Below are 64,031 nucleotides of genomic sequence, written 5' to 3' on the forward strand. Positions count from 1 at the left end.
GGTTAGAGAGCTGACAAAGACCTTTCTAGTTTTCAATAATAATTGTGTATCTTTTAAATAAAAAGAAAGGCATTGCCCTTGCAGCTTTCTACTTATAAGCTCTGAAGAAAAGGGAGAAGGAAGAAAAATCTCTTCCCTGTGTGGAATAGAAAACATTTAGCATCTTATTTTACTTTGTGTTTGTTCTTAATACATGCAGGTTCGGTTCATCACCTGAACATTGTTAATCCAGGAGTACAGGTGGGTTGATGAAGTTCGGGTAATTAACTACCTAATCAATATCCAATGGTTAAAATTAAGGTTTTGCTATTTTTAAAATTGACAGTGACAAAGAAGATGCTTCATGTGATTGGCTCACGGCATCTGCTTTCCTGAATTGTTAAGATATGGTACCTCTTTTCTCATTTCCAAGAAGCAATGAGAAATCTCCAGATAACCTTTTATTTCTGTTAGCATTTTTTTGCAAGAACCTCAGAAAGAAACTCTTAACTATCTCAATTTAAAGAGAATTGCTCATTAATTCTTTCAATACACAGGCCATCTCTTGTGTTTAGTCAGCTTGTGTTAGAAATGTGTAATTGATAACCATAATCAGGGTGTTTGTCCATATTTTGCCCTATTAGGATTTTCCAAATGTCCCTACTCACTATGAATTTTGATCAACTAAACGATCTTGGAAAAATAAAGCAAAAGGCATGGGGAATAAATCGTGTGGATCATTCCCTTTAGGTGTGAGATAGGAAACGGGGCTGGGTATGAGAAATAGATATCTGAAGGTAGTGATGGAGGGCTTGGGTAGAGTCAGGGTTGTTAAGGACTTAAGATATGACATTCTTGGTGCCCTCATTTTGTGTTTCCGCTTTAGGAGATGTTTTGCTTTCTGCTTTTTCTACGATCTGAGGAGGTTGTTGAGTTTAGTGCGTGATTTAGAGAACCAAAGTTCAGATGAAGCTCCCAGTGACTCTCCTTTTTGTCAGCCTGACATTTTATTACATGGCCAGTAACCTTGGCCTGGGCTGTTTTAATTCAAAGTCTTATCTCCCAGAAACTGTCGCTGGGACAAAGTGAAAACATTTGTTTGGGATAAACAGTTTCGTCTTCTGCTTCGGTTCCGTGTATATGTGACTTCCACGACATTTTAAAGGCATTATTCTTTTCAGGCACCAGAAAGTTCCGTTTCACAGTGGCCTCAGTAACTGGCAGATCCTATTTTTTGCATCATTGCTAAGCTCAGAGAAGGTTAGCACCCTAGCTTGGCAGCTATTGTTACATCTTGAATAGATCCAGTCAGAGAACTGGGAAACTGAGGTTTATGCTTACAGTAAACCATCCCACAACCTTTGACTATGACATTTCTAAAAATGCAATGGGCCAATGAATCTAAAGTATAAGATGGATAACTTGAATTCTACCTTATTTCATGAAGTTTAGAATCATGCTGGAGAGCATCATTTATCTCTTGACCACATGATAATTAAAAAGTAGCAGTTATTAGATGGTGTTAGAGTGTGAATAAAACCTGAACTTGCGTCTAGAGAAAAAGAATGTGCATCTACTGCCTTGTCTCTCTTTTCCAAGGCTAGGTCTTATGATTTTATGTATAAGGATATGTGCATTCCATGTGGAGGGACGGACAAGGGATGTTCACTCCATGTTTCTCCAAGAGGACTGGAGAAGGAAGAGGGAGACATCCTACCTCCTGCTGCACGGGAAGTCAGAGGTCTCCTTCCCAGAGGCTGCTAAAAGCAAAATACGTGTGAAGGACAGAGAACTCACAATTCCAAGCTCTTGATTTATGGCCTTGTAACCCATTACCTTTCTCCTGGAAAATAAAACTGCCTGGGTAAACTGGGTCAGGATTTGAATCAATAAGTTGAGTTGCTCCCTCATTCCTCAATCATCCTTGAAAATTGCCTTTAAACAAGTGTTCAAGGCATCTCTTGTGCTTTATCGGCCTCTGAACAAGGAACAATAAATTTGTTTATATATTTTACCTCTTAATCGTAGATGCTATGTAAATAGTGATGTGTTTTAAACAAATAATATCACTAAATATGTATCCTGCTTTTCATAATTGACAAATGTGAAATGGTATTGATAGTTCTTAGGAAGTTTGGGGGAGCAGAATGGAGCATGGGACATGTGCTAGTACAACCTTTCTACAAACCTGTGGAATCATGCTCACTGCTACTATTTGATTCCTATGCTTCAAATGTCCAGTATCTGGCTATGAATGAGGCTAGTCATGGCAGAATTGGGGCTTAGGATAACGGGGAAAATGGCCTGACCAAGAAGGAGAAAAATCTAATCAGTTTAAATTGAACATCTCCATATGCTCAAATTCATTTTCTCCTTGAAGAAAATAACAATTTGCTGTTGTATCTAGTACAAAAAAGTATTTATTTTCTACATCAGAAAGTACTCCTAGACAGTTGTAGAGATATTGGCTGAGTTGGGTAGCCCCCTAACTAGTGTGAACATGAAGATTTGAAAATGATTCTCCTTCCACTAGACAGACTAGCTAACCACCTGAGGCGAATGTCTAATGTGTGTGTTGTGTGTGTGTGTGTGTGTGTGTGTGTGTGTGCGCGCGCGCGCATGTGTGTGTTTCCTTGCAATACCACAAATGCACTTTAGCTGTATAATGTGCAAATGTTTGTGTGCTATTTTAAATGAGTGTATCAGATAACGTTTCGGGAACCTGCCTTGACAAAGTGAAGAAAGAGAAATTTTTAGACCTCACAGGGTATCTTAGGGAAGAGAGTGCAGAGATTCCTGGGTGAGAGGGAAAAAATGACACACTTGGCCCTTTCCCACTATTTTATAAAGCACTGTTTTCACCTCACATGTTTAACACATGACAAACATTTATGCACGTCAGCGTGAGTTGTAATGCCGAGGAATATTATCTTGGCACACTGACACAGTTGGTCATGAGGAACTGGGGGAAGAAACAATTTTAGTTTAGCCAGCAATGAAAAGTGAGAATGGAAAGACCAGCAGAGAAGACATTTATGTACTATCTGTCTCATGATTCTGCTGAAAAAAAAATACCTATATCCTACAAAACAATAGGTACATGGAGAGTAGGCAATGGGAAAAGGCTCTGTGTCTCAATTTTTATTTGGTACTTGGAAGTACTTTCCATATGCTATTCAGAGAAACCTGAGTATAAACATCCCAAGAAGAAAAAAAAAAAAACCAGGCAATTGGAGTGAGGACTCAAGCCCAGTGAGTATCAATCAAACTTTTCACAGCATGACATACAGAAAATGATAACATCTGGAGTAGCTGGAGCAAAAGCATCTGCACCGTGAACATCAATCTGAGTGATGCTCGCTCAGCCCCTCAACTTTTTTGCCATACTTATTATGTCACAAGAGATTCAAGGGACTTCAGACCCTACGTTAAATGATAGTGCTCCCCAAGAATTAAATCGTATATTTACTTCCCTGCAACCAGAACCTTGAAAATAGAATAAACCTCTATCTCTTGTTTATAAACTTTAACCTTCAAAGTCTTCGGATTAACTTTACCTATTGCATTAAATTTCAGGTTTTATTCCGTCTTTCCATCAGAGGGTGGGGACGAATGAGTGGCCTTTTCTTGAGGGCAGTGCTAGGTGCCCATGTGTAAGGCTGGGAAGATGAGCGATCACCTGAAGACTGCTTCGCTGCTCTCAGCATGGAGATGTCGCAGTCAGCGAGTCTAGGGTGGACGGTCATCGCTGACCCTTGCCGATCTTCTTCTCCTGTGGTTTGCTTCTTTCCCACCAGCTCCATAATCTCTCATCTCTTGTTCCCATCTACCTGGCTAGACATTCTATTTATTCACACCCCTATATTGAATCTACAATGTATGTGATACTATAGATTCTCTATATCTTAAAATTACAAATATGAATGATTTCTTAAAGCTAATAATAATTTGAAATGTCTAAGAACACAAGAGTGAGCTTCTGGGTTGCCCTGTGGTTCCCTGTAAGATTCTAGAGGGAGGCTATGTGAATGAACAAATAAGAAAGAAGATGGAGAAGGAAGATCAGCAGAGTGGCCTTGAAATTCACACTGCAAGTAAAACATTATGTGATGTGAAGCAAGGGTAGAATGGATTGAATCTGGCACTTCTCTGCCCCTCTTTCTCCTGTCCGAGTTAGGAGTCATATGCCCATATTGCTTACTTTAAAAGTTGTGTAGCCAACAATAAAATTGCAGAAGAAAAAAAAAAGAAGAAATGTGTCTAAAGTCGCATGCCTTGTGGCAGGAAGTTTAAATGTATCCAGTGTGGGCTTAAGAGAGGAGTGAACAATTTACGTGTGGACGGAACTTGTCAAAGCCCATAGCAGAGACAGAGGTGACTAGAGGAAGACGCAGTCCCTTGTGTCTAGAAGACACTCTTTCATTGGAGTCATCCACCACCTCTGGCTCTTACGATCTTTCTTCCTCCTCTTCTGCATAGATCTCTGAGCCTTAGGGAGACATCCTATTTTAGAACTCTGTGTTCCAAAATCTCTCAATCTGCACACTGTCCAGATGTGGGTCTCTGTTTTAACTCCTCTCTACTTCAAGGAGAAATTTCTCTGATGAGGAAGGCATTGATCTATGGGAATAACAGTGTGTCCATATGTACATTTTTATACTCTTTTTATATGGAAGGTAGATTCTGATACTTTTGGATATTGCTTTGCATTGTATTTCCAATTATTTCTACAATGTAAGAAATGTTGATTTGTTTGTTTGTTTGTTTATTATGCATTTACCTTAACTACATGTATTGGACTTTTTCTTTTGGGCCACCAACCAGCTCCCAAATCAAGATACAGAGACTTAATACTCACTGTGAATGTTTGGCCTTATCTTAGCTCTTATTTTAATCTGTGTCTCTTTATCTATGCTTTGTCTTTTTCATACTTTCTGTACGTCCTACTCACTGTCTGCTAGCTGGCGGCTACCAGGGTGGCCCCAGACATCTCCCTCTCTTTTTCTCTCATTCTTTGTTCTTCTCCTCTTCTTTTTCTCCCTCTTGAGCCTAGAATCTTCCTCCTATTTGTTCTTTCTGCCAACCCCACCTATCCTTCCTCTGCCTAGCTATTGGCCATTCAGCTCTTTATTAGACCAATCAGGTGCCTTAGACAGGCAAGGTGAAACTTCAATACATCTATCCATAATTAAACAAATGCAGCATAAACAAATGTAACATACCTTTACACAGTTAAAGTAAAATTCCACAGCATATACAAATACAACACATATTCATCCAGCAACTACATGCCTATTATATTAAGCCCTTATAATTAAAACAAATGATTTTCCCTGACTTTTATGAGTACAAAGTTTTCAAGTGGGAATGACATATATCAAAAATCTTTGAATCTAGTAGTAATACATCAGGTCCTCTTCTAATTTTCTCACATTGTCTAAAGCGATAATGAGTACCATTGATGACAGTGCACATTTTGTGATATGTATGCCATAATGAGGATATACAGATTGTGACTATGATACATTAATTAAATGGTAAATAGTAGACTCACATTAGGCTAAGTTCATCTGAAGCTGAACCTCATCATTCATCCTTTTTTCCCTTTCAATAACTGATGAAAACATGTATTTCTCTGTATCCCTGCTTATGTGATTTATTTCAATAATTTACATATTAAGTCTTATAAAAATAGCTTTGCGTTGTCAATTAATTTGTATTTCCATAAGCAGTTGTAAGATTGAATATATTTATGTGCTCATTGAGCAAAATACTTCTATGAATTACCTATTGTTTTCTTTTGGGTTGTTCATATTTATCAACAATGACTTGACTATATTAGTTACTTATCTATTTCTGTGCTGAGATATTATGACCAGGACAATTTATAGAAGAGACAGGTTATTGGGGCTTATAGTTTCAGATGGTGATCTTATCTCTATCATGGTGGGAAGCATGGCCGCAGACAGGTAGATATGATGCCGGTGCAGTAGCTGCAAGTTTATAAACTAATTCATAAGCACAAGGCAGAGAGAGAGCTAGCTGAGAATGGCCTGGATTTTCCTTTCGAAACCTAAAAGCCCACCCATAGTGCCATTCCTCCTACAACACCTCCTAATCCTTCCCAAATATTTCCACCAACTGGGGACAAAGCCTGTGGGGCACACAGTAGTTCAAACTACCACAAGGACGATTAAATAATTACACAGAAAATTTTTGTTTGTTATGCAAAAATTATAATTATCTTCTCCAGGAGTATCAACTTGGTGACTGGGAGGTGGCTCAGCAGTTAAGAACACATACTACACTTACAAAAAAAAAAAAAAAAAAAAAAAAAAAAAAAAAAAAAACAAAAAAAAAACAAACCCTGGAGTTCAGTTCCAGGCACAAAAATCTGGTACCTCACAACTACCTGAAAGTCTAGCTTCAGAGTATCCAACACCTTTTTCTGGCCTCTAGGCACACACACACACACACACACACACACACACACACACGCATGCATGCACGCACATGCATATAAACACATTTAAAAAATTAAATGTTTATTAAAAGAGAATAATAGGCTAGAGATGGCTCAGCAGTTAAAAGCACTCCCTACTCTTGAAGAGATTCTGATTTTGTTTCCAAAATTCCATGTGAGGCAGCCAACTAGCAGTCACCTAGAACTCAATGTCCAGGATCTCCAATGCATTCTCCTGGAAACATATGCACACCTATGTTCTCAAGCACACATATGCACATATACATACATGAGCACAGACATAATATGTATTTAAAAGTAATATTAGAATGAAGAAAACTTGCTTTGGATATTCTGGGAAGACAAAAAGATCCACTATAGATAATGGAAGCTGAAGGAGAATTAGATTACAGTTTCAAGGAATGCTAAACAATCATCTTCAATAAAAACCAAACAGTCAAAACTTGTACAGAAAGGAGGAATGCCTAAACATTTCTGATTCCAGTCTTGTATAGATCCCACTGTTGCCTGTGACTATTGTTTAATTGAAAACAAAAAGTGGGGGGAGAAAAACAGGATCTGATGCCCAAGTACTCAATACAGATACCCGGAAATAGTAAGTGAATTTGCTAAAATGTCCTGAGGCCTCAAGAACTTCAAAACTGCCTTCCAATCCACCCAATGATGTCTGCTAAGGCTACATTAGTGAGACGCTTACCTAATAAAAATGTATCCTGAAATTGTAAATTTTGAATTTAATTTGGAAAAGACAGGATAATGATCAACATGGAGACTATCTAAAGATCTTTGAAAAGTCACAGTATTGGTCCCATCTCTTGTTATGATAGAATCCCGTAGGTGAACAGTTTCAAGGAAGAACTATTTATTTCAGTTCATGGAACAAGCAAATAGTTGACTGACTCCTTTACCTTTAGATTCCAGTGAAGCAGAGAAAGAAGGAGGGCATATGGCGGGACAAGGCTACCCATCTCATGGTGGCCAGGGAACAGAGAGAGAAGAGGACACCTCATAGGCACAGCCTTCAAAGCACATCCAGCGACCTAAGATCTCCAATAGGTCCCACCTGCTAGCTACTATCACCTCGTGATAATGTTATTGAAATCTGAGTCAATCAATGGATTGATATCCTGAATCAGGACGTTCACAGTCTCAAAGCTTCATTTCTGAGCACTGCATTGAAACAAATGTTTCCACACATGACTTCGGGAAGAAAACAAACCAAACCAGGCACATGAGACAAATTGTCAATATGTGTAGCCTGATACTTTGTGTCAATATTTAATAGTAGATATCAAACATTATATCATTTGTTTCTTTCATACAATAGGAACTCATGGAGAGCCTATTATGTGTCTATCACCTAACTTCTTCATTCAAATGGTGACCCCAAATACCCAGAGTTTTCATCTAATCGGGAGACAGAAATTCATTAACGTATTACAGAAGTAAGTTTAACATGGCAAAAGTGATTATCATGGCAGAGAAGAGGGAGTGGTGTGCTGAAAGCATTTATTAGAGATAAGTGACCCACTTAGAAAGGTCATTTGAGAGTTGCTAATGAAGTAGTACTTGATCAGAGATTTGTGAGATGATTAGACTTGCTGATTAGCTATGAAAGTGAGAGGGGTGTAAAGAGTTTCAGGCAAAGTAGATAACATTTTCAAAGACTTGAGTACCGACCAGCTCTTGGTAAATATGAGGATTTGGAAGGAAATTGTGGTAATTGAAGGAGAGAGAAGGAGAGGGAGAAAGAGAGAGAGCAAGGATGTTGCTCTGATTAGTACTGAAAAAAATAGAGGGCAGCTTGGCCACCAAGGGCTGTTCCTCCAAGTAAACAAATGGTTGGGTCTTCAGAAATCAGAGAATCCTCAGGATAGGGCTACAATTAAGATGGGGAAGTCCATGCTGCTGTGGATGAGCAAGTCAGAAGCAAATGACAGCTGCTCAAGACAGTCATAGCCTTGCATAAGCTGAAAGGGGCTTTAAAAAACAGTAGCTGGCTGGTATCCTCCTGCCCCCACCTTCTTCAACAAATCCTCAGAGGAGAAGAGGTAGTGGAAAATAAGGTTAAGATGTAAAATAAATACATAAATTTATTTTTAAAAAGCAGCTGGATTAGTAAATTGACTAAATGCCATGAAAAATGCTGTTATATATTGAAAGCAAAATGAAAAGTATCTGAAGACCTTTCTGTGAAATTTGGTGAGCAAATCCAATATAGAGAATTTTCTATAGGTTAACCATACATAAAATCAAAATATTTCCATTACCCAAAAATGGCCAGTCACATCTAGGTAACACATGTTTCTTCTGTTTACTTCAGGTTATTCAATTTGATGATTTAACATATTTATTGTCTAGCAATGAGATTTGCCTGTATTACCACATGACTGTTCAATGAGAACATTTTAGGTCATCAGTTTATATAGAATCTCCTGTAAGAAAATGTTCAATGTCTTCAAAATGTAGCTATGTTTTCAATTAGGTCATTTGCATAAAGGAAACAATAGGTCAGGTTCAAAGTTACTTGTTAAATAAAAAGGCTCTTATTGAACAAAATAAAGTGATCTGTAGTTCCTTGAAATGTTTCCTAAACTGAAAGGCATGACCCCCTTGATGATCCAGTGCTGTAGGATCATGCTCCTATACACTGTAAAGATTTGTCACTAATATCAGTTTAATAAAACATTGATTGGCCAGTAGACAGGCAAGAAGTATAAGCAGGGCAACCAGAATAAGAGAATTCTGGGAAGCAGAAAGGCAGAGAGTCAGTCACCAGGCAGACACAGAGAAAGCAAGATTAAAATGCCTTACTGAGAAAAGGGCCTAAGTCACATGGCTAAACATAGATAAGAATTACGGATTAATTTAAGTTGTAAGAGATAGTTATTATTAATAATAATAAGCCTGATCTAATAGGCCAAACAGTTTATAATTAATATAAGCCTCTGTGTGTTTCTTGGGGACTGCAGGACCAGGAAGGGCAGGAACTTCCATCTACAATCCAGAGTGGGTATAAAAATGACAGAGTATGACATAGAAGAGCAGGAATACAGCTCTTGAATTCTAAAGTGTCAGTAACTACAGACATCTACCAAAGCATTCTTACTTGAAAAGATGAACAGGCAAGCCCCTGGGGGAAAAAAATCTGTTCAGAAAGAAAACTGATATAATGAGGAAGTTCAAGCAGAGTGGATGATGCAAAGATTATTTCTGCATCAGCCTGAGGTTATCTGTGGTATAAATGTTGATATGAGCAGGTTAGAGAGGACTTCCAGATGGTACTTTATGAGCCATATGTTCTGATGAAAGGCCCATTCCCAGTATCTACAGTCACATAACCTTCCCACTACTTTCCTTGAACTCTACTATTTTTAATTTTTTTATTGATTTTATTGAGCTATACATCTTCTCCCCTTTCCTTCTACCCTCTCTCATGGTCCCCATGCTCCCAATTTACTCAGGAGATCTTGTCTTTTTCTACTTCCCATTTAGATTAGATCCATGTATGTCTCTCTTAGGGTCCTTATTGTTGTCTAGTTTCTCAGAGATTCTGAATTGTAGGCTGGTTTTCTTTGCTTTATTTCTAAAAGCCACTTATGAGTGAGTACATATGATATTTGTCTTTCTGGGTCTGAGTGACTTCACTCAATATGATGCTTTCTAGATTCATCCCTTTGCCTGCAAATTTCAAAATGTCATTTTTTTCTGCTGTGTAGTATTCCATTGTGCAAATGTACCACATTTTCCTTATCCATTCTTCAGTCAAGGGGAATTTAGGTTGTTTCCAGGTTCTGGCTATGACAAACAATGCTGCTATGAAGATAGTTGAGCACATGTCCTTGTGGTACAATTGAGCATCCTTTGGATATAAACCCAAAAGTGGTATTGCTGGGTCTTGAGGAAGGTTGTTTCCTAATTTTCTGAGAAAATGCCATATTGGTATCCAAAGGAGCTGTACCAGTTTGCACTCCTACCAGCAATGGAGGAGTGTTCCCTTTATTCCACATCCTCTCCAGCATAAATTTTCATTAGTGTTTTTGATCTTGACCATTATTGCTGGTGTAAGGTGGAATCTCAGATTTGGTTTGATTTCCATTTCTCTGATTATTTAAGGATGTTGAACATTCCCTTAAGTGTCTTTCAATCATTTTAGATTTCTCTGTTGAGAGTTCTCTTTTTAGGTCTGTACCCCAATCTTTACTGGATTATTTGTTCTTTTGATGACACATTTCTTGAGTTCTTTGAATATTTTGGAGATCAGTTCTCTGTCTTATATGCACTTAATGAAGATCTTTTTCCATTCTGTAGGCTTCCATTTTGTCTTGTTGGCTGTGTCCTTTGATTTACAGAAGCTTCTCAGTTTCAGGAGGTCCAAAACACAACATTATAGCTTTTCATTAAAATAAGCATCCACACTACCTGTAAAGAAAAGGATAACAAGCCTATAGTCCATGGTTCTACAGAATCTAAGTAACAAGGTGAGCCCTGTGAAGGAAAATAGAAAAGATCTCCTGACAAAATTGGGAGCATGGGGGAAGAGGAGAAGGGAAAGAAGAACTTGAGGAAACCAGATACTAGAGATCAGGGGGAAGGACAGAGATGGAGAGCAAGGAAAGAGATATCTTGATTGAGGAAGTCATTATGGGGCTAGCAAGAAACCTGGCACTGGAGAAGTTCCCAAAAATCCACAAGGATGACCCCAGAAAGGACCCTAAGCAATAGAGGAGAGGGTGCCTGAACTGCCCTTGCCAGCTATGTTGATGAATATCTTAAATGTCACCATAGAGCTTTCAATCAGCAACAGATGGAAACATAGGCAGAGACCCTCAGGAGAGCACTGGGCTGAGCTCCCAAAGTCCAGCCAAAGAGTGAGAATATGAACAAAGAGGTCAAGACCATGATGGGGACATCCACTGCAACAGCTTACCTAAGCTAATAGCAGCTCACCAACTCCAGCTGGACAGGGAAGGAACCAGGATAGGACCAACGTAGGCCCTCTGAACCTGAGTGACAGTTATATGGCTGGGGCAGACTGCAGAGTCACTGGCAGTGGCGCCAGAATTTACCCCTACTGCTTGTACTGGCTTTTTGGATGGATACCTTGCTCAGCTTAGATATAATAGGAAGGGTCTTGGACCTTCCCTAAAGCAATGTGCCTTACCCTCTCTAAGAAGTGGATGGAGAGTGGAATAGGAAGAAGATAGAGGGAATGGAAGTAGGGGAGGGAATGGAAGCTGGAATTGGTATATAAAATGAAAAGATAGTTTATTTTCTTTTTAAAAAATAAGATAAAATAAAGCATCCACAGAGAATGTCTTGCCTAATTCTCTTATATTATTGGTGGTTAAATTGAGGCTTGCTGATGGACCAATATTAAAAGGTAGAGAGCAGACTTTGATTTTGCAATCTTTGATTTCCTATCTGAATGTTAAAAAGAAGAAACTGGAAATAACAATAAGATAAAAATTGAAAAAAAGCACTCGGGAGGCAGAGGCAGGCGGATCCCTGTGAGTTTGAGGCCAGCCTGGTCTACAAGAGCTAGTTCCAGGACAGGAACCAAAAGCTACAGAGAAACCCTGTCTCGAAAATCAAAAAAAAAAAAAATTGAAAAAAAAAGAAAAGAGGAAAAACCTTGTCAGGACATTATGAGACAAGGGACCTACAAAGACACCATTGAGTTCAATTACTGTTGATCAACTACTGCTGGGTGTGTTGTCTACCCTTATTTCTTCTGCCTTTTCAACTACAGGTCCTTTATGAATATATTATCTCTTCCAGTTTAATATTTTTATAGAATTCCTGAATATGCAAATCACTGCATCTCTATTTCTTGTACCTTCTCTTGTTTGTTTTGCCCAATTCCAATGTGTTAGTTTTTGTTCTACTTTATTATATTTACTTTGGTTCCTTATTGTCCCATAGAAGCTAGTTTGTCTTCTAATGAGGGACAGAGGAGGTGGATCTGGATGGGAGGGGAGGCAGAGAGGAACTGGGAGAAGTAGATGGTAGAGAAACCATAATCAGGATATATTGTGTGAGAAAATGAGCTGTTTTCAATTAATTAGGAAAAAATGAAGAAACTGGATTTATAGGAATTATCACTCATAATTATCTTTTGTTTTGCTCAGTTACTGTCTTTCATGCCAAATGTTCTTAATTCTTCAATGCCAGGCAGTAGGATTATCCCTTTGGGGGCAAGAAATGAGCTTTTTGGACATAAGAGAAACAGTCCCCTGTTATTGAGAAAGTGTACTTCAGCTAATATATCTTTTATAATACATAAAACGGAGCTTTTTACAAAAGAATGCATACTTTTTGCAAAAGATGTTAAAAAAAACTGAATAGAGCATACTGAAGCCTAAAGAGTCACAGAGGAATTTAGTGGTATAATCTATAATCATTTTTATATGTTCCCATAGCTCAAAATGCTATGATGTCAATATAAATAAATTACACTGAGTCTAAAATACATAAATACAAAATTCTCAGCATATACAGAAACAACCTATACTAACTAGAAACTCTTCTTTGTCTCCTGCACAAACTGAAACAAACTTTTACCCACACATGCAAAAAACAAACACAAGCCAAGTGTGGTTTCTGAATTACTTATATTTCTTCTTGAAATGTCATTCAAAACCCTTATGCTACAGGCAACTGATATGGTAAGTATTGTGACTGAAACAAAATTCTATAAAATCTCGTTCATTTTTTCTTCATCTATTTTATATTTCCTTTAAGATAATATTGCTAATGAGAGGTAGCAGTCTGTAAGTGGAACAGTAGGAAATGGTGTCTGTCCAAGTTTTATGAATGTTCACAATTGTATTTTCCTCTGGAGCCTGGAGAGGTAGCTCAAAAGTTAAGTGTGTACACTGCTCTTCTGCAGGATGCAAGACTGATTCCCAGAACCTGCTTCAGGTTACTCACAACTTCCTGCAACTCCAGCTCTGGGTTTGGCGGCGGGGGCAGGGGGGATCTAATGCCTCTGGCTTCCTGGGGCACCTGCACTCAAGTGCACAGACACACATACATGCAAATAATTAAACATAGTGAAAATAATTTTAGAAAGATGTTATCTTCCATCCTTCTATACACCTTGGTAGGAGCCCTCTCTCAGCCTCTGCTTCATTTTGGTTGTCAAGGGTTTTTGGGAAAAAAGGTTTCTGTTGGTGATAATCTGAATCATTTTGGCCCAAGGATCTTCATTGTGTTTTCCTATGCCATCTCAATCATGAAGACACGAAAGCAGCATACCCTGACTGCTGAGCCAACAGAAAGAAGACAGCATCTTGGAAGTTTGCCTATAATGGCACAGACTGTACGTGAGAAATAAGTGTGCATCATCCTTAATCACTGAGACTGGCAATTTTCCATTCCTGCAGCAGTGCTACCCTGTCCTCACCATCACCTGCAGCGATGCTACCCTATCCCCACCATCACCTCAAAGATGCTAGCCTGTCCTCACCATCACCTGCAGCAGTGCTACCCTATCCCCACCATCACCTGCAGCGATGCTACCCTATCCCCACCATCACCTGCAGCAATGCCTACCCTATCCCCACCATCACCTGCAGCAATGCCTACCCTATCCCCACCATCACCTGCAGCAATGCCTACCCTATCCCCACCATCACCTGCAGCAATGTTTACCCTATCCCCACCATTACCTGCAGCAATGCCTACCCTATTGTGTTTAGCAAAATTCACTAATTCATAGGGATGAACCTCTTCATAAAGCCCATTTCTCTGTCTGACTTATTTTTTTCTTTTTTTTCGCTTTTTTTATTTTTTTTATTTTTTATTTATTTTTTATTGAGAAAAAAAATTTCTGCCTCCTCCCAGCCTCCCATTCCTCCCCCCACTCCTCTCCCCCTCCCTCTCCAGTCTGAAGAGCAGTCAGGGTTCCCTGCCCTGTGGAAAGTCCAAAGTCCTCCCCCCTCCATCCTGGTCTAGGAAGGAGAAGATCCAAACTGGCTAGGCTCCCACAAAGCCAGGACATGAAGTAGGATCAAAACCCAGTGCCATTGTCCTTGGCTTCTCAGCAGCCCTCATTGTCCGCCATATTCAGAAAGTCCGGTTTTATCAGTCACAGTCCAGCTGGCCTTGGTGAGCTCCAATAGATCAGCCCCACTGTCTCCGTGGGTGGGTGCACCCCTTGTGGTCTTGACTTCTTTGCTCATGTTCTCCCTCCTTCTGTTCCTCATTGGGACCTTGGGAGCTCAGTCCAGTGCTCCAGTGTGGGTCTCTGTCTCTATCTCCATCCATCGCCAGATGAAGGTTCTATGGTGATATGCAAAATATTCATCAATATGGCTATAGGATAGGATCATTTCAGGTTCCCTATCCTCAGCTGCCCCAGGACTGAATGTCAACCTGTAGAAGAATGGAAATTGACCCATATTTATTTTTTTCTGATTAGCATACATTTCCTGTAGATAACAGGCAACACATGTTATAGCTGCTAGGCAAACAAGCCAGAAAGTTAATAATTCTGATTTTCCTTTACAAAATCTGTTACCAAACACACACTGATGTCATTTCAAAATCTCTTTTCTTCCTTTTATGCAGTAAAGTTCTAATCACCATCACCTATCCATCTCTAAAGTTTGAAACACCTCAGAATTACATGAGAAAATGTTTTCCATCAACAGTACAGTGTCTGTCTTACAGTGATAGACTATATCCTTGAAGTTTCTTTGTAATTCCATATAGCATCAAATGTGGGCAACAAAGAATAAGGAAGGTTACACTCGTCAGATCAGATCTTCCTGGTAAATGCTGAATATTGTGCTGGTATTTAGCAGCTGGCTGCAGCGGCAAGACCTCCTGTTCCTCATACTCCCCACCCTAATTGATGAGGCCCTCAACAGAGAGAGAAGAACAGCAGTTGGCAACTGTTCAGTGAATGGGAACCTGTTCTCCATAATAATGATCAGGAATGACATTCAAATTATTTTTACAAGCTTAAAGTCTATGCCGTATATAAGCTCTAGAATTTAAAAAGGAGGGAGGGGCACACAGGCATCAATATCACTACAAAAGAAGCTTCCTTGCCTATAAAAGCCCATGGCAGCATGGATCATGGACCTCCACCTGGTTTCTGGTGACGACACAGACCACAGACATCCACGCAACCTCCAGTGTCAACAGGGAAAGCTGACTCTGACATGGTCTCCGGTGGCAGAAGGAATCATGAGCCTCAGCATGGCCTGCAGCAGCAGCACTGGCCTTAAAGTTGATGTATTTTTTTCTTTCTCAGGTGAACCTCAGAGGAATTGGAAATGAGTATAATCAACTAATAATTGATTTTAAAAATATGTCAAAAGGGGCGTAGGTTGAGCTAGCTATTTTTTAAGGTTTTGTTTTTATATTTATGTCTATAGGAGAGAATGAAGGTCACACACATTGACATTGATAGAACGCTGGTGAAGACCAGAAGCAGGCATTACAGTCCTGCAGCTAGAGTTATAGATTAGTTGTGAGCCACCGAAAGTACTGCTGGGAATGAACAATCTTTCTAGAAGAGTAGTCCAGTTAGGCCATCTCTCCAACCCGATAAGATGATTATTTTTACTGTTAATAATTGTTATCATTTATAATCTCAAATGGAAGTTGTTTTTGATATGTTACCTGACTTGGCTGGTATCTCATATTTAATAATTGGCAAAGGATGGGCTTGAATCTAGATCTTTGACCTCTAAATAGATTCTGTTGGCTTTCTGTTAACAAGCCCCACCCTCCACTGCGGCATGGAATTAAACGGTTTTCCTTACCACAACTAACCGATAATCACAAATTAGCATCATTTTAGCATAAAGGAGTTAGTTGTAGTGATTATACTTGCACGGTTCACTACTTGCTGGTGCTGGGAATTTTATACCTCGTGCCACACACGCACACTCAGCTTCTGAGTTACCATATGTTCCCATACATTTTTATTGTTTTTTTATTTGTGTGGGGAGAGGGGGAGGGAGGGAGAGAGGGAGGGAAGGGGAAGGGGGGAGAGCAAGGGTGGGAGGGAGAAACGAAGGAAGGAAGAAAGGAAGGAGAAAAGAGAGAGAGAGAGAGGATATTCAGAGGACCACTTTGTGCTGGTTCTCTCCCTCCAACTTTATACAGGTTTCAAGGATGAATTCTGATCCCAGGCCTGCCCAGTGTGTGCCTTCACCTGCTGAGCCATCTTGCTGACTCATGTTCCCATTCTTGGTGCCTGAATATCAACTTCATTTGCAGCACAATCCACAATAGAATTTCATATTCTGTGTGTCCAGGTTTCATTTTTGCTTGATAAACTTTGTTCATCATGATGGGTAAAATCTGGTGTTAATCTTTCTCTCTTAGTGTTCTTTGTTGAGGAGTGTGTTCGCTGTGAGACAACTTCTCTCTCTGCTTTATGCATAACTTCTTTTTTCTCAGTAGTGAACACACTGTGCCAAGGGATATGTCAGGTTTATTTTATCTTCTTTGGACGTTTGAAGTTCTAGTATAAAGACCAGCTACCCAGGGGCATCACTTTCTCTGGTGGAGTTCTATGCTGGGAGCCTAGATGAATGGAAACTATTTAAAAGCACCTCTAACAGGTCTGTCATGAAAAGATTCTTATCATATTAAATGTTTTAAATTTTATTTTAAAACTTTAAAGTGATTAAAGTTCTATTTTATCAGAGAAATGGGCATCTGTTAGAAAAATAAAGGAATCAATTGCAATGACAATGGTTCAAGTTTGCTTCATTTTGCTTTTTGTTGTTCGTTTGACCTTCACTTCATATTTTTATTAATTGAGAATTTCATACAGTGTATTTAGATCATTTTTCACCCAAATTTTGTGTCTTTTAAAAATAATTCTTATGTCCACAGATGAGTGCAGTTCTCACTTCTCATCAGGGAAACTGCTGTTTGCAACTGGTGGATACCACGACACAAAACCACAACCAATAAAAATGCAGAGTCGTGGATCATAGTCCCAGTGCATACATCTACAAAACAGCTCCTACACGCAACAAAAGCTAGGAACACACTGTGAAGAAGGGGCAGAAATATTGTAAGAGCCAAATTATCGGAGAGTTTTGGTGATATTATCTCCTGGTAATATCAGAAACTACACTCATAAAGTGTAGTTTCACCAACATGATTACCTAAACATGAACTAAACAAGGACAAATACAATAGAGATGCTAATGTGGGCAGGGGAAGCGCCTCAATCCCAAACAAAGAACTACAGGCAACTAAGAAATGCTAAGTAAGAGCAGGAGAAATAGTGATCCAAAGGAAAGAGCAGACAAATTAGTTACCCAAATGGTCAGCCATGAAAACATACATACAATTAACATCATACGGACTGAGCAGGTTATATTTAGGAATATATACGTATATACGTATGCACATAATAACAATGAAAAAGAGGCCATGAATTTGAAGAATATTCCATGTGGAATGGTGAGTTCTACTACCAATATGACTAGTACCTCTTTAGTGATCACTCTTCAAAAACAAGAAACCTTTCATATATTGTATACTGTGGGTGCACCAAGATGGCAGTTTATGCTTGGCTGTGGGCTGCCTCTCACTCCTATGCTCATGGTTACCATTCAGTTCATGATATATGCTATTTCCGTATTTCAGCAGTCCTCTGTGAAAAGGAAAGATGAAAGTGGGTGTTCAATCTGTCTCTGTGAACCAAGAATTTTAAGGTACTTCCATTTGTCCTAGTTATTTAAATGATATGTAAATATCCTTATAGTAAAAATTTGATCAACACACAATTATATAATAAATATTAAAATTTGACTTTATTTTCTCTCACTATCCCTTTACCTTCTCATCAGTGATGTTTGCTATACATGACCCTTTATTCACCTACCTACAACTTCCTACATGGATGCTATAATAGGTTGGTATATAATGTGTTGAATGTCATATGGATTTGTGTGAGTATGAGTCCATGTGCGTGTGTATGCACATGGATAGAGATCAGAGGACAACCATTGGGATCATTACTCAGGCCTCATCCTCATTGTTTTTTGAAACATAGCCTCTCAGTAGCTTAGGAACAACAAATTGGGTTAGGCTTGCTGACCAGTGAACCCATGGAATCTGCCTGTCTCTCCTTCCCATAGCTGAGATTACAAACCATACTAACCATCATCCTCACTCGGCTTCTTCACATGGGTCCTGGGGATTGAACACAAGTCCTCATGCTTGCACGACAAGCACTTTACCTGCGATATCTCCCCAGCACTATCCTGGTATATAACTTGGCAGTAATTTTTTTCCATGATATTTAAATCAAAGTAATTATAGATGCTTGTTTCCTTTTATAACAAGTAGGCTTATACTCCATGTCTTATTTATGTAGCTTGCTTTTAGGAATGACTACTAAGTAAAATATTTTCAATCTCTAATCAAAATGAGATAAGTATCTTCCTGAAATTAGCTGGAATAAATTTGGGCTGAATGTTTCTCCTCCAGATAACTATTCTGGATATCATATGCCTAATATCACCTCCTAATTATCTGCTAATCACTTTGTAATTTAGAATCTACTTACTTTAATTAAATTATTCCTCATAGGCATTATTCTAGTCACAAAGAATTAACACAAAAGAGTAGAACTTCTGGGCTATTTTAGAACCAATACAAACATTTCAGCTTTGGTGATCATTATCCTATAAAAAATATGGCTCAAAAATATTGGGACTTTAACCCAATAGTCAGAACACATAAATTCCCTGATGCCTAGCATGGCACTCTGAGCCAGATCACACTTCTTCAGTAACTGAAAGTCCTGCCTCCTCCAGGAAATAAATACAGCCACTCAAAACTAAGAACGGTTCTTTAACATGAATAAAACAAACCTCATGTGAGTAATTAGCGAAAAGGGATTTATGTAAAAACTGTGTACATGGCTCTAAGCAGGTGCACATGTCAAACTCCATGTTGCATAATAAGGATTATCTTGGAGATGCACAGATGTTTTCTCTTGATGACTTTCCTGATGTCCTGCTCACTCACTCCCGTGTGGTACACAGCTAATTAAATAGTTAGCAATTCCTCCCCATAAAGTTTACTGTTAAATGTTGACTCTGAATTATGATCTGCTCACACAGCTATCTTTTATCTTGATGATAAACTCCATGGTTGCAGAAACCTCGTTTAAGTCATGTCTAAGCTCCAGCACATGGAATGGGAACAGGATCACTCACTAAACGTTCCTTGAAGAATTGACACTTTGTGTTACTGTGCTCAGTTCTTTGCATTTGACCCAGGATAACCAACTGCAGGTCTATCCAGTGGACAATCTCATAGATAGAAGACTTTAAATACTTGCCATGACAGTTGCAAGGCAGGACAGTGTATACATCTCATATCTTGCATATTGTTTTATATTTCCTACTTCAATGAAGAGAAGGCACAATTTCAGAACCTGTGTAAGAAATAATGCCACCACCCAGCAGAAGGGTTCCTCGTTCCTTAGGAATGTCTATTATTTCAACATCTGCCTTCCTAACCAGGACCTCTTGCTTGTGCATCTTAAAACAAATGAGAGTCTACTATCTTTAAAAAAATCTAACTAAAATTTACTAATTTTTCTTCCATCAGTTTTTACTTATTTATAATAACTTTAAATTTATGAAAAGGGATATTTTTTCACAGTTATGGCATTAGTAAATAACAGGTACTTGTCCTTGGTAATAGTGGGGATAGCTAAAAATGAATGGGTTATAAAGACTGACTTTGAATTTGTCAGTCTTTTTTCTGTTAGAGAGCCTGAGCCAGGAGGTTTGGTATGGCTCCTAGGTGGGTTCTCAGGGGAGAAAGAGATCACTTGCTAAAATCCCAGCACTCGGGAGGCAGAGGCAGGCGGATCTCTGTGAGTTCGAGACCAGCCTGGTCTACAAGAGCTAGTTCCAGGACAGGCTCCAAAACCACAGAGAAACCCTGTCTCGAAAAACCAAAAAAAAAAAAAAAAAAAAAAAATCAAGGGACAACTACATGAGTCCTCCGAAGCTTCAGGAATACTCAGGCTGGGAGGGGAAGAGACGTGAGTCCAAAAGACCATTCTCATGCTTTCCAAGAGTCGGTTTTTTGCTGTAGGGAATCCTACAGCCAGTAGTTACCCATTCACACTAATAATAATAGTGAGTAATAGAGTGAATACTTGTGAGCTATTATTTATAGGCAATTTACATTGGTATATATTCTTGTATATTGATACAAATTCAAATTATATTGAATATGTTTCTATTTTTGTCCACAATATTGATATATCTAGGCAAAGTTATTTTGTTACATTGTATGCATGCATGCTTCTACCTCTGCTTAAGACATTTTGTATACTGATACAATTCTAGGGTATATTTATCATATTGCAATATACATTTCTATCTCTGATCAAGATACTTATACATTGTTTACGTTTTGAGGTCATTGTTCTCATTTGTTGCACAGTTGTTTAAAGATTGCTTAATATTCTAATATAAAGTCTTAGCTATATAGGTATTAAGAGTTATAGGTCAATAGTACTCCATGTTTCTCATACATATAGGTAGACTAATAAGGATCTTTAGCTAAAATAGTGTTTTTGTCCTTATAAGTTGGTCATATCAGGTATTTTGTCCTAGTAAGAAAGGTAATCTGAACTGTGTGTTCCATGGGGCATGGTCAGACCATGTTTGTTTCCATTCCTTTGGCTTTTGCCTTTTAGGTGAAATCTTGTGCCGATGTTAGATGCTTAATAAGTTTTTAATAAAGGAAGAACAAGGGAATGTAATTAAGTTGGTAATGGAAGAGGGGGTAAGCAGAGCTATGAACAAGCAGGAGATGTTGTCATATTCATTGTTTAGCGGTGGGTCCTGGTGAGCATGAGTAGCTTCTCTGTTCACTGAACTGGCACTAGAGTGAGCAGAGAGAATGAGATTACCAGATTCCACCATTTCTTTGAGCATTCCTATTCTCCACTGTGTGTGTTCCTTCATCGGCTCAGTTTTGAGCATAAGAATACACAGATAAGAGATGGTTAATGACAAAAATCACAATATAAAATCACTACTTTGATAAAACATATTCTCATTGGTTGGAAACATTCTCCTAAATTGGGGATATGTAAAGGCAGTTTCTATATTCAAATGCTTTGCCTGTGATGATATGAACTAGAATTTTTGTAAGGTGCTTGCAGAAAGTGAAATTCTGTTCATTTAAAAATCATCCCTTTGTGTGCAAGTGAAATTGCTTGTCATGGTTGGGAAGGGTTATTTATGGTTTCTATACACTCATCTCTCCCAATTCAGCTCGGAAATTGCCTTTACAAAGTAGAAATTTAATTCCATTACGAAATTCTGTAGTTCAATATATATTCCTTGTTGTGCTGTATTGTATCATGATTGCATTCAATTACCTCACTTGCCATGTTAGAAAATGTAAAAGTACATCAATTAATTTTTAACTTTCTGCTATATAGTGTATGGTAGTAACTGTAGCTAACACATTTAGTGATCACCTCAAAGACAGTCACAAGGATGTTTTACACTGAAGATGGTAGCTCACTGTAATGTAGAAAAGAATAAGAGTGAAGTTATTATACCTTACACACTAGAAGAATAAAGCCCTGTAAGGTAGAAAGTATAAGTATAGAGGTTAAATGCCATCTCCCTGAATTTCAGAAATAACACCTTTGTCTTCTGTTTAATTGTGTTATTTTTAATATTTTATTTATGTTGATGCATTTGTCTATGTGTGGATATTTGCACGTGAGTGCGGTGCCTGCAGAGATCAGAAGAGAGTGTCAAATCCCCTAGAGCTGGAGTTAAGGTGACTCTGAGCCACCTGGTGTGGGTGCTGGGAATCAGACCTGGATCCTCTGTAGCAACAGGATGTGCTCTTAGCCGCTAGACCATCTCTCCAGCCCCAAATTATATTAATTTGAAGGTTAAACCTATGTCATGAAACTAGAACATATGAATATTTTAATAGCTAAAGTTCTGAAACTGATGAATTCCCTAAAGTATATTTCTGTATCTGTGATATGGTGCTAGTCAGATAAGAGATCGTCAGATCTGGCAAAATAATCTACAACATGCCATGTTTCTAAGAAATTCAACAAGGCCCAAATAGACTGAAGGGTGCCTATCGGATGTCAGAAAAAAAAGCTCTGTTTTGATATTTGGCCAAATGCGTGCTTCATAGAAGGAAATACCATCTGCCTTAGCATCACTCACACTGATGGAGCATGAACAGTGATTAAGAGGAAATACTGCATAAACTGTCGAAACAAGTAATACAGACTTTGGAGGAATTTGACACTATGAATGAACACATAATGAGGAGAAACATGAAGTTTATATTGAGAAGACAACGGCAGCCTATAAGACTTGAAGTTTGTTTTCTTCCTTGTCTTATTCCACCGCTGCTCTTGAGAGCAGTGGCCTTGGTGCAGTGCTGTAACCATGCTGGTTGAATTAGAATGTGTGCTTCTCCACAGATCTTCTTCTCTGCATAAGCATCGGGGTGGGGATGAGAGGTGTGCCTTAGTCTGTCTGCTTAGGAGGGGCTTGTAACGGTTATTGCACTGAGCTCCACGTTTCCATGGCATCCTTGGTCCATACAGTGAAAGCAATGTGCTACTATTTGCTTCAGTTTCTACTTGGAGTTCCAAGGACTGAAATTTTTGCTATCAAGAAAGAAAAACTATTTTCAAAGAAAGGGCACATAGTGACAAATCTTGTCATTAAAATAAAATTTGTCAAATGATGGCAAGTTTTATTAACATGTCATAACTGATTTTAACTCAGGAGATTTTGACATTTATTCTCTGGTTTTAATAACAGTAGATACAGTGTGATGAAAAGGTTTCAAAACCATGATCATTGCTGTTTGGGTTCTTATGGAACTCAATGCTTTTCGTATATGCACTAAGATTGCTTCTTGGAATATGACAAAATTTTATAAGACTATATTTTGTCTTTTCTCAAAAACTCTAAGGAAATTGAAAATTAATGACTGTTCTTTTGTTTTTTTAAAAAAATAGAATATGTATTATGAGAAAAATATAATTTTAACTGATTGATGATCTCGGCTAAATTAAGAAAATCAATCTTAGATTTATCTAGTCATGTTTCTGTGTAAGAGCTAGGATACAAACTCTATGAAGGATAAAAAATGGCTGCTTGGCTCACCAGTACTTCTCTGTTGGGAGCAGTGAGACCCCAGATCCTGAATTTCTTGTAATCCCCTGATCTGAGTGCCTACAGCTGCTCTGAGCACGAGACCTTCAGGAGTTCCTGATGGCAGGAGAGTGGTTTCTGGTGGGTTTGGCTGGGGCATGGCTATCTCTATATAATCTGCCCCTGAACACAATGAGGGGGCATTCTTGGGGAATTCAAGGATGACCCGTGTCGCTGTTTCTGTGTGTGTGTGTGTGTGTGTGTGTGTGTGTGTGTGTGTGTGTGTGTCTGTGTGTCTGTGTGTGTCTGTGTATTTTAACCTCCAGCCCCCTTGCCCGAAGCTCGCGAACTGGGTGCCAGTGCACAGAACGCAGACACGGGGGCGCGGTGCGTGGCACTCTCTATGACATGGCACATGGTGTACAATCTATAAATACACTTTGTTTTGGTAGTGAAGTAACTAAAAGAAATGACATCCTGGAGCTGCCAAAATGACACAACAGGTAAAGATGTTCACCATGCCAACCTCACAACCTGAGTTCAAGCCCCAAGACCCCTGGTAGAAAGAGAGACCTAACCCCATACAGTTGTCCTATGATCGCCACGAGCATTTCATGGTGTGTGCGCACACACACACATACACACAGTAAAATTTTAAAGAAATCAAAGAAAGAAAGAAATAGCATGGTATTGATAGTATTACTTGATAGATGGCATATGTCATGAAGACAAGTACTGTGTATTTAGAACATGCTTGTAATTATGGAATGTATTATGAATATATGAAATACAAAATTCTTATAACTGTGTCAATCAAGTAAAGAAAAAAAAGTCCTGGCAATATTATTATTCTGCTATTACTAAGCTGAATAAAAATGCATTTTATTGATGACAAGGAAAATCTCTTTAAGATGATATGGAGGATAATATATTGCTTTGTGAAAAGGATGTGTTTCTGGAAGTTATTAGTTAATAATTTACATTATTTTATAAGGCAAATTGCTATAGTAAACAATTTCTATTAAACTTTTTTACAAAATTTACTCTTTATACAGCTCAAAATTCCATGCTTCTAAACACATAAAATAGAACCAGGGATACAAAAGATAGTGTCACTTGTGGAGAAGCTTATAGCTCCATCTCACAGTGGCACACAACGCCTTTTAGTGTGGAATTCTTACAGTGTACTCTCCGAAGAACATTTTGCTATATGAGTAGAATGCAAATTTTTAACAAGACAAAACTAAGCCTAATTTCATCAGCCTTTTGTAAGGTGACTTGTTACGTGTTTTCCTATAAACATCTCAAACAAGATCAAGTTAAATCTACTCATTGATATATAAATTTTAAAACATAAAATCTATATTTTCTATTTATATTCATATAGATCTAGCTATTCCTCTACCCACAACTATGTATCTAAATCATGAAAAGCATTCCTGAACTTAAAAATTGACCCAAACGTCTTTGATTTCTTGTCAGTGATTGAACCAGTAATGAGAACTATGTTCAATTCCATACACTTGAAAGCGTGAGGCTGTATGAAGAAATTGAGAGTGAGATTACAAATCCTCCTCTCTCTTTTTGTGGTGGTGACTATTCATCTACATTTCATGTAGATTAAAAAATGTTTTTGACCATTGCCTAGTAGTTTGTATGGAACACTGAAGGTTCCTACTATTTATAGGAACTACTATAAACGAGCCTTTCAAACGCCCATGGCCCTAGTCTATATATCCTGCTCTGCTTGACTCACTTACCTACATCTGGCTACCTTCATCTTTCTTTAAGACCCTTCATATTTAAATGAGTAAATACTTTGGACATTTTTAATAAGTATCTGGTGCACTATAAACATGTTCTAGATACTATCAAATGAACGTGTTATACATACTAAACAAGTTGTGTATATATATTTATGAATATGTGTATATTTAGTGGGAAAATGCCATGATTCTGAAAGAAATTAAGAAAAGGAATACAAGCCGGGCGGTGGTGGCGCACGCCTTTAATCCCAGCACTCGGGAGGCAGAGGCAGGCGGATCTCTGGGAGTTCGAGATCAGCCTGGTCTACAAGAGCTAGTTCCAGGACAGGCACCAAAGCTACAGAGAAACCCTGTCTCGAAAAACCAAAAAACAAAAAAAGAAAGAAAGAAAAGGAATACATGGGAGGTTTAAAGTTGAAACAGGAAGGAAAAATTACATAATTATGTTAGAATTATGTTAGAAGAACAAAACATAATTTTTTAAAAACATATTACTTTTAAGGCTTGGTTCTTCACTGGGGTTTATGAGAAAACACAAAAATACATCGATTGGGTTAAGGGTTCTATTAATCAACACTTTAGTAAGTATAAACCAAAATTGTAGAATACAGGCAAATGGTTGCCAAGACCTAGGTCATGCTATATAGGCTTGGTGGTATAGTGGTCAGCATAGCTTCCTTCCGATGGGCATGTCCTTTTGGATTTTAGCCCAACTTCATGTCAAGCAGCTAAGCTGACAATGTCAGGGACACCAGTGAGTAGCCTTCTTGGATTCCATCTTCCTGATTGGAAGACTCATAACTGCCTGAATCAACTGTTTTGATTCTGTTGTGAACCAGGCTCCTTAGTACCTAATTCAGAAGCCATTTGCTTCAGCCACAGGAAGCCTTCAGACATCACTGTGGTAGTATTTATTTGGTAGCACTCTTGTAGCTGAATGGAGGTTAAGGGTCAAGATCTAACGTGCTAACTCCTTTTGTGGAAAGGGTTTTCTTCATTCTTTTTACCTTCAGCATCTATTGCAGATTCAAGGTTTGAAGCACAAAAAAAAAAAAAAAAAAAAAAAAAATCTGCCTTAAGTCCTGCTAACACTTGTCCTTTTGCCAGAAATCACCTTGATGTGATTTTAAAACTGTGACTTTAGGCCAGTGCCATCTTCTATTGTTCTATTTCTATTCAAATCCACAGTTATGTTTCCCAGTAGACAACAGTGCTCTTTGCACATTGTTGGATCAGTCAGTCCTCTTTGTAGGAAGGCATATTGAAACATAGTCATTTTAGTGTAAACACACAGCTGTAAGGATTAGTCATGCATGTGCTTTAATAATAATAATTTAAAACTGGATTTTTTTTCTAGATTTCATCCCACAACTGAAGAGCTTCGCTGCCTTTTATTTTTTTCTCACTCCAAAATCGAGCATCCATCACACATGTTATAGTAAATATCAGGTTGTAACACTGGAAAATCTTTCTTGGGAAATATCTAGAAAACAGATGACTTCTTAGTCTCAACCCCATGGCAAGAGAAAGCTAATATTTTGAAATGTCTCATTGTTTCTACCTGTGAAACATGAGGTGCTGGCAGGATGTTGATATTGTTCACTATACAGAGTCACACGGCTTTCTCCACTCAGTTATTACTTCCGAGATTTCCAACAATAAAACTGCACCTAATCCAGTTCACAGCTCACTAAATAAATGCTCCATTAATGATGTTTATGTTCCTATTTGGAAGAGGCCACAGCGAGGTCTGTATTGATTCCACTTGAAATTAACACACCTATTTACTTTGGAAATTGCTCTTTTTTCTACTTTTCAAAGTGACCCCCATTTGGTGAGTTTTATCTTTTAAAATAAACATTTAATATAACTACGTAGTATGTTGCTGTATGATGAGAGTGACATGTTTAACCACACATAGCACATCCGCATTTGCTATTTTTAACAGAGACATCAGTCACTCACCACAGACTCTATTGCCTCGAGGAGACAGTCTTAGCAGCAATGCTGTCAAGGAAACAGACTGCAACTGTTACATAAAAGAATGTCTCTTTCAGGAAAATCTTTCAAAATGATATTTCTATTTTTCTCAGATTATGTGAAATTTTAATTTGCAACAATTTAAACTTAAGCAACATATATATGAAGCTCATGCATGTAATGCAATAATCAGAAAATGTGTCACTAGAAACATTTTTTAATTCTAAGGTTAAATAAGTAAATGACACTACTGTCACATAAAGGACCTGTTGAGAAAGACACACATAGAATGTACTTGGGGTTTATGCTGGGTTTGTAAACTATCAAGGGTAGGTTCTCCTCCAAGGTCCATGACTTCACCAGCCCTTGGTAGTTGTTAAGTTTTCAGTACCAGGCATGGTTTCCTTCTTGTTGCGTGGGTCTCAAGTCCAATTATAAAGCTGTTGTTTACCACTGAGGCATTTGCACATATTGTACCCTTAAGGCTGTCTTACCATGGTGGTTATGGATGTGGTTCACAGGCATCATATCGGGGTAGGAAGTTTGTTGCTTCCCTCCTTTGTAAGCTTCCTTCTGTTACCATAAAGCTAGTCCTCAGGGAGAAGGCTTTCCGGTCAGTTCACATGCAGGGGCGTCTAAGCCCTGTGTCTAAAGTGCACGGAGTCTTCAACAGTAAAGAATTATCATCCACCTCTGGGAGGTAACCAAGAACAGCAATGGCCTACATGTTTGGAAAGCCTCTTGGACAACCATGTCCAACAATTCAAAAGAGGGCTTCTCATGCCTGTGTTGGGTTTTTTGTTAGAAAATCTGACTCTGGTCAGGATTCTTTTGGAAAAGGATATGTTTGGCTCTCACATCGAGGATATCAAATTTTGCTAAAGTCTTAGAGATACAAATGACATGGATTCTTAAAAAATTAACAAAATAAAAATATCCCTTTTTTTCCATGTTAAATGATTTTGTGGAGAAAGAAAAGAGACAATTACTATCTTAAAAGCATGAATGTTTAGGTCCACAGAGATTTAACAGGAAGTACCATTAAACAACTACATATTACTTATGTGTTCAAGAATCCTTGTTAGAACATCATAATTAGAGATCAGAATGGTCACAAGCATCTATCTTTAGCATCTGCTTATTATCTAGTTTGAATATATTGTTAGTATTAAAAGATATAATCCTGAATGGCATCTGAAGGAAGATACTCTGCAATACAGAGTACACATGTCTTGGTCTACATATTATAGAATATTTGAATTTGAGGGGATTAAGGAGCTCATTCAATAGTTGAGGAAATGTGACAAGAAGCTTACCCAGTGATCTTAGGAGCCAGGCCAGAAATAGAACCCGGCTTCCTGATCCATAGTTCAGTGTTATTTTCATGACTCTGTTGGCTTAAAGCACTCGGGTTATCACTTCTCTCCTGTGATTTTTTTTTCCCAAACGTTAGCACCACTGATCTTCATCTGAAATGTCAGCTCCTCATAGCACCATGGGTGCTATTTAAGTCACTCCTGTGGGATGAGGACAAAGAAAAGAATGTAAGAAGTTTATGTTTTATTTTCAAGAAGCCAACATAGATTCTCAACAAGCCTTGATGATATATTAAGCAATAAAAGGTGATCACATGTAAAGGAAGTTTTATAATCCAAATAGGTTTTCACAATTCATGCGCAGAAAATGGATAGGAATGTCGTTACATACCTATACACCATGCACTCGGGAGGCTAAACCAAGACGATCACCAAAGAAAGTTTCAGGTCAGCCTGAGCTACATAGTGAGAACCTGTATCTTTAAAATAACAGTGTTCTATCTACAATCTCTTGAAATTCCATCAAGGCCCTTTAGTAACTTCCTGAAGTCTGTGGTTATTTCAAATAAGACACACATGCCTAAAACTTCAAAGCTAATCCAAAAATCAGAGGCAACAGGTGACATCTTTCTGTTCAGGGTTAGCATACTAAAAATAATTGTTTTCAGTACCATTTAGCTGAGAATTTTATAATTTTGTTTTTGATTGCTGAATTGTGTAAATATGAAACACTTTTTTAGTGATTTTTATGCATATGGGTATTTCGCTTACATGCCTGGGTGTCATTTGCATGCCTGATACCCACAGAGGCCAGAAGAAAATGTTGTATACCCTGGAATTATAGTTATATATGAGCTGCCATGTAGAAGCTAGGAATAACTATATACCACATTTTTATTATTAATTCATGCCTTGATGGACATGTATACTGTTACCATCTCTTGGCTATTGTAAGCAGAGCAACATGAATATGAATGAGCAGTTATCTCTGTAGGAGAGAGAATGCAAGAACATGAAGGAGACATGAGGAATAACGAAAAAAGAAGGATTAAATAGGGCGAGTTAGAAGCTAAGGTGCAGAAAGGAGTATAGGAAGAAATAACTAACACTAAAGGCATTCTCAAAAAGTCCTGGGAAAACTATTAAGCAGAAACTTCCTAAAATATAAACATACATATGTAAAAATAGTTTCAACTGGGTTACCCTATAATGAGACACCAGTAGTAATAAAAAGCTCAATGTCGTGAATGGGTTACCTGTATTGGAATTGTTGACCAGTGAGGTCCCATAGACCTTAAAAGTTATAAACTAATGCCATTTCTCTCCAAAATACGACAGAAAGACCCTATTGCTAAAGATAGCACATACGTGAGGTTAGAACATGGAGAAATCAAGCTATTGCTCACCTGAAAGTTTTATCTCCTTGCTAGGTTTCATGGTTGCTGGAAGATAGTTTACATTCTACCAAAGAAGAAAGGAAATCACTAGTTTTATCTAGCTGTGAATACTGAGTTTGTAATAATGATTCATCTGGCGGGATATGCCTACTGGTGCAATAGTGGCATGGATGTCATGGAAGGAGCCAGTCACTTTCTGAGGGCGTTTAAGATCTGCTCCACAAGATGGAACTCAGACCTGCCACAGTTTTTAGGGCCAAGAATAAATGACTAGGCAGGCCAGAGCTCTGCTACCATGCCTAATGCATTGGTGCATGTGAACAACATGCACCTGCTGTGCTTTCGTACACAAATTAAACACAGAATAAATTAATGTTGAAAGACCATGACCTGATCTGAAAGTAGATTATTATCAACCACTCCTGAATACATATCTCTTCCCAGCAGCCTGTTCTTCTTGCTTCTATCCTAAAGAAACTGTTTGTTGTGTATATATTAAAAATAATAGTGGATCATAGTTGCACTTATCTTTAATCCTAGTACTCAGGAGACAGAGGCAAGTGGATCTCTCTGAGTTAAAGTCCAACCCATTCTGCATAGCATGTTCCAAGCCAGCTACACACATGAAACTGTTCTTTAAAAAAATATCTAAGCATATGTATTGGAAGATAAAATTAGTATTTATTAACAAGAATATTTGTGTTAGGCATACAACACACAATGTATTATTTAACTTCGTCTGTTTTAAAAGTTTTAACATCTCAAGCATTTGAAAGTCAAAAGATCCTTTTTATTGCTGATTTAACTAAATAGAAGGCTAACACTCTAGACATCTTAGGTTCACTTCTGATTCCTGTCCAAAGAAAACTGTTCTTTTGCTCCGTGCTTATGCTCACATCAAAATAAAGCTTCAGCATACATGCTTAATAAGCATCGGTGGGTGGAATAATTATCCTGCTTTTACCACCTTTCTGAGCTGGCTCTCCGAAGGTTTGTAAAGACAGCTAAGTCTATGTGGGCTACAAATACCTGGTATGAATTTTATGCCTGGCACACCAAAGCAGTGCTTAATCAGCTGCCCCAAATTGCATTCCTATTTATGTTATTCTCCACTGCAACTGGCACCAACTGAGGAGCTATCTGCTAACTGCTTAGAGTAACATAAATTGTACTCTAAAAATTTTCAGTTCCCAGCCACTTAATGGACTCACACGAGCTCGGAAATGACAGCCATATCAAGCCTCATAGTGACTTTTTACTTCACTGCCAGTGTCTGACTTAGCCATTGAAATGTATTTCAAATTAAAAAGGTTGGTTAAATTCTCTCAGCATATAGTGAGTAATGCCAAAAGCCAACAATTTGCAGTGAATCCAAACTTTAAAATGGCAGTTAAAACACTGTCTCATCTACTCTGTGGAATGCCTTTATTCAGAATTCAGAAAGAACGTCTCAGTTTAAAAATATGCCTTGGTTTTATTAATAGAACAAGAACTTCAGGAAGAATGAGAGAAAGCTGAAATAGATCAGGAATATTCAATTAGGAAGGGAGAGGCGTTTTCTTTGGAGAATGACTGAAATCTTAGGAGTCCAAATGGAGAGAAATGATAAGTTCTAGAAAAGAATAAAGACCGAACATAATTGCTTGTAGAGGCTGGACTACAAAAGTAGAAATTGTTCTAGTTCTAATAGGACTGAAGAGGGTAATTGAGGCCTATGGAACATAATTCTAACATCATAGCAGATTACAGAGTACATTAGAATTACTATACTGAGGGGTCCCAGACTTACCAACTTTATTTTCAAAAACAAGTCCTCTAAAAAATGTAGATGGTTTTTAGTGGGAATTTCGGGTATGGTTATAAAAATATTTGGATAGATTTTCACGAAGATGATTTAAAAATCTGCCTGAAATGAAAGTCTAAATATTAAGTTGATACAGTCATTGCAAATGGGAAAAAAAAGACAGAGATGGGATGATTCCGCCCACAAGGGGAGGACACGATCTGTTTGCACAATGGATTTTTAACCAGCAAAAGAACTGACTAAATTTATCTCTAGGAAGCCATCTTCTGAGCTAGAGCTTGGAGAAAATTATATCATAAAAATAAAGTGAGCTTAAAAGCAAGAGGTAGGAAAAGGCCAAAGGATTGCTTAGGTCTTATGAATAGCTGGTTATGTGGTGGAGAAGAAAAGCAATTAAAGAAATGACTAATTTGAACCTTCTAACAGTAGAACACTGGACAGAAATAAAGTATGAAATATCATTGCTGTTGCAGAAAAATGTTCTTCAGAAAAAACTGTTATGTTGTTTAAAACACTTAAAAGATAAAAAGAGGACTGTAGAGCATGGCTCTGTAGCAGAAACCAATGAGAGAGCAAGGACAACCTTCAGAAATATCAGACAAAAAAAAATAAGCAGCAATAGTCTCTATGAAGCAGACTCCTATCAGCACAGATCCCATGGGAACACACTAACGGACACACACTTGGGATGGGGCTGGAGAATAAAATCAAGGCCTCAGGGGGATATGAAATTAAAAGGCTTTGGTAGACCAAAATAATTTTAATAAGATTTGGTAAATTTAATTTATTAATGTACTATTTTCCCCCACCTCTAGCCTTCATGGGGCAAAAGTAAATTAACTGTGAACTAAGGTCATGACCATTGCAACTTTCCAAACTTTGCCAAGAGTTTGCTCTTGCTTTCCAATAAAGAACAGAAAATACAGGAGTGGATTTTCCTCACTTTCACGTTTTTTAAATATAATTAATCCATTGATGGCAGATTTTACAAATCACTGATTTTGGACCACAAACATTAATGAATGTCTGGGTGTCAAATACAATGCAAAGTGAATGTATTTTGTGTTATTACTCCTTCCCTTAGACAGTATCTTGATCTCTGGGGACAACACACATCAGTTCCTGATTCTGGTGATATTTTTAACTGGAAATAATAGCTTTGGAGCTGGGATGAAACTGTTTTAAACTACAATTACAGTAATTTCTTTTTTTTTTGTAACTTTTTTTTTTTTATTGAGAAAAGGAGAAAAAAAAACAAATTTCCTCCTCCTCCCAGCCTCCCATTTCCCTCCCCCTCCTCCCACCCTTCTCCCCCTCCTCCCACCCTTCTCCCCCTCCTCCCACCCTTCTCCCCCTCCCCCCACTCCTCTCCCCTTCCCTCTCCAGCCCAAAGAGCAGTCAGGGTTCCCTGCCCTGTTGTAAGTCCTAGGTCCTCCCCCCTCCGTCTATTTCTAGGAAGGTGAACATCCAAACTGGCTAGGCCCCCACAAAGCCAGCACATTACGTAGGTTCAAAACCCCGTGCCATTGTCCTTGGCTTCTCATCAGCCCTCATTGTTCGCCATGCTCAGAGAGTCCAGTTTTATCCCATGCTTTTTCAGTCACAGTCCAGCTGGCCTTGGTGAGCTCCCAATAGATCAGCTCCACTGTCTCAGTGGGTGGGTGCTCCCCTCGTGGTCCTGACTTCTTTGCTCATGTTCTCCCTCCTTCTGCTCCTCATTGGGACCTTGGGAGCTCAGTCCAGTACTCCACTGTGGGTCTCTGTCTCTGTCTCCATCCATCACCAGATGAAGATTCTATGATGATATGCAAGAGAAGCTAAGTAAGAAGGTGAACCAAAGGAAAAGCATATAGTTGTCCTCTTGGCTATGGGAAGTAGACAAAATTGCCGGGGAGAAAATTGAGATCTTGGGGGTGGGGTGGGATGGGGGTAAGGGGAGATGGGGAGAGAAAAGGGAGAAGGGGAGAATGGGGGGAACTTGGGGAAAAAGGAGGATTGGGATAAAGGAAGGTTGGATAGGGGAGCACGGAAGCACAATTCTTAGTTAAGGGAGCCACCTTAGGGTTGGCAAGAGACTTGAACCTAGAGTGGCTCCCAGATGCCCAAGCCGAGGTCCCCAGTTAGTTCCTTGGGCAGCTGAGGATAGGGAACCTGAAATGACCCTACAGTAATTTCTTTTAAATGTTCTCTCAACTCTACTTTTTTAATGGTGAAAAGCATGAGAAAAATAACTGTCCTCTTGGTATATTGAATGTTACCACTCATTCTCATGGATAATATAGCCCAGCCCACAACACAATACAGACCTTCTCTGCAGCCTACAGAAAGAACTTTAACAAAATAGATTTCAGTCTTTATATATTTTTTAATTTACATTTATTATTTTTGTATTTATTTAAAAAACTGGGCTTACCTGTCACTGGGACTTTAATTTCTTTATGAGAACTTCATAGGGGAGAATATTTATATCCAAGGTTAGGTGTCTGTATGCTGTTGTTGCACTTTTGGAGAACAATTATGATTCTGTTGGACTTGTGAACTCTAGTGACATGTGATATACAAATGAAGATAGAAAACTTATTTTCAGTCCTTATTATGAGCAAACTTTGGAATTATTTTTACCAAGTGTTTTCTTTCTCAGTTTATATATTCATGAGAAAAGCTGGGTTGGTGCCATAGAGTGGATGGCTGGTGTTTGTGGAGAGGACTTTGTGCCTAAGGGATGAGAAATCTGTCACTGATCATTTGCTTTATTGCCAAACCAAGTAAGTGAAGAGAATGGAAGATGAGGAAGTGTGTGTGTGAGTGGTGTGTGTTTGTGTGTGTGTGTGTGTGTGTGTGTGTATCAGCGGACTTTGTTCTTTGTTCAATTTACATTGTAAATAAGTATTCCAATCTCAATAAAGGGAACACTGGAATCCTTATAGTTTTTCTCTTACCTCCCTTGCTTGTTACCAAGGTTCAAGTGATAACTTCTGGAATCAATAAATTTTGGGAAAGACCCAAGCACTATCAGTTTGGTGCCAGGATACAGCAACAAGGTCTGAATCTTGGGGTGGTATTAAATTTAAATCAAGATAAAACTTAGCCCAATGATGTTCTTCAGGCTAACATTCTGAGTATTAGAGTTGAACCTTTACATTCAGAACCTTGACTCATTACTTTATGCTTCAACCTCACAACGTTATTAAAAGTGTGATTATCACCCCCTACATCTCCAACAGACAGAGAAGCACCAAAAGATGAAGAAACAGTGAAGGCAATAGCAGATCTAGGAAAGCCCTTTCAGAGGCATAAGATATTCAGAGATAGAGGGAAAAAACTGGATGCTCAAAAGCAGAATATGCTGAGGGATAATCCTTCTGTATGCTGTGAATATGTATTACTCTCATTGGTTAATGATAAAGCTGATTGGCCCATGGCAAGGCAGGATGAAGTTGGCCAGCACAATAAATCTGGGGGCTCAGATGAAGAAGGGCAGAGTTGAGAGAGATGCCAGCGAGTAACCCAAGAAGCAAGATGATAGAGCACAAGTAAAGCCATGAGCCACATGGCAATATATACGTTAATAGGAATAGATTACTTAAAATGTAAGAGGTAGTTAGTAATAAGCTTGAGCTATTGGCCAAGCATTTTATAATTAATATAAGCTTCTGTGTGTTTATTTAGGACTAGGCAGTCAGGACAGAAAAACTCTGCCTTCATCTACAAGAATAAAATGGGGACATGTGCCACAGGACCACCTTAGTAAGAAGCAAGCATCATGGCCTCAAGGGCTTACAAAAGCCAAGTGAGTGTGTGAAAAGTACAAAAGGCTGGGTGTGTGGTCGCTGCAAGCAGCACTGATAACTAGGGCTATAGAGCACCATGATAACTAGGGCTATAGAGAACAGGCCCCGTGACACTCGAAGTTGTGATGCGTACAACTAGAAGGCTGTAGTTATAAGAAAATTATCAGATTTGTTTATGTTGAACAGAAAGCAGAAGATGGCTGGAGATAGGAGTCCGCCATTAAAAACACATAATGCAATGTGGGAGCCCCCTCTGTGTGCTGTGATTGCCATTAATGAATAAAGAAACTGCTTTGCACCTATAGCAAGGCAGAACTTAAGAGGCAGGGAAAACAAGGCTGAATGCTGGGGAAAAGGAGAGTCAGAGAGAAGCCATGGAGCTGCCAGAGACAGACACTGAGAACTTTAGCCTGTAAGTGATCAGCCATGCGGTGATACACAGATTAATAGAAATGGGTTAAATTAATATGTAATTTATATGTGTGTGTGTGTGTGTGTGTGTGTGTGTGTGTGTGTGTGTGTGTTAGCCAATAAGAAGCTAGAGCTAATGAGCCAAGCAGTGATTTAAATAATACAGTTTCTCTGTGAGTATTTCGGGGCTAAGCTGCAGGAAACCAACAAGCGGCCTGCTGCTACAATAACGTTCCTGAAATGGACCCAAGTTGGGTTCCCAGCACCTACATTGGGCCCATCACAATCACCTGAAACTTCAGTTCCTAAGAATCCAGTGCCATTTTTTGGCCTCCATGGGCATATTTTCATACCATAGACATACAGACACGTACACATTAATACACATATACATAATTAAAATAAAAATAAGATCAGCTGTGTTCAAGGTGGTATGGCCATAGACAAATAAATCTTTAAAACATGGAAGAACAATCTTCAATTTTAAAATATTGGCCTAAATTTAGAAGGAAAACCTCCTAGACAGTTGAAACAGTCATAGAGACAGAAGATGGCTTTTGCAATATCACAATGGAACTGATATTTCTCTGATCACTGGAGGCCTTTTGACTTGGAGTGTGCTTCTATTGGTTTTTGTTGTTTGATGATTTTATGAATGTATATAATATAAGTATATAATATACTCCCTCTCCTTATCTCTATCAACCCCATCCCAAGCCCTTACCCATCCTTTCCCCAGATTTATAACTTCTGGTTTTGCTTAGTGAGCCATTTACTTTAATCAAAGCCATCTGTGTGAGTATTGGATTGGAGGTGTCCACTGGAACCTGGTGGTGTCATCAATGGAGACATGTCTAAAAATAGTGATTTCTCTGGTCCCTGGACTATCAATAGTGAATAGGAGTTTACTTTATCCCAGTTAACCAAAGCAGCTCAAACTCCTGTTTGCTGTATTTAAGCTTCTGCTCTCCATCTTTTATTGCCCCTGATTTAAGAATTTATCATATCCAACCCCAGACTAAATGCAGTTTATGACTCCAGTGTTCATGAGGCGTGACTGGATCCATGGAAGGGCAATATGGAGAAATCTGCCATCTCGACATTTGTCAATTAAACCCATGTGCTCGTGCCAAGGAAAGTGATTTCTGCCTCCTAAAGACATATGAGCCAGAAAGAAGCACTTTGATTTCTTGTTTAATGTGACATTCTGTCTGCAATTAGCAAGCTTCCAGATGTTCATGAATTTTATATTCAACTTATACAGTCATTTCTGCTTCCCACCAGAATGCAGGGTGGTTTATGCTCTAGAAACTCGGTCAAAAACACTCTTCCAACCTGAACTCCAACTGGATAAATATTTCATAATGTAATTTCTAATTATAAATGTCCTGTGAGATTAGAGGACTTTCATTTTTATCTAGCTTGGAATTTTATCCACTTTCTTTGAACAAACATATGGGGAAAAAATTAAGTTCAGGGCTGTTTACTGCTTTTGTTTATATCATGCCTGACTGTGCACTGCCATGCTTCTCACCATGATGATAATGGACTAAACCTCAGAAACTGTAAGCCAGCCCCAGTTAAATGTTTTCCTCTAAAGGAGTTGCAGTGGTCACAGTGTCTCTTCACAACAACAGGAACCCTAACGAGAATACCACCCTGTTTTGACTGTGTGTGCTCTTTTATTGTAGCCTACTGGCTCCAGTTTGTGCTATACAAGTACTCTTTGGCATGGTACCAACCCCTGGGATGTATTTGACATCCATGGGCCACATCCTTAAAGAAAACTAACTGTCCATCCTCCAGAAGCCATAAATTGTCGATAACTTCCCAGTTAGGGGTGGGGGCTCATGGTCCTCTTTCTCCTCCATGTTAAAATGCTGATTGGCTTCTTCTTGTACAGGTTTTCTGCAGACAGCCACAGCTGCTATGAGTTTATGAGTACAGTGGTCCTGTCACATTCAGAAGACAGTGTTTCACTCTGGTCCTCAGTGACCTCTGACTCTTACAGTCTCACCACCACATTATGGGTAGTGGTCCCTGAGCCTTGAAAGGAAGGGGTGTGATCTGTATGTCTTGTTAGTGGTTAAGCACTCCACTAATACTCTGCACTTTTACTAGTGGTGAAACTAGTAAAATGTTAACTACTGTATACCGCACAAAGAAGCTGTCCGATAAGATCAGGGGGTGGCGTTAATCTATAATTATATGAATTTAGAGGGAAGTTTCACACTGTGTCCATTCAGTAAAATAGTAATAGACTCACATTAGAGTCTTTGAGCTCACCAGCCATTAGTTGTTAGCCGGATTGCTCTGAATTAAACTTACAGTTTTCTCACGCACTCCTTTCAGCCTATATGCATACTTTAGAAATGTGGGATTTTCTATTCTTTGCTAAAAATGGTATCTAAAAATAGTATACAACCAATGTCAATACAAACTCACAGCAACTACGGTTACACGCACTGAACCTGCATAAGACAAGCCCTCTGAATAATCTGTCATGTTTAAGGAAGTAAAATGGATGCATAGAACATTACCCTGCTGAACTATTGCCTACTGATAGACTCAGAGAGGGGAAGTCATAGTCTACTGCTGTGTATCCACTGGTGAACCCATCAAGCTCTCTTGGACAGTTCCATAGCCACACAGACAGCCATGGTTAAGCCCAGAGGGACACAAACAATGCAAAACAACACGAATGCAGGAAGGGGATGACTAGGAAAAGGAAAGGTAGACAAGGTAGGATATGGGTGAGGGCAATCAGAAGGCATTGTACACATGTATCAAATTAGCAAAGAACAGATTAGATTAATTCAAAAAGTAAAGAAAATTTTTGTTTATGATGTGAATGCTTCCAGGGGTCATTAGATAACACCAGGAACTGTTGAAAGGACGATTTATGAAAATTCTTCATCCTGAAAGTCTAGGATTTTTTAAGTTTTTTTTTATTTCTCATCTATTTTTTCAGTGCACATGGTGCTGAGTTACTTAGAAAAGTATCCTACAAGTATGCAATGTATTTTAAGTGTATTCTCCCCATATACAATACCTTCTATTTCTTCCTCATGGTTCTCATTACATATTCTCATAGACAATATTGCTTCTATTTCCATATTACATGTACAAATATTATTGTATATATCTATATAACATCTTGAGGCCACAATGAAAGAAAACATGATAGGCATCATTTTGCAATGCCTTAATTCATTTATTATGATTGTCTCCAGTTGTATCTATTTTCTTGTAAATGATATAACCCTCTTTTCCTTTGTGACTAAAAAAATACATAATTTATATATACCAGGCTTTTATATTTATTCCTCTATTGACAACTGCTTAATTGGCTCCTTTATTTAGCTATTGTGAATAATGCTGCAATAATGGTCAAGTATTTCTATGATATGTTCACCTTGACTCTCTCAGTTAGTATACAGAACTGGTGTAACTGAACTTTATAGTAGATTTACTTTAGATTTTTATTTAAACGCTTCCATACTAATTTTCACAATGTCCGGACTAGTTTATGTCCCCACTAGCAGTATGAAAAGGTTCCTTTTTGTCTGTATAATCTTAACACTTATTTATTATATGGATTCTTAAGACTGCCGTTGTGGTTTATTACTAGTTTTAAAACTTGAAAGTCACAAGGAAAAAGAGTAGTATAAAGGGGATGTGTCCTAGAATAATGGCATATAAATGACTTCATTGAGGTTAAGGGCATTTAATTAGTATGATAATATTAACTCAAAATTGATGTTCTGAAGATTTATTTATGGAAGATAATAATTTTGAAAAATGGCATTATACTTGTACCTTTAATTATAATTACAAGATATGTGTGTGTATATATATATATATCATAATAATGGGATTCACTATGACATTTCTGCACACATGTATGGTACACTGATCATATTCACCCCAATCTAACTAGCCTCTCTGGCCCCTCCTCTCTTCCTCCTCCTGCAGTCCTCTTAGTCTTGCCATAGCAGTCCCACCTGGCTGAATAAACTCTTGTTGTACATGTATGCCACATTCATATATACTGTTAATATGTTTTATTGCCATTGGTTAATAAAGAAGCTGCTTTTGGCTAATGGCTTAACAGAATATAGCCAGAATATAGCCAGGCTGGAAAAGATGTATAGAAAGAATAGGTGGAGTCGGAGAGACACCATGTAAACACAGAAAGAAACAGATGCACCCTAGAATCTTGTCGGTAAACCACAAGCCTCGTGGTAAAATATAAAATAATAGGAATGGGTTAATTTAAGATATAACAGCTAGCTTGAAATATGCTTAAGCTATTGGCCAAACAGTATCATAATTAATATAGTTTCTGTGTAATTATTTCGGGTCTGGGAAGCCAGGAACAAATGATAGTCTCTGCCTACATTTACCTGAAGGTCACTTAAGCTGGTTCCATAAATTGGCCATTATTAATAATGTCACAATCAACATGTATGTTGGATTCTCTTATGTGTGCTGCCTTCATTTTCTTCATGCATATGAAGAGTGGTGTAGGTGGATCATGTAGTAGATTTGTTTTATTCCATGGGAAACCTTCATAATGTTTTTCGTGGTTATGTTATCAATTTACATTCATACTAATGATAAGGGTTTGTTTTCACATATACCCTGCCAGCATTTTTTTAATAATAGTTATTCTAACATAACTAAGAACAAATCTCAGTGTAGTTTTGATATGAATTTTATTTCACCTATGATTAAAAATGTTGAATATTCTTCATATATTTTTATACATACTATTTAACTGTAATATTGACTACTTATCAAACTTGGCTATGAATGTATTTGAATGTTTGACTCATGGATAGTCTTAATTGTCTGTTTTTACTTTAGCACACTAGCCTGTAGTTTTAATCCAAATTTACTAATTCCTAAAACGTTATTCAGTATATTAGTCAAGTAAAATATGCCAACTTTAAAGTATGAACTAAGAATTTTTATCATTACTCTTTGTTGGTTCCAAGAGCACACTTTGCCATATTTATCTATAGGCTTATAGATAGAATGATGATGTTGTGATAGTTAAAATAATAATAATATATTATTTTTATACCTAACTCATATGAATAGTAGTTGCGATGCAGGGTAGCATACATATAGAGCCAAGACAGAGAAGGCTAAAACATAAGGATCATGACTTCAAAGGCCAGGCTGCATTTCATAGTGAGACCCTCTCAAAAAAATGTAATGATCTATTTTCCAACAATTCTATCATCAGTGAGATAAGCTCACAGTCAGAACCTTAGTTAATAGAAATCCTACTTCAATGGAGAGCACATTTGGAAGAATGATGCAGAATTATAAGCTTTATTATTGTCCAGAAATGGACCATAGCTTCCTTGTATGATGAATATATGGCTATTATCCTATTGCTTTTGCTACTTGCAAAAACATTATAAATATTTTATAGCTTACTTACATTCCCTTTCCCAATTAAGTATCTTAAATTATTACTGAATGAATGATCCTGGAGTTCTCAGTCATTCTAACAATTTGTTTATGGTTACAACTGTATCCCAGTCTGCAAACTGTCCTTGCACCAATACCACAGTAGTTCATACCTTCACTCCCATGAGTACTGTGAAAACCAGGGAATATTCTCTTAAAGGGTTTCTGATTGTTTATACATGTATGCCTGGATGTCACATATGTACATAAGTGCAGAGGCATGTGGAAGCCAGAGACATTGGATTCCCATGTGACTAGAGTTAGAGGTCAATGTAAGCTACCAGGCTTGGATGCTAGGAGCCAAACTCTAATTCTCTGCAAGAATAGTATTTGCTTTTAACAACTGAGTCACCTCTCCAGCCTCAGGGACTCTCTTTTTACATGGTTCCCTCTATATAATACGGAACACTGACAACTTGGATTTTCATGACATCTTTCCCATAACCCATGCTGGTTTGTGGTTTTAGAGTTTCATCCCAGAACTTTACTTACTATTCTTCATTACTACAATTAATAGTCAGAAGTATTCAAAAGAGCAGTGATACATATGCAGAGCTATAAACACAAACACAATCTATTTCATTCATTAAACACAGTAAAAAAAATTAGAACTCTATTATATCTAGAGTTAATTTATTCATTTGATAGCCTCCCATGAAATGCTTGGTATACATGAATCATGGGGAGGTCAAGTATCAAACTCCTCCAACAACTCTGCGAGGTATATAGAGAGTCCAATGATGTTGGAATCATTGGGTTATTCAATGAGAAAGAGCACACAGTATAAGGAGGTACTATAGGATTTGTGGGACTTTCTGGTTCTGAGGAGAGTTCAGGAAAACAAGGTTTGCTCTGAATTGGATAATATAAAAAAACAAACTGACTGGATATTTTATCAAATATTATCTATTAAGTGGAAAAATAAATGTGAAGGAGTACCTATACTTAACAAAAAAATCATTATGTCTGTTATCTGGGAGAAAAGGATGTTTTGTAATCTTTGGTTGGTGCTATAATCTTGTTTTTGTCTGTTTTCTAACGAGGTCATCAATTAATCATTCTGTCAGCTCATTCTGTTTCTAGAGTGATCTTTCCTGACATCCATACTCCATGTGATTAGTTTCAGCAGGAGAACATCTTGATCTGACTCTGAGTGTTAGGGTAGCTCTGAATATCATGACGTACCTGATAGTGTTGACATTGTCTTATGTTGAGGTCTGGTTTTCTTTTCTTTTCTTATCCTTCTTTTTCTTTCTTGTCTTACAAAAAAGGCAGAACCTCCATCTGATAATTAAAATTACAGCAGCGATGAGTAGAAACACAAAGTGTACATGCACACGCACACACAAACACACTCCAGATACTTGAGCACTTTATTTTTTTTCCCAGTTCTCATCTTACTCTTTATTCATTTGCCCATTTTTATGTATTTATTTTTTTTACATTAATTTTTTATTGCAAAAAGGAGAAAAAAAAACAAGTTTCCACCTCCTCCCAGCCTCCCATTTCCCTCCCCCTCCTCCCACCCTTCTCCCCCTCCTCCCACCTTTATCCCCCTCCCCCCACTTTTTTCCTCCTCCCTCTCCAGTCCAAAGAGCAGTCAGGGTTCCCTGCCCTGTGGTAAGTCCTAGGTCCTCCCCTCTCCGTCCATTCCTAGGAAGGTGAACATCCAAACTGGCTAGGCTCCCACAAAGCTAGCACATTACGTAGGTTCAAAACCTCGTGCCATTGTCCTTGGCTTCTCATCAGCCCTCATTGTTCGCCATGCTCAGAGAGTCCAGTTTTATCCCATGCTTTTTCAGTCACAGTCCAGCTGGCCTTGGTGAGCTCCCAATAGATCAGCTCCACTGTCTCAGTGGGTGGGTGCACCCCTCGTGGTCCCGACTTCTTTGCTCATGTTCTCCCTCCTTCTGCTCCTCATTGGGACCTTGGGAGCTCAGTCCAGTGCTCCAGTGTGGGTCTCTGTCTCTATATCCATCCATCACCAGATGAAGGTTCTATGATGATATGCAAGATATTCGTCATTATAGGGTCATTTCAGGTTCCCTATCCTCAGCTGCCCAAGGAACTAAGTGGGGACCTCGGCTTGGGCACCTATACTTGAGCACTTTAGTAGATTAATTGATGTAGTTCCTATAAGAACTCCATAAATTAAATATTGTTATTATTCCTATTTTGGAATAGCAAAGTGAGATTAAGAGAAGTTGGTGCCTTGCCAAGTGATGTATAACTACATGTGAATTCACATCTTCAGTGATCAGATTGAACAGCTCGTAAATACATGTAAATGGCATGGTAGGTAGTTGTGGTATTTGTTATTTGGGTATTATTTATTATATGACACACAGCTCAAGTGGATCATTTATGCCAGGAGTGAACTTCACAGCAGGAGAAGCAGCAGGTTGACTAGTCATCTTGTGTCCACAGTCAGAAATGAGGCAATAAACAGGAAGTCAGAATAAATAACAAACCCCAAGGCCCACCCCTTGTGACCTACTTCCTCTAACAAGCTCCATCTCCTAAGGGTTCTATAACCTTGCCAAATACACCACTAATTTGAAACTAATTGTTCAAACGCATGCGTCTATGGGGGGTGGGGGAAATTATACATTTAAATCACAATGTTCCTTCCCTTTCCCACATAAGTTAATGGCCATCTCATGGTGCCAAATGTATTTGTTTGCAACTTCAAATGTCTACAATAGTTTGCCAGCCCTACCTTGGTGTTCAGTTTCCATGAATAGACTCAATGACCACTGCAACGTTTATGAAGGAAAGGATTTAATTGGGGGTTGTTACAGTTTCAGAGAATTCAGTCCATTGTTATCATGGGAGGGAGCACGGCAGCATGTAGACCGACATGGTACTGAAGACATAGCTAACATGTGCATGTGAGTCCATGAACAGTTGAGAGAGCGAGTCAGTGGGCCTGGCTTGAACTTTCGAAACCTTGAAGCCCACCCCAGTAACACACTTCCTCAAACAAGGCCACATCTACCCCAAAAAAGCCATTATCTCCTAACCCTTCTAAGAAGTATCGCTCCTTGATGACCAAGCATCCAAACGTATGAGCCTATGGGAGCCATTTTTATTTGAACCGCCACAAGTCCCAACATTATTCAACCGTCAAAATTCTCTTCTGAGGCTCAAGGTAGTATTTTAACTGTGATACCTTGTATAATTAAAACAAATTATGTGTTTCCAACCTCACAGTGTCACAGAGAAAATATCCTTTCTTCAAAGGAGAAGATCGACCTGAAACAATACTCAAACCCAGCTATGCAAACATCAAATCCTACAGCTCCATGCTCAGTGTCTGGTGTTCTGACGGATCATCTGAGTCTACAGAACACATTGTCTCTCTCAGACTAACTCTACTCCAAGCCTGCAACTTTCTCCTTGCCAACATTCCAGGGTCCTGGCATCTCCAGCATCTCTGAGTCTCTCTTGCAACAAAGGTTGAACTTCCACAAGCCTCCAGGCAGGGAATCCTACTTGTCACACAGTGCTTGGTGTCTTAGTTACTTTTCTATTGTTGCACTAAGATACTAAAACCAAAGCAACTTATAGAAGAGAATGTATATTGGGGCTTATAGTTTCCGCAGGTTATCTGTGAATATCATGGCAGGGAGTGTGGCAGCAAGCAGGCAGCTATGGCGATTTAACAGTAGCCAGGAGCCCACCTTTGTTCTATGAGGCAGAACAATAACTGGGAATGGTATGGGCTTAAACCCCCAAAACTCAATGGCATGCGTCCACCAAAAAGGTTGCAAAGCCTAATCCTTCCCAAAGAGTTCCAAGCATTTAAATATAAGAGCCTATTGCGCCCATTCTCATTTAAACCACCACCCCTGGCTCTTAGAAACTGTGATGTAGGAATCCACAACCCCCTCAACTTATTCATGGAGTGTAAACCCAGTACAACATGGATGCAGTCACCGTGTTGGATTATCAACTTGAAAAATACCCTGTGAGCCCTGAACCACAGATTCAGTGAACTCCATGCGCCTTCCAGGTTAACCCTAGAAAACTATGTAGATGGTGTTTGCGGACAGGGAACCCTTTCCGTGATGTTCTCGGAGGCGCTACTTTCACATGCGGTCATATTTTCATAAGATAGAGCCTTACATGTCTGTTGCCTAAACTTAAACTTGCCCTAAATTTTATGTTTTTCATATTTTTTGCCATCTCTCACACATGCCACATCCTGAAACACTAGCCTGTCTTGAAGTTTCCTACCCAAAAGAGAGTCCATTACATTTTGGTCTAGCCACATACAAGTTCTCAGGACCTGGGCAGAATGCAGCCACATTCTTTGTTAGACTAAAACAGGAATGGCTTCTAGGCCAGTCTATAATAGAATCTATACCCACACGCACGCCAAATATCTCATGAGCCAAGCCTCCACTATCCACGTTTCTCTTGGTATTCCACTCTTCCACCGCAATGGTCCATTAATCTCTGCTTATAGTAGTTTAGGGTAAATTTTCTACATTCTTCTTACAAATTGGTTCCAAAGCCTATGAACCACATGGTCACATTCATCCCAACAATGACCCAACATGTGTATTAGTTACTTTCCCCGCTGTTGTAGCCTGATACGTGATGAGAAGCAATGGAAGCAAGCACAGCTGTATTTTGGCTTGCCTTTACCTTTCAAGGGGGTCGCTCCATTGTTACAAGGACATGGCAGCAGGAAAAGAAGGAATGATGGTAGTAGGAAGAGGCCTTCCTGTTACATATTATATTAAAGTCTAAGAGCAGAGAATGAACAGGAAGTGGGATCTGGCTATAAAGACTCCCATTGACTGACCTCATCCAGTGGAGCTCCATCTCCTGAATATTCCACAACATTCCTAAACCACCACCATTTGTAACAAGATCCCAATCTCTGTCTCCCCCTCACCCCCTACCCACCGCCACACAAACACATCTTTTCTTCTTCTCTCTATCTCTCTCTGTAGAGGTAAGATCTGAAGATTTGTTTAATTGTGAAGTTTCCTTCTTCATTGTATCTTTTGTGAAAACCATATTTGTCTGCTAGGATAATAGGAACAGAAATAAATAGGCTTTTAATGAAGAACTCAATGATAACACATTTAAAATTTGATCTACAGCTATGGGGATCATACCATTCAAACTCCCCTATTGTGCCTAGTTCATTACTGTATTAGTAGTGAAGCTAGTGTCTGTATCTTTGTTTCTGTCTGTGTGTGTTTGTGTGTGTATATGTGTGTGTGTGTAAGAGAGAGAGAGAGCATGCATGCATGCATGCATGCACAAGTGTGTGTGTGTGTGTGTGTGTGTGTGTGTGTGTGTGTGTCTGTGCTTCCTACCTTCTTAATATTTGGTTTTCCCCAAAGTAGTTTTTCCAGAAAGAATGCATGCCTTGTAGCCCTCTAAGTTTTTGGTTACTCTTATGTACTGGAGTTCTTTGTTGTACTAAGTTGTTGAAAAAGACTATTATCTTTATGATATAACCTTCCTGTTACACTTCAGTCCTGAGTGTGTTTTTCTGTACATTGAAGCTGTGAACATAAATTTTTTCATTAGTGTTGAAGGTGATTTTTTTTGTCCCTTACTTCCTTCTCTGACGACCGTATCTCTAGTATGTTATTTGAGTCTCTCAACCTTGTTGACTTTGAATCTTTAGAAGAGAATAAAAATCAGAAGGAGATGGGATATGAAGAATATTCTTCCACCTGAGATATGACTATTGTGATGACTTTTCTCCTGGATATCAGGCCTTTGCTATGGAGTAAGCTTTGAGAATATTTACACAAAGGCTATATTTCCGCTCCCCTAAACCACCCCAGTGAGATCTTCCTGGAATCATCAATGTCAGAATTTGCTTGTTTTTTTTTAGAGGTAAGTTCCCTAAAATTGTAGGAAACCCCTAGAAATGTGTTCACCAGGAATTGCTTGCTCTAGCGCTAGCCTGCACTCAGCCTCTAGGGATTCATTAACTATCACAGAGGTATTTATAGGACACTGAAGACTACAGGGGCTCTTTCTTACAGCCATGAAATCGTTAAGTGTGCCTCAGTAATGCACTTACCTCTCCGAATGGCCTAGAGGAGATTTACTTGGTAAATTCAGTTTCTCTAAGTCCAAGGAAAGATGGACTTCAATTTGTCCATGTCTTCGTTGTTAATTTGAGAGTGATGACTCCCGGGGTCTCTGTTTATTAAGATATAACTAGAAAGTCCTCATTCAAGCATTAAAATTAAGGCAAAATTTTCACTAGAATTTTTTTACTGGTTTGTTTCTGTGTTTTTTTATTTTACCAGGAGGAGGGGGTGTTGTTGTTCTTCCTTTTTTTCTTTCCAATACAATCTTCCTTTGTAGTGAAATGGAGTGTATTAGGATGTTTTGATTTCTTCCTTGTTATTTTTGGTTTATCCAGTACATATTTTTGCCATTAAGCTTCCAGGAAAACATCTTTTGACTATGAAACTATTTTTGAAATATTAACAACTTAGCATGACCATAAAGAATAGGCACAAATGAGGAAGAGAAAATATACCAAACAATACCAAACAATGCAATCTCTACCTTCTCCCATTTTGAATTGTAGATTGCCTTATTATTTTGTGTTACCTATCTCATCCCTCATGGTGTAGTTATTGCTTCGGAATTGTCTAGCTCTTTAGTCTTTGTATTGGAGTCTGAGTGGCTCACTCGCTGCTTATCCCTCGGTAGACCATCTTAGAATATTTTGTGTACTTGCTTTTACTGGTGAGTTTTACAGCTTCCCATGCTTCCTACTAGCTCATTAAATGTTTTTCTTAATGTTTCTAAGTGTTTCTTAATGTTTCGTTTGAAGGATTTCTTTTAACTTTTCTCTATATGGCAACGTATTTACTTCTTCATTTCTAAGTAACAGCGTTGCCTGACATTTAGTCACGTTGACTGTTTTTCTTCTGTAGTGTGTTAACTCTCGTCCTGGACATTTACCGTGATGGGAGGAAAAACAAGAGGCCCCAAGCCCACTCAAGGCCAGGAAAGAACTTCATACTGTTCTCATCTGTCCTCTAGTCTCCTTCTCTGCTCTGTTCAGATTCAGAGACATGTTACTTCCCATCACCTTTCAAAGATGGTGGACAAACTCACGACTTGCTTCAGTACGGATAGCCCTATTGTCCCAGTGGGTGGTAGCAGTGGTTGTCTCAAAGATGTTGGGGTCAGATTTTAAAAGACCAGTATAAGAATGAACAAAAAATAAAAATAAAATAAAATTTTAACTCATCTGGATGAGAACGTGTGCTAAGTGGAAGATTTTCGAATATGCAGCTACAGTCTCAATCTTCAAGGCTCAGACGGACATTTATTAATGTTTTAATGAAACCCCATTGATCAACTTCTAGAGATGTGTAGATGGGAAGCTAGATTGCTTTACTAAGAATGCAATCAGGAATGGTTTGGAAAACAGTCTTTATTGCATCTGATTATGTGTTCGACTGAGAGTTGGTTCTTTCATCTTCCTTTATGCTAACAGCATTCCGTCCACCTCCACTGCTCTCTTGATGGCCGTCTCTTCTTCCTGGGATGGAGAAAATAAGTACGGTAGAACGAGAAAGATAAGAAATGCACAGGGCAGGGAACCCTGATTGCTCTTCGAGCTGATGAGGGAGGGGGACTTGATTGGGGGAGGGGGAGGGAAATGGGAGGCGGTGGCAGGGAGGAGGCAGAAATCCTTAATAAATAAATAAATTAAAAATAATGCAATGACTGCTGCTAGTAGACTACCCTTTCCTTTTATCTTAACTCCACAGTCATGCACATACCACAGTGAGTTCATTTCCAGCTCAACTGCAGCAAACAGTTTGAGAACATGCTCAGGTTTCTTGAGACATAACTTCTATGTGGTTCCTTTTCTCCCCTCTACTTTTGCATTTTCCCCCACAGGACTATTATACCCATGGGCCAACGAGCTCTCAGCTCACTTAAGACCCAAACCTCTGATCCAACTGGCTCCCTATCTTCTCTCCAGACCACTCATATTCCCTGTGGTTGTGCTGAGTTATCTGCCTAGAGGGACAACACTATTTCCCCTTAAAGTAGAGGACTATCATGTAGGAACAGAAAAAGTTCCCAGTCAAAGCTCTCCAATTTCTCACTTAATAAAGGTCAGTTTCCCTAGGAGAACTGGGTGTGCCTCCAAACAGCCTATCACAGCCCCGCTCTTTGTTCTATAAGCTCCCTGTCCTATGAGGTTTCTATTCCTGTAGGCCTTACCTCTCCCAAGAGAAGGCCACCCCATCTTCCAGGATCCTCTAGCCCAAGAATATTAGTTGCTGTGTGGAAACAAAATAGGAATACTTCTTAAGGAGGAAAGATGCTCTCTTCCAGCCCTTAGAAATGATCTGAACTTCCTGCAGGAGCTGGAAAGCTTGGGACAAATCGCAACTTACAGTAATGTAAGATTCCTGGGCCAGAAGAAGAGGGCCTGTTTAATTCCCATCATTCCCAGAGCTGACAAGCTCCCCTCTCTTCCTGACGGAGGTGCAAGCCTGCATTGGAGGGACAGATTACTCAGCAGACCCAGCCCTTGCTCACTTCTGTCCTTTTGGAGAATCAAACATACAGCCTGGACACTGACTCCAGGGTTTCTTCACACCATCTTCCTCGGTGGGCTGTTGCTCCTCAGCCTTCTCATCCCTGTGTTCCTCTTCCTTCTCGTTGTTGTCCAGTTGCTGCTGCCGGGCGTGCCCTGAATTCACATTGCCAATTATCTGGGACATAACGAGATGGAAGACGTGGCAGCTGAAGCCCTCCTGGAACCCATTCTGCACATGCTGTTGGAGGCAATCTAAGGTTGGATAGACTCGGCAGCAGGCCATGCACTTGTAGCCATTCTCGATGGTCACCAGTGAGTCAGGTGTCTTGGCCCTGGGTCTCTCTTCAACCATGGGTGACTCTGGCCGGCTATCTAATTCTGGCCTTTCTTCGTGTTCTTTCTCTTCGCCACTTTGTTCACTGTCCGACAGGAGGTTTCTGGTGGACACATCAGAGGATGGAGCACCTACCCACACACTCTCAGGAAGGGTGGCTTCTTCCATCCTTGGATGCTTTTCTAGGGACTCTGAGGTTTCGCTTGTGTCCCAGGAGATAGCCACACCTTTTATCACGTGCACCCGCATGTAGTATACTTTCATCCTTTCATGTTTGTTCCTACACGGAGAGAACACACAAGTCTTATATGAAGGATAGGATGAGGAGACAGGTTGTGAGGTAGCATCCATCGCCTCTCCTTCTGCAACCTGGACTCTTGATGATCCAGGCTTGGAACTGTCTTGTAATTTCTGGGTTCCTGGCAAGTGAAATCAGAAATATAAGAACATTTTCAGAGAGAAAGTTGAGGGCACATGCGTGAGAATATACGTGTCACAGGAGAAGAGGCCTTGGGGTGATACAATTGAATGATGAACTTTGGTATTTCCTGTTTGCTTTCTAGGGTGGGCGTATGCTGTGGTTCTTTATGTGCAGGGATATTAGCAGATGCTGTGGACTTAGGAATGTGGAGTATGAGAGTGAGAAATAAAGTCTGTGTGAAGTGGAGGTAAAACATGTATGTGGTGAGGATGGGATCATAGGACCTCGTTGCTATAGTATTTGTGCAATGTGGGCTATGTGTCCAAGTTCGGCATGGTGTGTCACGTGTCATACATTTTCATGTTGTGTCTGGACTGAGAATACACATATCTGAGTGGAGTGTGGCTGTGTGTGAAGTCGGTGAGTCTGTGCTAGGTAGTCCCCCTGCACTAATGTCTATGCTAAGCAAGTATTCAGAACTCTGAACACAATCCAAAGGCAGAAGCCACACAATTCTTCTAAAGGTGCTTGTCTGGTCCCTTAGTCTGCTGCCCCAAGACCCAACCCTTCTATCCACCCTTTCATGACTTCTCGTCATTGTGAAGCCACGGCTCAGGATCTCCCACACCAAGATCCAAGTCCTTTAGGAGCTCTGAATCCTATCTAGGCTCCTCTACAGAACCCTGAGCACACCCCCAGCTTCCCTGGGCTTCCTCTCAACCTTATCCTTGAATCTATATGCCTTTGGTACTACACCCTGAGCCCATACCCAAAGAGTTTTACCCAAGAAGCCCCATACCCAAAGTGTGTCACACCCAAGGAGCTTCGCACCATTACTACGATGGATGAGCTTAGGTGGAGAAGAAACACAGGAGAAGTATTTGGAGGCAGAGGAGACCTCCCCTACCCCTGGGTTCTGGGCTTCAGCCACTCCAGTAGATTCAGGCTGAGGGACATCGTCTTGTGATTTTGAAATTTCTGAGAAAGGTATAAGAGACAAAAAGATATGGTGGTTGGCCATGTTTGCACGTCATTTACTTATCCAGCAAATAATTACTGGTGTCTGACAGAATTAGCAATTAAGATTAAGACACATAGTAGAAATCTGACCCGAATGGATATATTCTATTATTAATCACAGCCATAAATTATTTTATTAATGTCTTCATTAAAAATGTAAGAATAGAGGCTGTAGAGTTTGCTCAGTTGAGAGGACTGGGTACTTGTGCAGAGGCCCTGGGTTTGATTCCCAGTACCCACATCGTAACTCACAACTGTCTGTAACTCTAGTCCTAGAGGATCCAATACCCTCTTCAGGCTTCTGTAGGCATTATGCATGTACATGATGTATAGATATTTATGCAGTAGAAAACAACAAAAAAATAAAAAAATAAAAACTTAAAAAGTAAATCAATAGAAGTATAACAGTGATGTGTATAAGGCAACCTTTAATAAATGTGAGGTCAATATGGTAAAAGCAGTAGAAATATGATCTCTATCTAGAGAATCAGCAGTTAGGAAATACATAGCCTTTTGTGAGGCCTATATCTGTTAAGTATGTTTCATTCACTGAAGCAATATTTAATAAATAGCTATTATGTATGAGTCACTTTCCTAAGTTTCCATCTTTGAACTAGACTTTCCATTTTAATCTTGAAGGGCAGGCACTGATCAGAAATAAGTAAATATATACTAGGTCAGTGTACGGTAAGTATATAAGGTTTACCAAATGTAGAAAACAAAAATGTCTGATATTCAATTAAATTAGAATTTCAAGTAAGTCACAGACAGATTTTTAGAGTAAATATGTCCTATATAGTATTTAATAAACATTCACACTAAACAAATATTTGTAACTTATTTGAAATTCAAATTTAAGTAAAGTTTATATTTTGTTTTGCAATCCTAATAAAAGGTACAGATGATTCTGTGTTTTATTGTGATTTGCACAAGGCTTGCCTGTTATTACATGTGTAGGGTTCCTCATATGTGACATACTATAACATGTGGCTGGTTCTTACATGGTATTTAGGAATATCTTAAAGTATGTATGCTTTTATGGGTCTCTCTTTCATGTGCACCCACACAGAGAGAGAAAATAGAATTTAGTGTGTGAAGACAAGACTGTCACATACCCAGGGTGTGTGAACGAGAGGTAAAGGGAGGGTGTGTTTCTATAGCAGTGTGTTCTCAAAGTGTGGAAGTAAGGACATCTCTCTGCATCAGCGCACACAGGGGAAATGTGTGGCGATCTCACTGAAGACCCTTGTGAGAGCTTTTATGTGTTACTGCATATATGGAGTTTCAGGCAAGAAAAAAATAACTTTACCTTATACACCTCATAGTTAGTAACACTCTCTGAGCCTCACACCTGCTACTTCTCCTCCCAATAAGGATACCGAGGCAAAACAGTTCTAAAATATAAGGTGAAATGGGGGAGTCAAAACCATTGCTTCACTTTCCTGTAACTGCCGGTGGGAATTTGACAGGGCTTCGAGCCACTGTTCTCTGGGCTCAGCCCACAGTCTTCAGATCCCAGGGCCCAAGAAAGCTGTGGGGTTCTACTGTGGGCAAAAGTCTCCATCTGAGCAGCTAGGTCGGGTTCCATTCTGCCCCACTTCCTACACTTGACAACCCTTTTACAGCAAGCACTTATTTTTCAATTGTGCATTTATTTTTATTTTAGGTCTCTGAGAGTTTTCCCTGCATGTATGTATGTGCACCATTTAAATGCTTGGTGGCTGAGGAGTTCAGAAAAGGCTATCCGCTCCCCTGGAACTAGAGTTACCAGTGGTGGTGAGGCACTCTGTGGGTTCTGGGAATGGAACCCACATCCTCTTGCAAGAGTAGTGAGTCCTTAACCACTGAGCCATCTCTCCAGCCCACACACCGTGTTTTTACTTATAGTCATTGCAGTTATCATGCATCCTAGGGTACAAGGCAGCAACTGTCAGTGGCATCTAGAGCCCGAGAATGCTGGTGAGTTTTACCCCACCTGTTATGACCTTGGTATCTTATCAGACTCTTTCCTTTCTTTGCTTTTCCTCTGGAAAGTCTAAAACCTGAAAATCCACAGCTTTTATTGGACCGCTTATAAATTCTTTCCACTAAAGAAATAAAATCTTCATGGTCTCGATATAACATCGACCCCAGACAAACTCCTAACCTTTTGAATAAGCATTTTATTTCTCAAAATATTTCTCAGGCCCTTTAACTCATTAAGCTACTCTTCACTCTTTCCTAAAAGACTCAGTAAAACTCAGTTTTTCAGTAAGCCCCATCACATCTCCAAGCCATTTTTCTAAGGGAAAAACAAAAAAAAAAAAGAATAAGAGATAAGAACTCAGAAAGAGATGTCTGAAAATCTGCACCTCTGAGTCAGACAGCTGGGACCTCAGCAATCTTGGAATCCATAGTCCAAACGCCAGTGCCCGGGAAATGCCAGTGCCCAGGAAGGAAGTTTATAAAACAACACCACTGACTACCTTCGTGCCATGGGCATCTGGACTCTCTGTACTGTCTCACATCACTGAAATCCTGGAGACAGAACTGGCCGCGTCCCTGATAGACCATCTATGCCTCCCTGCTTCACCTGAATCCTCTTCAAAGCCTGCTCGGCTCCAACTGACTACCATCCCTGTGCCCCCAGACAAGGTGCCCAGGACATACCTTCTGCCTTCTCGTCATCTTCCTGGGACTCTTCAATTTCCAGATGTTTCCTCTTTTGTCGTCGTTTCATAGTATCAGCCAAAACAGTCCCTCGAAGGATACTTAAAGTCTAACTTCACCTTTTCCCTACAGCTTGACTGCCCTTTTTGACCTTCAGAACATCTGCTAATACAAATTTAAAGATAAGTTAATACAAATTTTAAAATAATCAACTCTCTTAACTGGCTGAAGAACTCCGATTAATTGAACAGCAGACCTGTCCAGTGATCACTGCGCTGCATGGTGGCTGTTGAGGGTCAAAGGTCAGAGGTTTCCTAGAGGATTCTCAATGATGACATCAGAGCATTCTATGGACCTCAGTCTAACAGCCTCTGCAGCTTCAGAAACCCTCTTTGCAAGAACAATTCCTTTTCCCCAATGGAATCTCTCGAAGGAATTCAACTCTCATCTCTCAATTGTGGCAGAATATTTTTAGATGTTAACATGTTTCTATTTCATTTTTTTTCCTCTGGTTATTTCACCCTTTAGTTTCTGCTCTGAAGCAGGAAGCAGGCATTGTGTTCTTTACTTCTCAGAGCAGAGGTATTGTCAGGGTTGAAATTGTCGATAAATTGTGTCTAGAACCCCAAACTTTGCAGAAAACAGAATACTGGACCAGAAATACAGTATAGGCAAAACTTTTTTAGATTCACTTTCTTCTTATTCTACTGAAGGTGTGGAAAATACCGATTATACCAGAGATACAAGTAAACTGTGGGAAAGAGAGGCCTTGACGTATAGCTAGGGAGATAGATACAAAAAAATTCCAAAAGCAGACAATCGTGTTGTTCAAATAAGAGAAGATGCCAACCTGTCCTACATAAAGTACAAGAGCAATAGCAGTCAGGTGCTCTGATGGCCACCCTCAAAGTCAAAGCCCTGCATGATTTCCAAAGAGAGATGGGTGGAAATTCGCACAAAGCAAGAACAGAACAAAAGCTTGAACTGGCAGTTTAGGTGGAAGTGTGAGAGCGAAAATGTCACTCCATTTCTTGCAGACAAGCTTGGCTTTCTCCAGGAGTAAGGCGGCAAGACTACTCCTGCCTCTAACACCCACCAAAGGAAACCACTCTAAATAGACCCTTAGGGAGCTGCCTTGGGAACATGTGGACGCACTGTGGACTGAGGAGCCTAGATACAAGGCAGAACTAGTAGGGTCACCACCCGTCCTCAAAATCAGACTATGTATAGGTTTTAAGGAATCACAAAGTGATTTTCGTTCTGGAGAATATAGTTTGATACAGTTGTGAGACTAATTCTCTGCTCCGAAGAGCAAGAATGGCAAGGCTAAGCCGTCCGAGGAGAAACCCACCGAGAAAGAGCTTGGTAATGCGACTCAGAGCAAGATATGCCCGTACCGTGTGGCACTAGTTTTCCTTCCAATGGCAAACATGATGCCACAATCACCTATCAATATCCATGGGGAACTAGCTCTTAGACTTCCTGCAAATTAGAGTACATACAAATGCTCAGGACTCTCAAATAAAATGATGGCAAATGTGCGTGTTGTACACAACCTCCTGCAGTCTTCTCTAGACAGCGTACAATGCACAGTGTGCTGCTAATAAGGTGGAGATGGGTGTTAGGACAAGCAAAAGTTGTCATGGGTACATGTTCAGAATTGGCAATCCATCTCGAGGAGCCCAGAAGTATAGAGACTGAGTTGGACTTCTGTATGATACAAAGGGACAGGTGACCACCAAAAACAATACCACTGCTCAAATAATAAATCAGTTATAACATTAATAAATAATGTGCAAGACTGAAAAGTTGTAAAACATAAAACTATGACTCAGCATAGTAAATTGCCATTCCCTGCAAATGAATATGCAGATGTAGTATAATTCCTGTCAGAGTCCCAGAACAATGTTTGTAGTTACAGACTTTTTTATTTATATGTAAAGGCAAATGAACTAGGGTAAGTAAAACAATTTTGAAAAGGGATACAAATTACCCTATTTTACAGCATTATTTTCTACAATAATCAAGATTGTGTAATATTGGTCAAGATATGGACACATGAAACAATTGAAAAGAATACAAATTGTACAGAGAAACATCTGCAAATATACCAAGTGATTTTTCACAAAACTGCAAAGTAATTCAACAGGAAAAAGATAGCCATTTCAATAAATGGTGCTGAAGCAATCGGATACCCATACGAAAAAGAAATCAACAGCCATCTAAACTTCACACTTTATACAAAAGTTAACTCTGTGGATTGGTAGAATTGCATAAAAATAGTAGAGTAATAGATCATGAACTTGGAATAAAATGACCCAACTTTTAAAGAAGAAAATGAGAAAGCTCTCTTTAGAATCTGAGGCATCAATAACATACAAGGGTGTGTGCTTCAAAGTAAATTTCCTTAAACCTAAAACTAAAAGCATAAACTATATAGTAAAAAGATAGACAAATTAGACTGCATCAAAATTAAAATCAATTGTTAGGAAAAATTCCATTAATGACATAAAAAGAGATCTATAGACTCTAATAAAGTATTTGTAAACTATGTATGCAGCGAAGGGTTAATATCTATAATATAATGTTAAAAGTTTCAAAGCCAAGCACTTCACTAATTGAGTGAGAAAATGGACAAAAGAATGAGGAAATGAATAACTGGGATTAGAAGCACACAGCACATAATCACATGACATGTCATTCAATACCATTGGTCATTAGGAAAATACACATTTCAAACATGCTAAGGTATCACTAAGAAACTATCAAAACAACCAAAGACACTCCAGTAGTAACAGCATGTTCTAACAGGAGTGTGGAGGAGCTGGGTTTGCTGTACATTGCTGGTAAGAGTACCAATACAGAAGATGTGGTCATCTCAATGTAATTAGCCCCATAAGATAATATAGACTGGCACTATTAGGAGATGTAGCCTTGTTGTTGGAAGAAGGTAGGTTTTGAGGTCTCATATATGCTAAAACCACACCCATTGAGACAGTTCATTTTCTGTTGCCTGTCACTCAAGACGTAGGACTCTCAGCTCAAGAACCACGGCCTGCATGCTGCCGTGTCCCCCAATGATGATAATGGACTCCACCTTTGAAACTGTAAGCCACCCCACTAAATGTTTTCATTTATAAGAGTTGCTGTAGTCATGATGTCTCTTTACAGCTATAGAAACCATAACTAAGACAGAAGAGAATAATCATTTTAAAGACTAATGTAACTACAAAGTGACCCAGTAATTACCTTATTGGGGGTTTACCCCAATAAAAAGTCTGTATACACACAAAAACAATCATATTTTAAAATGTTTAAAACTGATAGGTTTGTATGGTAATTTTTTATTTTATTTTTCATTGTTTTTCTGGAACTATGTATTTTTCTCTGCTTACTTTCTTCCTCCCCACTCCTTATCTACTCTCTCCTGTGAACCCCTCCTAATTTACTCTTGCCTTTTTCTATTTCCCATGTAGATTAGATCCATGTATGTCTCTCTCTTAGGGTCATCTTTGTTGTCTAGGTTCTCTGGGATTATGAATAGTAGGCTGTTTTTTCTTTGCTTTATGTATAAAAGCCCCTTATGAGTGAGTGCATATGATAGATGTCTTTCTGGGTCTGGGTTACCTCACTCAATATGACGTTTTCTAGACCCATCCATTTGCCCACAAATATCAAGATGTCATTATTTTTTTCTGCTGTGTAGTACTCCATTGTGTAAATGTACCACATTCTCCTTTTCTATTCTTTGGTTGAGGGGCATCTAGGTTGTTTCCAGATTCTGGCTATGACAAATAATGCTGCTATGAACGTAGTTGAGCATATGTCCTTGTGGTATGAATGAGCATCCTTTGGGTATATATCCCAAAAAGGTATTGCTGGGTCTTGAGGAAGGTTGTTTCCTAATCTTATGAGAAATCGCCATACTAATGTCCAACGAGGCTATACCAGTTTGCACTCCCACCAGCAATGGAGGAGTGTTCCATCTACCCCACATCCTCCCCAGCATAAGTTGTCATCAGTGATTTTTATCTTGGCCATTCTTATAAGTGTAAGATGGAATCTCAGAGTTGTTTGATTTGCATTTCTCTGATGGCTAAGGATGTTGAGCATTTCCTTAAGTGTCTTTCAGTCATCTTAGATCCATATGTTGAAGTTCTCTGTTTGGGTCTGTACCCCATTTTTATTGGATTATTTCTTCTTTTGATAACCAGTTTCTTGAGTTCTTTGTATATTTTGGAGATAAGCCCTCTGTCCAATATAAAGTTGTTGATGATCTTTTCCCATTCTGTAGGCTGCCATTTTGTCTTGTTGACCATGTCCTTTGCTTTATAGAAGCTCCTTTATTTCAGAAAGTTCCATTTATTAATTGTTACTCTCAGTGTCTGTGCTACTGAGGTTATATTTAGGAAGAAGTCTCCTGTACCAATGCATTCACATGTACTTCCCACTTTTTCTTCTATAAGATTCAGTGTGGTTGGTTTTACATCAAGGTCTTTGATCCATTTGGACTTGAGTTTTGTGCATGGTGATAGATATGGATCTATTTTCATTCTTCTACATGTTGATATTCAGTTATGCCAGCACCATTTGTTGAATATGCTTTCTTTTTTCCATTTTATGTTTTTGCTTCTTTGACAAAAATCAGGTATTCGTTGGTGTGGCGGTTGATATCCAGGTCTTCTATTCAGTTCCACTAGTCCTCCTGTCTGTTCTTATGCCAATACCAGGCTGTTTTCAGTACTGTAGCTCTGTTGGAGAGTTTGAAGTCAGGGATTGTGATGCCTCCAGATGTTCCTTTATTGTACAGGATTGTCTTGGATATTCTGGGTTTTTCCTTTTCTATATGAAGTTGAGTATTGTTCTTTCAAGGTCCATGAAAAATTTTGAGAGATTTTGATGGGCATTGCATTGAATCTGTAGATTGCTTTTGATAAGATTGCATTTTTACTATGTTAATTCTATCTACCCAAGAACATGGGAGAACTTTACACTTTCTGGTGTCTTCTTCAATTTCTTTTTTCAAAGGTTTAAAGTTCTTGTCATACAGGTCTTCCACTTGTTTGGTTAGAGTTACTTTGAGATATTTTATGTTATTTGTGGCTATTGTGAAGGGTAATGTTTCTTTGATTTCTTTCTTAGCCCATTTATTACCTTTGTAAAGATATTGATTTTTTTAGTTAATCTTCTATCCTGCTACATTACTGAAAGTGTTTATGAGTTGTAGAAGTTCCTTGGTAGAATTTTTGGGGTTGCTTATGTAAACTATCATATCGTCAGCAAATAGAGTTTGACTTCTTCTTTTCCTATTTGTATCTCCTTAATCTCCTTTTGTTGTTCTATTGTCTTAGCTAGGACCTCAAGTACTATATTCAATTGATATGGAGAGAGTGGACAACCTTGTCTAGTTTCTGATTTCAGTGGGATAGCTTTGAGCTTCTCTCCATTTAGTTTGATATTGACTACTGGCTTGCTGTTTATTGCCTTTATTATGTTTAGGTATGTTCCTCATATCCCTGCTCTCCCCAAGACCTTTATCATGAAGGGATGTTATATTTTTTCAAAGGCTATTTCAGCATCTAATGAGATGATACTGTTTTTTTTTTCAGTTTGTTTATGTGGTGGATTATATTTTCATATGATGAACCATCCCTGCATCTCTGGAATGAATACTACTTGGCCATGGTAGATGATTTTTCTGATGTGTTCTTGAATTCGGTTTCCCAGTATTTTATTGAGTATTTTTGCATCAATGTTCTTGAGTGAGATTGGTCTGTAATTCTTTCTTAGTAATACCTTTGTGTAGTTTGAGTATCAAGGTAATTGTACCCTCATAAAAAGAGTTTGGCAATGTTCGTTCTGTTTCTATTGTATGGAACAATTTGAGGAGTATTGGTATTATTTCTTTGAAAATCTTACAGAATTCTGAGCTGAAAGCATCTGGTCCTGGCTTTATTTGGTTGGGAGACTTTGATGACTGTTTCAATCTCTTTAGCAGTTATAGGCCTATTTAATTTGCTTATCTGGTCTTCAATTAATTTTGGTACATGGTATTTGTCCAGAAAATTGTCCATTTCCTTTAAGTTTTCCAATTTTGTGGAATACAGGTTTTCGATATATGACCTAATGCTTCTCTGGATTTCCTCCATGTCTGCTATTATGCTCTCTTTTTCATTTCTGATTTTGTTAATTTGGATATTCTCCATCTGCCTTTTGGTTAGTTTGGATAAAACTTTGTCTATTTTGTTGATTTTCTCAAAGAACCAACTTTGTCTCATTGATTCTTTGTATTGTTTTCTTTGTTCCTTTGATTTCAGCTCTCAATTTGATTACTTCCTGCCATCTAGTCCTCCTGAGTGAGTTTGCTTCCTTTTGTTCTAGACTTTTCAGGTGTTCTGCTAACTCACTAGTGGGGATTTTTTATGTGGTCATTTAGTGATATGACTGTTCCTCTTAAAACTGCTTTCATTGTCTCCTATAAATTTGGGTATGTTTTGTGGTCATTTTCACTGAATTTTAGAAGTCATTAATTTCTTCTTTATTTCTTCCTTGACCTTGGTGAGTCAGGTGAGCATTGTTTCATTTCCATGTGTTTGTGGGCTTTCTGAAGTTAGTGTTGCTGTTGAATTCTAATTTTAAGCCATGGTGATTCGATCAGATACATGGGGTTATTCTAATTTTTTGTATCTATTGAGATTTGCTTTGTTACCTATTATGTGGTCAGTTTTTGAGACGGTTCCATGATGTGCTGAGAAGAAGGTATATTTGTTTATGTTTGGATGGAATATTCTATAGATGTCTATTAAGTCCATTTGAGTCATAACATCTGCTAGATCCCTTATTTCTCTGTTAAGTTTCTGTCTGAAAGACCTTTCCAGTGGTGAGAATAGTTGAAGACTTCCACTATTATTGTGTAGGGTTTAGAGTGTGATTTAAGCTTTAGTAGTGTTTGAGGTTTTTTTTTTGTTTTTGTTTTTGTTTTGTTTTGGTTTACGTATGAGGGTGTCCTTGTATTTGAGATATAGACATTCAGTATTGAGATTTCCTCTTGATAGTTTTTTTCTGAGACTAATATGAAATGTTTTCCTTTGTCTCTTTTGATTGATTTTAGTTTGAAATCTATTTTGTTAGATATTAGGATATAGTTAACCAGCTTGTTTCTTTTCCCAACCTTTACTCTCAGGTGATGTCTGTCTTTGAGTTTGAGGTGTGTTTCTTGTATGCAGCAGAAGGATGGATTCTGTTTTCGTATCCAATCTGTTCGCCTGTGTCTTTTTATAGGTGAGTTGAGTCCATTAATATTAAGGGATATTAATGACCAGTGATTGCTAGCTCTTGTTATTTTAGTTTTTATTCTTGGTGATGTTATTGTGTGTGTGTGTTCCCTTCTTTGGGATTTGCTGCTACGATATCCTCTATTATCTGTGTTTTTGTGGATAAGCCTAACTTCCTTGGGTTGGAGTTCTTCTTCTAGTACTTTGCATAGGGTTGGGTTTGTGGCTAGGGGTTGGTTAAATGTGGTTCTGTCACGGAATATCTTGTTTTTTCTACCTATGGTGATTGGAAGTTTTGCTGAGTATAGTAGTTTGGGTGGCATTTGTGGTCTCTTAATGTCTGCATAAGGCCTGACAAGGACCTTCTGGCTTTCATTATTTCCTTTGAGAAGTCAGGTGTAATTCTGATAGGTCGTCCTTTATATGTTACTTGGCCTTTTTCCTTTGCAGTTCTTAATATTCATTTTTATTCTATATGTTTAGGGTTTTGATTATTATGTGGCAAGGGGACTTTTTCTTGAGTCTATTTGGTGTTCTGTGAGTATATTGTATCTTCATATGCCTATCTTTCTTTAGGTTAGGAAAGTTTTCTTCTATGATTTTGTTGAACATATATTCTGAAGTAATAAGGGCGGCGGCGGGGCTGCGTCCCCAACATCCCAGCCGCCTGCCCGGCTAGCTTATGCCCCGAAATAATTACACGGACACTATATTCTTTTAAACACTGCTTGACCCATTTCTTTCTAGCCCTTACTGGCTAATTCTGATATCCCGATTAACCCATTTCTAATAAACTGTAGCACCGGTCTTACCGGGAAGATTCTAGCCTATGTCCATCCTGGGTCGGAGCTTCATAGAGTGTGTCTGCCCAGGAGCCAGGAGCATGGTGTCTCCCTCAGGCGTCTGTTCCCGTGAGGAGAGCTGTCGAGACTCTGAGCTCACTTCCTCTTCCTCCCAGCATTTTGTTCTGTTTACTCCTCCCACCTATCCTCTAATCAATAAAATGGGCCAGGGCAGTGCCTTTATTAGCCAATGACCTTCCTCCATCAATATTCTGTGCTGTTAAGTTGGACATCTTCTTTTTCTATCCCTATTATTCTTATGTTTGGTCTTTTAATGGTGTCCCATACGTCCTGGAAATTTTGTGTTAAGCTTTTTTAGATTTAATGTTTTCTTTGGCCCATGAGTCTATTTCTTCTATTTTATCTTCAGCGCTTGAGATTCTCTCTTCCCTCTCTTGTATTCTGCTGTTTATACTTGTTTTGTAGTTCCTGATTGTTTTTCCATATTTTCTGTTTGCAGAATTTTCTTGGTTTGTGTTTTCTTTATTGTCTCTATTTCAATTTTCTAGTCTCGAATTGTTTCTTTTCTCTGTTTGATTGCTTTTTCTTTGTTTTCTTTAAGGGATTTGTTGATTTCTTCCAATTTTTATTTGTCTTTTCCTCCATTGCTTTGAGGGAATTTTTCATTTCCTCCTTAAGGGCCTCAAACATTTTCCTAAAATTATTTTTAGATCATTCTCTTCTGCTTCTGCTTCATCATCTGTATTGCCGTTGTCGGCCACTAGTTTTTGTTGGTGTCATGCTGCTCTTTGTGGTGTTGAGTGTGGTCTTACCTTGTCTACCCATCTTTTCCTCTGATTGGTGTAGTTGGGTCTGTGTCTCTGGTGATCACTCATCCAGGTGCCAGTGGATCCAAGGCTCAGATGGTTGCTCCTCATGGTGCAGTTGGTGCCACGGATTCAGTCACCGGGAGGTGACTTGGTGTTCCCAAAGGTTACACTCCTCTGTGATCCTAGAGGTAGTTCAGGCCTCCTCCTATGGAGCTCACTTGTTTGGGCCTGATTCCTCTGAGGCCTTTGGCTTGGGCCTCTTCCCGAGGAAGTCTCTGGCTTCGGCCTGCTCCCTTGGCAGTCACTCCCTCATGCCTACACCTGTGGAGATCACTTGCTCAGGGTAAAACCAATAGTTTGTCATAGCCCAAAACTGGAAACAACTCAGACATATTTCAGTGGTTACCTGGTTAGTCCATAGTATATTCACACTGTGATATCTTGCTGAAAAGTTCAAACAACTTACCATGGATGAATCTTCAGAGAATTAGCCACTCTTTAGTTTAAATTGAATTTAGGAAGGATCTTCTTTGTCCACTTATCATATTTGTATCAATCAAAAAGAAGTTTTCCATTCACATATA

At 38.9% G+C, this 64,031-nt stretch overlaps 1 protein-coding gene across 1 annotated transcript; it reads right to left on the reverse strand.

Annotated features, from left to right (window-relative positions):
* Positions 1-49,025: 49,025 nt before the first annotated feature.
* On the reverse strand, positions 49,026-54,631 carry LOC121453119 (protein FAM170A-like). The gene is made up of 5 exons (XM_041659625.1): positions 54,562-54,631; positions 51,730-51,870; positions 50,137-50,890; positions 49,900-49,901; positions 49,026-49,120 (listed from the first exon to the last, which is right to left on the reverse strand). Exons 1-5 carry the CDS (start codon positions 54,629-54,631, stop codon positions 49,026-49,028), a joined length of 1,062 nt encoding a protein of 353 aa, XP_041515559.1.
* Positions 54,632-64,031: the final 9,400 nt, after the last annotated feature.

The sequence above is a fragment of the Microtus oregoni genome, unplaced genomic scaffold (genome assembly GCF_018167655.1).
Source record: "Microtus oregoni isolate MIOR12 unplaced genomic scaffold, Mior012 000011F_ref0000422, whole genome shotgun sequence".
NCBI classification, from domain to species: Eukaryota; Metazoa; Chordata; class Mammalia; order Rodentia; family Cricetidae; genus Microtus; species Microtus oregoni.

Excerpts from the sequence above, each read along its gene's own strand:
- LOC121453119 (XM_041659625.1), bottom strand. The coding sequence starts at position 54,631 with ATGAAACGACGACAAAAGAGGAAACATCTGGAAATTGAAGAGTCCCAG. Across the intron at positions 51,871-54,561 it reads AGATGACGAGAAGGCAGAAG|AAATTTCAAAATCACAAGAC; the intron begins GTATGTCCTGGG and ends TACCTTTCTCAG. Across the intron at positions 50,891-51,729 it reads ACCTAAGCTCATCCATCGTA|GAACCCAGAAATTACAAGAC; the intron begins GTAATGGTGCGA and ends TTCACTTGCCAG.